This window comes from Monodelphis domestica, chromosome 8 (genome assembly GCF_027887165.1).
Source record: "Monodelphis domestica isolate mMonDom1 chromosome 8, mMonDom1.pri, whole genome shotgun sequence".
Lineage (NCBI taxonomy): Eukaryota > Metazoa > Chordata > Mammalia > Didelphimorphia > Didelphidae > Monodelphis > Monodelphis domestica.
Window position 1 is genome coordinate 191,035,765 of NC_077234.1, and position 72,089 is coordinate 191,107,853.

Sequence of the window (72,089 nt, forward strand, 5' to 3'; positions counted from 1 at the left end):
AAAAATATATATATATATATATTTCTTTAGATAAAGGCATGCATAGACCTGTATATTTCTTAGAGGATTGTTATGTAACTCAGGATCTGTGCCCCATTACCCACGCTAATCTGGAATTGGCATAGTTCCTAAGGTGTTAGAGGGTCTGAGTGTAAGTCCTCTCTCCTTTACTTACCAGTTGTATGCTTTTTGACCAATCATTCAACTATTTTGTCTCTTAGTTTCCCCATCTCAAAAATAGGAATAATGATACATTATTTATATCATGGAGTTACTATAAGAATAGCATTTTGCAGACCTTAATTACAATACCTTGATGTCACTCATATTGGTACATAAGGCAAAGTGCCTGTTAGTTTTGAAATGGATATTATTTCATCAGTTTAAACTTTTTAGATTTTCTGTGGTTTGTCAGCTTTCTAGGGGAGTACCAGTTGCCATGTCACATTAACTATGTACCCTGAATTTTTATTATGTTCTGATATCTCCAGTACAAGAAGGAAGCTTTTGTGGAGATTCAACTGGTCAGCTACCTTGAGTGCTACTACAGACCTTGTCCCCACAATAACTACAACTTCCAAACATAAAGAAATGACGTTTATTGATAATGTAATCTTTGTCACTGTCAATTGGTTTGATATAAGAATCTGATGTTTTCTCCATTGAAATGAAATTAAGGAAGATGAAGGACCATCCGTTTTGCTGTTGTACCGAAAGGATCATGGGTTTGTTCATAAGATTTGAAACCGAAATTTTCTCTGTGTTGTCTCGGATATAAAAATATGAGCTCCTTCAAGTCTTTGACTGTCTTCTTCTATTTGTATCCTCACCACTTAGCACACTGATTATCACATGATGATCATCTAACAAATTTCTGTTGATTTTATTTTTACTCATTCATTTATTCATGTCTACAGAGCACTATAATATCCTAAGATAAAGTAAAATACTACTATTTAAGATGCCTTAAGTTTTATAAATTTTCTTTCTTCCTAATATCCCTATAAGCTTAGTGCTGAAAGTATACTTTACTCATTTAAAAGTTGAGTACTTTGAGGTTCTTGAAGGTTAAAAGACTTACTTCAGGTCACAAAGGAAATAAGTAACTGAATCCAGGACTTTTAAAAAAGGTACCAGTGATCAAGACAGGACCAATAAGATAGTAGAAAGAATAAAAGACAGACAGACAGATAGGCAAATAATAACTGAAATAGAAAGGAGAGGGGGAGAGAGAAGAAGAAGAAGGAGAAGAAGAAGAAGAAGAAGAAGAAGAAGAAGAAGAAGAAGAAGAAGAAGAGAAAGAGAGAGAGAGAGAGAGAGAGAGAGAGAGAGAGAGAGAGAGAGAGAGAGAGAGAGAGAGAGAGAGAGAATTAAATTTTCATTTTGGTTCTCTGTATTTCAGAGAAGAGGAAAAAAATTGTTGCTGAAGACAGTGGATGTCCTTAATGCAACTCACCTATGTCCCTTATACTACCTCCAATCTCATATCACATATAAGGTCACCTTCCTAAAGTGTCTATAAACCATACTCATATTTTTTTTTAGTAATTAGAGATCCTGTATAGGGATCAATCATTGCAGTTATCTTTTTATTTATTTTTGTGGAAGGGAAGAAAGAAGGCTTATGATTATTTCCATTATGCTTATTATAATTTCAAATCTCCAATTATTTGAGATATCCTGTTTAGCAATCTTTGATTGTCTTCAGATTCAAGCTCTTTTTGGGCATAGATTTCTTCCTTGACTATTTTGTCAAAGTTTGCTCTTCCTAAATTTACTTTCTAATATTTCCTTCTATGATACATTTTATAGATATAGCTGTAGGAGTGAAGGACAAATATTATCATTTATATACTATGTCCCATTTAGTTTGCTAAAGAGAAACTTCAAGGGCCTCTTGTTAGATTCCAGTATAATGGTGAGTGTTGGAAGTAATTCACACATCTGAACACATTTATCAGGAAGGTTTAAAGGAGTTGCATGTAAAGGAAATAAAACAGTTCAAAACAAAAATTTAACCTATGGAACTTTTGTTATTTTGTCTGGATGTAGCAGTCAGTCTGATTCACAAACCAGCTGAGTTAAACATTAATTAGTTCACCATGTTATCAAAAAATTATAAGCATCCTCCTTTAGAGAAAAAAATAGTAGCTGTAATCCAGTAGAAGTCCAACAAATGGCATTAGCAATTCAGCAGATATTAGAAGATAGTAGCACAAGAGAACAAAGTCAGTTTGGAAGATTATGTCAAAATCTCTGTGAGGAAAGTAAGCAAGTGGTGATTCTAAGGCAGAGAGGTGTTTCATCTGGGATGTATGAATGTAAGGGCTAAAAATTAAAGGTTGGACTAAATTTATGAGAAATGTGGTCACCAAAATTAATTACTCAAGTCAGAATGGTTTTTATGGTAGTTTATTTACGAAAGGAGAGAGAGTGAAAATAAAGGAAATGCGAAAGAGGATAGAGTAAGGTATCTAACTTACTAAATATTTTTCTCCTCTCCTGGGCTCAACCCATGAAACCTCTTCCAAGATGGAGCCTCTCTGGAGGGTAGTCCCTCCAGAAAGCCAGGAAAGGAGTCAGCCTTTTCACTCACCTACATGGTAGTCCTAAAGGAAGGTCCAAGAGCTGCCTCAGCAATGTCAGGATCTCAGGTCCATGAAGCAAATCCTTTACTAGCCTGTAACTTGAACTCCAGTTGGAACTCAAACTCCAAATGCTGAAGAACTCCCCCTCACAGGAAGTTACAACTGCTTTTAAAAATGCTTCTCAGTATCACTTCCTGTGTCTTCCTCCATTTTACGTGGACCAATCCCAGACTGAGAATTTTCTTAGGACTTCCCAGGGGGCAGTCAATCATTTCTGATTTGTCACCCACTTTTATCACAGGTGTGTTATAGACCTCCCCCGACTCAAGCATAAAGTGGGGTATATAAGTTTCTGGTGATTAAATCTAAAAGAGGGCTGAGGAGAGTTAATCTCATCTTCACATCCATTAGTTTAGCTGGGCAACATACACTTTTCTTCCAGTTCTGGCACTGGGATATGAGGTAGATTATAAGATTATATTTCTAAATATATGTTGAATATTCCTAATTAGTTATCTTTTCATTGTGTACAACTAAATTGCCTTTGTTTTTAGTTAATATGCCTTATGATTTGATTCAGTAATAAAGAAAAGAATTGTGTTATGATTTGTTACTTATAGTTTTATAGAGATGTTAATTCAAGTGTATGTTTAATGAATTAAACCATAGGTCATATGTAGTAATAGCAAATTCTAAATGTGATTATCCTATAATTGTTGCAAATGAAAATAAAACCTCATAAAAATGCTGATAGATCTGTTTTATCTCATATTTGCTTGTCGATGTCCTAGTTTTCAATGTCTTCTGGGTGACTAGTTTTAATTGGAGCTCACTTACCCACACTAAATTCTCTGTATAATGATTTTCTTTTCAAATGATTTTCATTGTTTTGTGAGGCAATATTGCTAATAGTGTTCTAGCATGTTCCATAGTGTTTTGCAAATGAACTTATACTATAATCCAGCACTGCTCTTCACTGTCATGACCCTCAGCTTATCAAGAAGCTGAATTTCCTAGATGATGTGGATTATGTAGTTTTTTTCTAATTAAACTCTTCTTCAAGGCCCAACCCACTGAGAAAAAGCCTCTTTCTTTCATATTATATTTGGCTTGCATTAACTGTTGTGGATTTTAAAAATATTCCACCCTAATCAGACCATTCTTTAGAAGATTTGATTTAGCTATTTCCTGATCAATAACAGTAGAGATACTTGGAATAACAGAATCAGATCTTGGGAAGTCCACATTTTCCCCACCCTCCTTAGTTTAACAAGATTAGGAAGGTCTGCACAAAACTCAAAGATCAAATATCTGAGAAAAAAGGCAACAGACATGTGCAGAAAAAAGCAGATAGACCCCTGGGCTGTCCTAAGTCAAGCTAAGCAATCATTTCTACAGATGAGATGCAGGAAAGTCACATAAAACCATCTATATAAGGAACGTCACTTCCTCTCTCTTGCTCTTTCCCTGGAGAGGTGACTCTGGCTGGCAGTGTGCTAGGCATTCCGACATCTTGGAGTGGTGGTGGTGAGTTGGCTTGAGCTGATTCAGGTTTGGGCATCTGGGTTTAGTCCTTCTTTTTCTGGAGTTCTGGCTGACTCCTTCTTCCTTCATACTTCAAGCCCTTACTTTCTGATCTCCTGATCTCTCTGCTTGATACTAGCCAGGTGTGGGGGGTGGGGGGGAAGAGGGAGAGAAAAAACCTACTCCTCCTTCTTCCTTCTCCTTAATCTCCTCCACTATCAATTAAATCACCATAAAAAATTCCAGCTGACTTGGGTATTTTATTAATGGGATTTCCCCTGGTGACCACTTAAATTAGATTTTCAGTGTCAACCATAATTTTAACCTTTACACAGTCCTTTCAAAGTGTCTATTTTCCATAGGTTAGCCTTCCTAGACATTTAAAATAGACAAAGGTCTTTATTTTTGTATATTTCCCAAATAGCAATGGCAAGATGAAATTTAAACAGTTACATACCATATATTATATACTTTCTTCTAACTGAGTAATTAATATGACTTGATCAAACCAGCCAAGATCTGACCCTATACATTGATGATTCTGAAATGATTACTAGGCAGGTAAACATTTGATAGAATATAGTCAGCTTCATGTTTTATGAAGTTCAGTGCTCACCATGTCCAACTCCTTCCTTGAAGAAAGTATTGAAGCTGGACAAATGTAATTTTTCTTGGACTAAAAGTCAAACCTTGTTTTCTAACATAGTTTCTTTTTACCATCTTCTTTTGTACTTCTTTTCTACTGAAGTCACTGAATATTATAATGTATTATTGACCAAGTTCAGAGTCTTACAAAGATCTTTATAGAATTCCTCTACTTTTTCATTACCTGCCTTTGTCTTCCCCCTTCTCATCCTCAAATGAATGCATTCACTATGGAAATGACTAAGAAATCATTACCATTACAATGATACCTTACCTATAAAAGCTTATTTTGTACTTTCGTCTTTTCCCAGTGCCTTTTATTATCTCATTTGATCCTCAAAACTATCCTGTGAGGTTTGTGTTATTAGTCCCTTTTTGATTTTGCTTGTGTAATTCCAAAGGAAATACACTGGACTTTCATAGTGGAAAAGTTAAAGAAAAGAGATGACTTTAAAGATAAAATATGAAAAGATATGGGGACGACTTGGCAGTAAGACTCTGACAAAAGATTTGAACTGTGAAGGAAAAAGCATCATAAATGTTTTATTTACAAGGGTGTGTGTGTGTGTGTGTGTGTGTGTGTGTGTGTGTGTGGTGTGTGTGTGTACATGTCTCAAATAGAATGAGATTGCATATTGGAGAAGCATACAGAGTAAGTGAGCAAATAAAAGAGATGAGAAATAGGTAGCTAGGGAAGGGGTCCAGAAAGGTTTCTTGAAACCAAAGGCTGAACATTTATATATTCTTTCCGTTGTTCTTGTATGTCATATTTTGTGCTAACAAAATTCGTAGTAGGTGACCATTCCCCCTGCCCCAAACAAAAACCAGGAGAATCCGAAGGCCTTTCTGCTGATATTCAGTGCCAAAGGAAGAAAAGATGGAATGATGGCTGATCAAAAGGGAAGGAACAGGAGATGGCCAAGGGGATCCCCAGCCTGGGCATGTGGGAGAGGAATAAATAAGCCTTCTTTTGTTCGTGCTTGACAGCTGCTGTAATGTGGGTCATGCCATAGGCTGGGGCCAAAATTGGATTTGTTCTGTCCTAGAACTGTAGTTTGGGTTATACTGGTGGGAGGCATGGATGTCTAGGTGTGAAGTACAGCTGAAGAGGAGGAAGGCATATGTCTTGCTTTCTTTCCTCTCTCACAGAGGAATTCACTACTTTACTGGTGCTGCACCCTACATTAGCAGCCTCCCTCTAAAAACTATTTTTAAAGTTGGCCCTGAGTTTGCATAACACAGCTGTGGGAGAATGTGACAAAATACATTATATGTTTTAATATTTAAAACATTTAGTCCCCAAAGCCTGACCAGAGCTCCTGCTTGCTGCTTCATCAAAGCAGATTATTTATGAACTTGTTGCTTCCAAATTGCATAATGAATATGCAGTGGCTGCTGGTAGATTCTCATGCATCCTGGATTCTCATCCTCTGCTAGCTGAGACTTTTCCCAGCACAGCACCATTTATCCATTGTTTCTTGGGAGCTTTGGCTTGCATGAAAGCCACATTTACATTTTCTTAATTGGGTCCCCAAAGAATGGTTATTTACCAGGCATTCTTTTAAGTACAGGCCTTTTTAAGTCTCATCCCTGGTTAGAGGTTATTTTATTTGCTGGGGAGATCTTCTCTGGAAGGCTTAGGTGTATCTCTACAAAAGGACATGTTTAGCCAAGAAACCTGCCATAGCTGGAGCAAGAATTAGGACACGTCTTGCTGGGGAGCACAGTTGTGAAGGGAAAGAGGTTTGTACCTTTCTCTGGTCATGAAAAAGGAGCTGAGTATCAATAAAAGAGAATATTTTACACTGGCCTAGATGCAGTTCAGTTGAATACTTTTTGTGTTTGTTACTTAATATGCTCCGATTTCACTACTCTTTGTCCTAAACTTGGAGTCACCTGTCAGGTAACAAACTCCTCTGCTTCCCTGTTAGGTCTATACCAGTTTAGGATATATGGCCTGTGGGACTCCTCTTTCCCTAATCCTGCACTAAATCCTTACGGGTCAGCCTTTCTTATCCTCCCATCTACTGCCCAGAGTATTAGCCACTCCGTCGTCATAATCTACAGCACACCAAGTCCACTTGATTCTTCATCCATTCTTCTCTTGCATTCATTTCTCTCTTTCCAAAACTATTTCCAAGTCCTCATTCCCTATCAATTCATGCTCATGTTGACTCTTACTGTCCTTTCAAATCAGGATCTCTTCACTCAAATCTATCCCTCCTTGATGTTGTTCTACTTTGCTGCCTCTTAAAAAAATTACATCAGGAGATGGGATATCTTTAGATAAATGACTGGTGATGGCTAGAGGGTTCAGGGGATTAAGAATCAAGCCCAGAGATGGAAGATGTGGTGTTCAGTTTGTTGTGGGGAGCTTGAAGTGAGCCCTTGGGCTTTGGGATGGGCACCCTTTGCAAGAATGCAAGACTATAATTTAGCTTAGCTTAGAAATAAAAAGAGAGGGACTTCCGGTTAAGATGGCGGCTTAGAGAAAGCTAAAGCTCAGATCTCCGGAAAACCCTTCCCGACCGATCTCAAACTATAAGCTCCTAAGGCGCCAAAATTCAAAACGATCAACAGCACAGACCCTGGGAACCCTCCTCCTGGACCTGGACCCGGTTCAAAAGGTACGGCTCCCCTCAAAAGCCAGAACCCGAGATCACTCGGACCTCAGGGGTAGGAGAGCAGAGTCCAAGGCTCCCGGAAACCGCAGCCCAGCCAGGCTCAGAGAACAGAACCCTCAGGGCCTTCTACCTGAGTCCCAGTGAAAGTTACTACCTGGGGCTTCCACTGCAGAGAGCTGGTCTAAACAACAGCAACCCTCAGGGCAGGCAAGACAGCCTCACGGGCTGGATCCTGCTATCCAAGTCTCAGTGAAAGTCCTTGCCCTCGGAGCTTGGGAAAGCTGCAGCCCATCCCCCCGCAGGCCGACAAAACAGCCTCACGGCCAGCGATTCTGAAGGCAACTTCCGGAAAGTGAGCCGGGGGGAGAGTGTGGCCTCGTGGTCCGACCCTTCCATTCCAGTTCCAGTGAGGCATATTCAGTTTAACCCAGGGAAAGCTCATAGAACCATCTGCCCAGGACTAAAGCCTCTGATCACCAGACAGAGATAAGAAAAGCTAATCCTCCACATTCAGAGATGACAAACTCCACAGAAGCCCCAAAATACCAAGAAAAATAAGAGGAAAGGGGTGACTTTGGACACATTCTATGGAGCCAAAATACAAAATACAGAGCAGATAGAAGAAGATATACAAGAAAATTCTCCAAAATCTTCCAAAGGAAATAGAAACTCTCCACAAACCCATGAAGAATTTGAATCAGAAATGACCAAAAAGATGGAAGCCCTCTGGGAGGAAAAGTGGGAAATAATGCAAAAGAAATTCATGCATCTACAAAACCAGTTTGACCAAACTGTAAAAGAAAACCAGGCTTTAAAGCAAGAACTAATAAAGCAAAGCCAAAACACCAAGAAATTAGAAGAGAACATAAAATGTCTCACCGACAAGGTGATAGATCTGGAAAATAGAGGGAGAAGAGAAAATTTAAGAATAATTGGACTCCCAGAAAAGCCAGAAATAAACACCAAACTGGACATGGTGATACAAGATATAATCAAAGAAAATTGCCCAGAGATTCTAGAACAAGGGGGCAATACAGCCACTGACAGAGCTCACAGAACACCTTCTACACTAAACCCCCAAAAGACAACTCCCAGGAATGTAATTGCCAAATTCCAAAGCTATCAAACAAAAGAAAAAATCCTACAGGAAGCCAGAAAAAGACAATTTAGATATAAAGGAATGCCAATCAGGGTCACACAAGACCTTGCAAGTTCTACTCTGAATGATCGTAAGGCATGGAACATGATCTTCAGAAAGGCAAGAGAGCTGGGTCTCCAACCAAGAATCAGCTACCCAGCAAAACTGACTATATACTTCCAAGGGAAAGTATGGGCATTCAACAAAATAGAAGACTTCCAACTTTTTGCAAAGAAAAGACCAGAGCTCTGTGGAAAGTTTGATACCGAAAATCAAAGAGCAAGGAATACCTGAAAAGGTAAATATTAAGGAAAGGGGAAAAATGTTATCTTCTTCTTTTACTCAAACTCTCTTCTATAAGGACTACATTTATATCAATCTATGTATACTAACATATGGGGAAAATGTAATGTATAAATAGGGGGTAAAGAAAGACCAAATAGAATAATGGTTCTCACACAAAGATTCACATGGGAAGGGGAGGGGAAGAAAACTCCTATAAGAAGGAGAGGAAGAGAGGGGGGGGGGTTTACTTAAACCTCAATCTCAGGGAAATCAACTCTGAGAGGGAAAAACATCCAGATCCATTGGGATCTTGAATTCTATCTTACCCAACAAGGGTAAGGAGAAGGGAAAACCAAGGGGGGGAAGGGGAGAGGGAGAAATAAAAAGGGAATTTTATTAATTTGGAATTCATGTTGAATTTGGCTGGGAGGACAGTGTGCAGGGATTTGACACTGCCCCCTTGAAGGGATGTTTTCTGGCCTTTTTTATATCTTTTGACAACAGGGGCTTGGCGACCATGAAGGAGGGAATGGAATGAGGCTAGGCAGGAGTGGAGGATGTTTGCTGTCTGAACAGGGTTTGCCTCCCAGAGAGACTAGAGGGTGATCCTCATAGTTTAGGGAACAAGTAAATGTCCCAGATACAACCTGATCATATCAGTGTCCATCCTGGAAGCTAGGGGAGAATCTAAGGAGAATATTTCTCTCGGGGGTCTTTCCTGATCATGAGTCTTTGGTTCCCAGGGCCACCTTTTCCTCAGCATCCCAAGAATAACAAGGAAGAAAAGGAATTTGGCTGCTTTCTTTTTGACTTGAAGCACTTCTAGGATTTGGGGTATCCAAGGAAACCTGGAGTCCCATGCCAAAATATGATCTCAGATACTTCCTAAATGTGTGACTCTGGCCAAGTCACATAACCCTCGTATTCTAGCCCTTACCACTCTTATATGCACTATTAATTCTAAGACTGAAGGTAAGAAGTTATTTTTTTTTATAAAAAATAAATGACTACAAAAAAGAAAATGTCTTGAGAGACTATTTATTTCATTTAAAGAGATATCAAATCATACAGTGGGAAGGTCATTGTACTTTCGGATGAAATATATTTTAAGAGCCTCTTCTTTTTAAAAAATTTGACCCTATCTCTCACCAACCACAACCATTGTATGCCTTGCAAACTTTATCCCACTTAATATAGCTGCTCTGAAACCACATAGCCCACACACATATGGCCTAGAATCATATGACTCTGAAAAAGGACTCTTCCTCTTCCTAAAATATATATATGTTAAATTATACATCCTTGAAAGGTCTTTGATGTTAATGGCTATTTATATTTCAATATTTTATGGCTCTATTACTTTATACATGTTGGAACTCTCTCTACTGATGAATATTGAAACCCTCCAGTACTTTAGTGGCTAGATCTAAGCCTTATTGTGGTTCATTAAAAAAAAAAAATATCATGTACTGGTGACTCTAGTGTTGAGCCTATTCCAGGATGGCTAATGTAGCCCTCAAACTATAGATATGCAGTCTTACACGAGCCTTTCACTGGAGCTTATGTAACTTAGTATCTAGTTTTTTGTTTTATTTTCTTTTTGGCAATTGGCATCGATTTTCAGAAACGAATATCATTGCCATGTCATAACGGAGAAGAAGGTGACATTGGGGGATAATTCTAGCTATTTTTTATATTATATGTATGTATATACACACAGAAGTCTCCACTTTTCCACACAAAACCTTTTCGATTTCTAAGAACAATCTAAAATAACATTTAAAAATTTAACTGCTATTTATTGAACAGAAGGGGCATGGAACTTGAGTTCATATCTTAGTTAATCACGGAAATGACTTCAGGATCAGATCTTGGCTTTTTCTGAGCATTTTCTCCCAAAATGTAGATGCTAATTAAAACATTTCTGTCTCATCCTTTGTACTCTATTTTTTAAATCCCTGGAAGCATTTTGGATGAGATGACCATGAAATGAAGATCCCTGGAGCATCCCACAAGGGATATGAATGAAGGAAAAAAATGAATCAATGTAAAACATTTATTAAACCCAAGACATTGTGTTCTAAGTCTTGGAACCATAACTACAACCAAGCAGGATAGTCCTGTCACTTAGGAAGCTTTTATTTGAACAGGAGAAGTTGCACATCTAAAAGACTGGAAGTTATCAATTAATGTTTTGAACAAGGAAATCAGAAGGAATCATTAGAGCCATGTACCTACTGATTGGCTTCTGCTTTCAAAGAATGTCAGTAGTGGTTGGTTTACTGTTATCAGATTGGCATGAGACCCCAGATTTCCCTTGGATACCCCAAACCCTAGAGGTGTTTCAGGTCAAACTGAAAGCAGGAAAATTCCTTCTCTTCCTTGAATTCTTATAATGCTTAGGAAAACTTGACTCTGGGCATCAGAGATTCATGATAAGGAAAGACCCTCGAGAAAAATATTCCCCTTGTATTCTCCCCTAGATTTTGAGATAGACACAGATATACATCTTCCAGTTATGCTCTGATACCATCAGCTTGTAATCTAGGACATCTACTTGCCCCCTAAACTATGCCAAGCCACCCTCTGTGTCTTTAGGACACTAAGCATCACGCTAGCCCCAGTCAGGTGACAAACATCTCCCACTTCTCTCTGACCTCATCCTTGTCATGTAGCCCCCACTGTCAAAAGGGTATAAGAAACCCAGAGTCCATCTGCTCTAGGAAGCCGTGTCCACTCTTGCACCTGTCTCCAGAGCTTTCAACATTATTATCAAATTAATAAATTTCTCTTTATATTTTTAAGCTAAGTTTTAGAATCTTGCATTCTTACAAAGGGTACCAGACCTAGGGTTCACCTCAAGTTTCTCCAAAAAAGACCTAGAGTTGGAAAGTGGATGAGGAAGTGGGGGGAGCATGCCTGTAACCCTCTGGTGCCTAAAAATACCACTTAAAATTTTTCCAATGATCCCTCAGTATATAATCTCATCTCTAGAGAATCCAGTCTATTTGCTATCCCATTCCCACCTCTGTTCAAGTTTCCTCTTGTCTCAAATGCCTTTTCATTTCCCCTCTAGTTCTTTAAATCCTAATCCATCCTTTGAAGTCCCATTCAAATCCTCCCATTACTTCCATGAAGCCTGCCCTGACTACTCTAACCCTCATTGATCTCAATCTTCTTTGAACTCCTGTGACATATATGGGTTCAACCATGACTTTAATACCCAATTGCATAGAGTTTGAATTCTTTGCTATTGTATCATGAGAGAGTGTAGTGTCTTCAAATCATGAATCACTTACAGATGGAGACTGTCATATGTGCTCGATCTCCACACTACCTAACAATGTTAGTATACAAAAAAGCATTCAAATGCTTTATTTTCCCCCTTTTCTTATCTTCTTCTATGGTTTTTTATATTTAATCTTTAATTTGTATATTTTTTAAAAGGTCCCCATCGTTTTTAACTTGTCAATCCATTTTAACTTGGTTTTAAACCACATTTCAGATAAGTAATAGTAGATAGAATTCATCCCAGGTATTCCCAGTCTTTCACAAATTAGTGGTTATTAGCCACTGTTCACTGAATCTCTCTGATTCATCTTTCAGTTACTATAAGCTATGTCTTTGGGGCACATCCCAAGGCCTTTGTTTCTGAGTGATCATTTCTTAATGAAAAGCATTAAGATATCTATCAGCGTTGCTGTATTTCATTGCAGTTCAATTTCTCTGACTATATGCCAATCCAGAAAAGTTATCATCTCCACAGTGGTTTTAGGGAGGAAGAATTTGTTTTGTTTCTTTTGCCAAACAGTTTTTGCTCATTGCTCCTTTTTAAATTTTCTTCATCTTTAATTATTTTTTAAATTTTAATTAATTTATTTCAATTACATGTAGAAACAATTTTGACAACTGTTTTCTGACACTTTAGGATTCAGATTTTCTCCCTCCCTCCGTTTTCCCTCACCCCGTCCCCTACCCAAGGCAACAAATAATATGATATAGGTTATACCAATGCTTTTATACAATACATATTTCCACATTGCTCATATGGTGATAGAAGACACATATCATATATGTACAATGAAAAACTTATGAAGGAAAAAATGTGAAAGATAGCATGCTTTGATTTGCACCATCAGTTCCTTTTTTGGCTGGGTATAGCATTTTTCTTCATAAGTCTCTTGTAGTTTTCTTGAGAACTCGCTTTGCTAGTGATGGTTTAATCCTTCACAGATATCATCATATAATATTTCTGTTACTATATGTATCATTCTTTTGGTTCTGTTCACTTCATTTTTTATCAGTAAAGTTTTTTCCAAGTTTTTTCTGAACTCATCTTATTAATCATTTCTTATATCACAATAGTATTCATTACAACCATATATCACAATTTGTTCATCCATTTTCCAAGTGATGGATTCAATTTCCAATTTTTTGCAACTACAAAAAGATCTGGTAAGGATATTTTGGCACAGGTAGGCTCTTTTCCCTTATCTCTTTGGGATTCAGACCCAGTTAGATGTATTACTGGGTCAAAAGGTATGCATAGGTTTGTGGCTCTTTGAATATGTTTCTAGATTGCTCTCCAGAATGGTTATATCATAGTTCCACAAACAGCATATTAGTGTCTCAATTTCCTCACATCATCTCCAATATTTATCATTTTCTTATCAGATGTCAACCAATCTGATAAGTATGAGGTGGTCTCTCAGAGTTGTTTTAATTTGCATTTCTCTAATTATTAGTGATTTGGAGCATTTTTTAATATGGCTAAAATAGTTTTAATTTCTTCCTCTGAGAACTGCCTATTCATATCCTCTGACCAATTTCCAAATGGGGAATGATTTGTATTCTTATAAAATTGACTCAGTTCTCTATATATTTGAGAAATGAGTCCTCTTTTCAGAGACACTTAGTATAAGATTTCCCCCAAGCTTGTTTGTTTCTCTTTTAATCTTGATTGCATTGGTTCTATTTGTATAAAACAAAATTTTAATTTAATGTAATAAAAAGTATCCACTTCATTTTTCATTATGTTTTTGTGCCTTGTTTGATCATAAATTCTTCCTTTATTTGTACTTCTGACAGATAAAGTTTTCCATGTTCCTCAAACATGTTTATTGTAAAGGATAAATTTTAGTGTTGTGACCTAAATTATATTAATTATTGGTTGCCATGGATATCCCAAATAATAAAATAAAAATAACCAAGTCAGTCTGAAATTTTATGGTGATTTAATTAATATAGTGGAAAGAAATTAAGAAGGGAGAAGGAAAGGGTATAGGATTTCTCCCACCTGGCTTGTGCCGGGCGGGAAGATTAGGGGATCTAGAAAGTAAGGTTTTGGAGTGTGAAGGAGGAAGGAATCAGCCTGAACTCCAAGAGGTATCAGCCAAGATGCCTGAACCTGAATTAGCTCAAGGGCAAACTTGCCACCAAAACTCAGACAAATATCTGCCACCACTCCAAGATCTCGCACGCTGATAGTCAGAGCCACTTCTCCGGAGAAAAAGAGGCTGAAGAGAGCAAGTGACTTACCCTATATAGACGGTTTTACATCACTTTCCTGTGTCTCATCTGTACCAATGTTAACTTAGCTTGACTTAGGACAACCCAGGAGTCTGTCCGCACTTGTCTGTTGAAGGCCATTTTCTCAAATACTTAATCCTTGAGTATGGTGCAGACTTTCCTGACCTTGTTAAACTATGTAGGGTGGAGAAATGTAGAGTTCCCAAGACTTGATTATGTTAAACCAAGTATCTCCATTGTTACTAATCAGGAGATAGCTAAATCAGATCTTTTAAAGTATGGTCTGAGTAGGGTGGAGTAGTTTTAAAATTCATATTATGGCATCACCCTTTATATCTAGATCAAGTATTCTTTTACATTTTATTCTGCTGTATGGAATGAGATTTGGTTTATGCCTTCTTTCTGCTATACTGTTTTACAGTTTTCCTAGCAATTTCTGCCAAATAGTACATCTCAGTGTTTTTTTCCCTTGTCTCCAAGAAGGGTGGAGTTGAAGTGAGGTGAATGGGAGAATGGGGAGAATGGAATTGAGGTTATATTCAAAGACTTGGATTAGGCAGTTAGGTTTCAGCGATAACAATGATAACAACTGGTCTCCTAGCTTCAAGTATTTCCCAACTCCAGTCTGTCTTCCAGTCAGCTGCCAAGGTGATTAGAAAAAACCAAACCCCCAAAACATAAGTTTGCCAGTGGAAGTGCTTATTGGATTTGGAAGTGGGAAGGGAAGAGGGGAGGGAAAGAAAATTAAATATGTAAACACAGAAAAATATTTTTTAAAAATTAAAGCATTGCTTTGAGTATATCAATTACTCAAAGAGAACCAATGGCTCTTTCTCTTTTTCTTTCAGGATCAAATAGAATGTCTTCTGTCTGGCAATTAAAACTCTTCATAACCAGACCACTGGTATCATAATGTTGGGGTCAGGGCACAGCTTGTTTGACTTTGGTTAGTTTAGAATATTCTAGCATAGGTTCAGACACAAATAGTCCATTTAGGATAGAGATGTCTCTGGATTTGTGCATTTGTGCTGAGATTCTGTTTTGCTTGTTGAGTATAGCTCCTTCTTTGTTGCAGGAATTCAGTGCTGGCCTGTTATGTGCCAGTATCCCCTGTCTCACAATTGATACTAAAGTTCTTCAGAGAGACTTTGAGAGCATCCTTGTACCACTTCTTCTGACTACCATGTTTAAGCATGTGTCTTTTATGAGTTTTCTGTAAAATAAACTTTTAGATTAAAATACATTTGGCGTTCAGACTAAATGGTCAACCCATTTGGAGTTTCACTCTCTTCAGAAGAGTTCAAATGTTTGGCAGGTCAACTCAAGAGAGGGTCTCTGTGCTAGTACCTTATCTTGACAAGTAATCTTCAGAATATTTCTAAAACAATTAAAATAGAAGTTTTCAGTTTTCTGCTATGGTATTGGTAGACTGTCCAAACATACAACAGTGGAGTCAGCACAATAGTTCTGTAGTTTGGTATGCAGTTTAAGACCTCTTCTCTTCACATTTTCTTTGGATTCGTTTGTTGAAAAAGATGGAAAAAATTAGAAGCTGCTAGATGAAAAATATCAATTCCACAAGCTTTATTGATAGGGCAGTTCATCTTTCTCCGCAGAGACACCATTTAACTCCAATAAAAATAAAGTCCAACTAGAGTTTAGAGAGTTGTAGGATTTGGGGCTCAATAAGAAGAAAAATGAGCAACAATCCAAAGTACTTCTCTTATGTGACTATGGTTCAAAGACCTCTGCATACAAATAAAAGCTTAATAAATACTTATTGATTGACTGACTTGGAGTCAAGAAGACCTGAGTTCAAATTCTGCTTCATACACTTATTATCAGTGTTACTCTGGGAAAGTCACTTAACATCTCCTAACTGCCATTTCTTCATCTATAAGTTGAGGAATCATAGAATCATTGATATCACAAAGTTGCTGTGATAATCAAATGCAATAAGCAGCTAGATGACTCTGTAGATATAATGATGGGCTTGGGGTCAGAAAGACATGAATGAAAATTCTTTCTTAAATACTTACTAGCTATATTACAATGCTCAAGTTCCTTAAATCTCTCAGTGCCTCATTTAGTTAATAATAGCATCTATTTGACAAGGTTGTGGTGAGGATCAAATTAGTTAACATAGGTCTAAGTGCTTTGTAAACCTTAAAGATATATGTAAATGCCACTTAGTTGATTGGGCCCCAAATGTTTTATGCATTTTACAGTAATTTGAATGGACTTTCCCTATTATCATAATATGCTATGATAATATTCTATTCTCTTTGGCAATTTTGTGTAGTTATAGAATATTATCAGTTGCAGAAATTCTTGTTTGCCATAGAATTATTGAATTTAGTCATTATATGTCTTGGAATTGAAGCACAGGGGATTTCTTTCCCACCCTCCAAAGATTGGATTTTATTTTAATTGGTGCTTTTTTTTTCTATTTAGAAATTGTTGTTGATTTTCTTGTATTACTTCTTGCATTATGGTGTTCAATTTTTTGACTCGTTAGTTTTTCTTGTAGGTATACATTTATTAAGTTGTCTTTACACCACCTGCTTTTGAGACCACTGTGCTTTGCTTTTATAGAGATCATGGGTTCTTTTACATTATTGTTTTTTATGTCTCTTCTTCCAGGTTGTCTTTCACTCTACTATTTCTGTATTTCCAATCTGTTCTTTCACTTTTTTGAGAGACCACTTTAGATTCAAATATTTTTATTCTGCTAAATATTTTTGGTGTGTAGGACATAAATTCTGCCAAGTATTATTGTCTAAATTTCTCTCTCAAGGTTCTGAATTCTCTCAGAACATAGCAGAACATCCTAGAGCAGGCCAATGCTTTCTTGAGAGTCCACATGGTTCTCTTTCATCAGCTGTTGGTTTAATTTACTTTGTTTTGTAGTATTTTCTTAGAGATGTTTGTAATATTTTAGATGCCCTTTTGAGCTTTGTATCTTCCCTGCTGAGTAATCAACTTGTTTCCTAGATTTTTGCTGCTTTCTTTCTCTTGAGATCTTTTGTGGTTTTAGTATTTTTTCTTTATATTTACCTACTTCTTGTATTCCTCATTTGATAGTGAGTTTAGCTCCTTGGCTGGACCTCAAAACTATTTCAACCTGCTCTAATAGTGTGGAAATCTCTTTTTTACAACCATTGGTAATTGACCCAAATAACTTGGAGGGGGTTGCATCAAGGTTTACCTAACCCAGATGTCAAGCACTTTCATTTAGGCCTTCTAGAGTCCCTCATCCAGTTCCTCTCATTCTTTAGTTTTCTTATGGAGCAATCAGTCTCTACCATTCTTGACAGCCTTAAAAAAGGATAGACTGGGCATACTGGGCAGAATTTCTGACATTTTTGATTTCCCTGACATAGAGACTGAAGAAATTATTTAGTCTTCTATCCTGTTGGTAATATAACTAAGAAGTTCACTTCCCTTTTCTTGACACCATGTCTCTCTAAATACAGTCTAAGATCACACTGACTTTTAGGCTTACTTGTAACACCATTGACACATGGGCTTTGAACCAAACCCTAAATATTCTTTTTCATATAAATTGCACCATTATAATTTCATTTTTTAAAAATAATTTTGATCCTCAATATAAAATTTTACAGTTGTTAAATATCTTGCTAATATTGGCAGAGCAAAGCACAAATACTGAATATTTCTCCCAATATTGAAGTTTTTTTAAAAAAAGAGAAGAAAGAAGGAAGAAGAAAGAAAGAAGAAAGAAAAAAGGAAGGAGGAAAAAGAAGGAGGAGAGGAAGAGGGAGAACGAAGAGAAGAATGAGAAGGAAGATGGCAACCAGAATGATTATTATTGCAGTTTTGATGAAAAAGGCCATGGCAGTGATGACAACTATAGCAACCCTATTGACCTAACCTAAAGGCAGCAAGCAATGCCCACAGAAATCCTTCAGTGGATAATTCACCTTGATTTTTGTTATCCATTTGGTAACCTAGATTATGGCCTAGGTTTTAGCTTTGCATCTGCCCACCACAAGTTAGTTTTGTTAAGATGACTCGTGATCTGTATTTCAAATAGCAAAGATTCTCAACTTACACCCCCAATTAGGACTTTGATCTGCCATATTTCATTTTTTAAACCCTTGTCTTCCCTCTAAGAATCAATACTAAGTATCAGCTCCAAAGCAGTAAAGCAGTAAAAGTTTAACAATGGGGGTTAAGTGATTTGCCCAGAGTTACACAGCTAGGAACTGTCTGAAGCCAGATTTGAACCAAGGATTCCTCATTTCTAGGTCTGGCTCTCAATCCACTGAGCCACCCAGCTGCCCCTCAGTTCTCCTTCCTAGATCTTTCTTAACTCTATTCTTCAGTTGGACAATCCAGGCATTTTACTGACCATTCCTTTAGGTCACTCCTCCCTTCATATGTCCCTGAGAAACTATAGAATTACATCTTGGCAAAGAGAAAAGAACATTTGGCGTAGATTCAGATCTGAATCAGAGTCCTGAATAGGAAACTGCCTAACTGTGTGAACTCTGACAAATCACTAGAGCTCTCTGACTCTCTCATTATCTCCTCTGTGAAGTGGAGACTAGAGTATTTCTACTAGTTATCACACAGGGTCATTGTGACAAAAGTGCTTTCTACTCTTACATCATTTTATAAATGAGAGGCATCATTATGAGCATTGTTAATAATATTACTGCAGGTCATTGCTGCCTAGTTTAATCCTTTATGTCCCAGAATCCCACCTCATATATGACAGTGAAAAAGTCATCTGAGAGATTTTCAGAAAATGACAAAATCTAGAATGAAAGTATTGCTTTTATTCTAACAAATGATTAAAACAGTCTTGGTAAAACAACAGAAGTCATGCTCCTTTGACAGCTTAAGGTGTTATTATTTTCACACAATTTTTTAAAAATTAAATTATAAATTAAAAATTGAAAATAGTAAAGTGAGTGTAATCTAGAGGAAAGTCTCAAACTGAGGCAACTCTGTGTGTGTGTGTGTGTGTATGTGTGTGTGTGTGTGTGTGTGTGTGCATTTTGGGGGGAGGAACACTACACACAAATATAACTGCCTGGAAGATGAGAGGTAAATGTGATATTCACTAAAAATAAGCATCTAGTTGCTGGGGTGTTGAAGACAGATCTTTATGTGCTGACAGCAGCTCCCCTTTAGGGAGAGAATTATTCTGACTGTTTATTTATTTTTATAGGACAGGTGTTATCCAATGGGGAAATGAAAGCTTCCCACTTCACAGGAGTCATATAATCAGCGTGTATACATGAGCACCAGAATATACTAATGTAAGAGAAAATATTTAAAGCAAAATGTTTTTATAAATGCTGCAGAATATCTACCTGGAACCTGATACTTCATCTTTTTGTCCTTTTGGATAACCTCATATGGATTTTCAAAAGTCAGTTTGCCTGGACATATATTATAGAAATTCTGATCATGTGGAATTATTCTCTCTCTCTCTCTCTCTCTCTCTCTCTCTCTCTCTCTCTCTCTCTCTCTCTCTCTCTCTCTCTCTCTCTCTCTCTGTCTCTCTTTTTTTTTTTAAAGAAAAACAGATGTCAGGAAGACATGAATTCAAATCTTTCCTCAGACATATACAGCCCTGGGTAAGTCACTTAATTTCTCTTTGTCTCAGTTTCCTCATTCAAAACTACTGATAACAACTACTTGGTACAACTTGGTGCTACCACGGTCATTGAGAGCATTAGATGAGATTTTTTTTTTAAGTTCATAAAATTTATTTATTTAATTAATTAATTTAGAATATTTTTCCATGGTTACATGGTTTGTATTCTTCCCCTTCCCTCCTTCTTCCCCCCTCCCATAGCCAACTGGGTTTTACATATATCATTTATCAAGATCTATTTCCATATTATTATTTGCAACAGAGTAATTATTTAGAATCTACATCCCCAATGATATCCCTATCAAACCATGTGATCAAGGAAATGTTTTTTTTCTCCTGTGTTTCTACTCCCACAGTTCTTCCTCTGAATGTGGATAGTGTTCTTTCTCACAAGTTCCTCAGAATTGTCCTGGATCATTGCATTGGAATCTCATTCCTTGGAAACCTCATTTGGAGGTTGGACCTTGGAAATCTCATTTGAATGGTGAGTCCTAGAGTGATTACATAACTTGGCCAAAATCATAAAAGTAGCCATCATCAGAGAAAGGATTCAAATGCAGTTCTTCTGACTCCAATGCTAGAATTCTTTTCTAAATGTGCTTTGTTGCCCAAATCCAGTCTAAGCAGTCAAACCAGTTTGTTTGTTTTTTAAATTTTAGATAGTGGTCTTGTGTGATGTAGCCATTTTTGTCTACTCTTGGAACTCATAATGTATGTCTATGGCTATGATTTCACTTGAATGTATACATGGCAGTCTCAATGAATTACCAAATCAACAGTGAAAATTGGAATACTTACTTTAATGATGGTACATATGATTCTTTTCAATACAACTCAATGCAATTCCATCCAATACATATTTATTATGAGTATGCTATAAAGCAGACATTGTGCTAAGCTCTGGGGATGAAAATAAGAAAAAAGGAAAGGCAGTCCTTGCATTCAAGGAGCTTATGATCTTAAGAAGATAAAACACAAAAAGAAGTTGTAAAGGGGAGCGAGGCCACTATGGGGTACCTGGTATGAGGACTTGATGGAAATGATCTGATGGAAAATTAAGAATAAGTTGGAAAATTCTGAGCATTCTCTAATGGAAGGCTTTGGGTGAAGCTAATGGCTCTGCCCTCTGGGCTTCCAATAATAGGGAAGAAGCAACTAAGGGAACTGAAAAGGATTCAATATCAAAAGGTACAAATATCAATCTGCATAGTGATGAGATACCATGAGATCATCTTATCCTAGGGGAAGCTTGATGTTTGTGCATTCAAAATGAAGCAGAGCAACAGTTTTGTAAAAACAAAAGCAGAAGTCATATCCCAGTGAGACAGAATTACTAAAATGGTGGCCCAGTGGTGTTTATCTGGTATGGGTAAAGGTTCTCTGATTTCTCTATAGAACCCAAGTTGTCAAAAATGGTCAGTGAATTCCACCCAAGCATCCTGTAGGGTCTTCTGTACATATACATTTAAAACTATGAGAAAGTTTTATACTGACCAGTAGTGCTGTTCAGAATAATAATAAGAACCCAGAAGACACTGGCTTAACTTTTAGCCCTGATGCGTAATAGCTGTGTGATCATGGACACGTTTCTTCCCCTTTCACAATCTCAGTGTTCGTTCTATAAAACAGAAATACAAAAGTACTTATAATATTTCCAAGGATTTTAAGAAAGCATCCTGTAACCATAGAGCCCTAAGGAAACATGAGCTATTAGTCATTTCTCAGAGGAATAAGATGTTTCATACCAGGGCACCCTCTCTGGAAGGGAATGTTTAATCAACAATTAGAGTAGAACTACTGTGGGTGTTATCAGATACTCTGATATTTCTTAAGCTGACATCAGAGAAAATCAGCCACCTAAATTGATGCCAGGTTTCCTGTTCAATCCAAGGACATCTTATCTGTCTTAGTATCTGCTAAGACTTATTAGCATGTTGCTGAAAGAAATCAATGGGGGTAGAACTAAAATTTCCTTATATATTTCATGACAAGGATGAGTAATTAATGGTCAGTATTTTAAGAAGCTAGATTAAATCACTCAAGTTACTTTTTTGTGCAAAGACTCTTCACGAAAGTCATATTTTCTGTTTTTGTCTCTATATTTCCATCTCTCTGTCTTTTTGTCTCTGGCTCTTTCTGACTCTATCTCTCTTTCTCTAATCTACATTTCAATTTTTTTCTTTCTAAATCTCTCTTCCTCTAAGTCTCTCTCTCTCTGTTTCTTCCTCTCTAGCTCTCTGTCTCTAATCTATCTTTATCTCAATTTGTCCCTGCCTTTGTCTATATGTCTCTTTTCCTCTAAAACTCTGTCTCTATCTCTCTGTCTCTTTGTCTCTGTCTCTAATCTATCTTCTCAATTTCTCTATCGCTGTTTATATTTCTCTCTTCCTCTAAGACTCTTGTCTCTATCTCTCTGTCTCTTTGTCTCTAATCCATCTTCTCAATTTCTCTGTCTCTGCCTATATGTCTCTTTTCCTCTAATTCTCTGACTCCATTTCTCAGTTGCTTCTTTTTTCATTATCCCTTCCCTCCCTCCTTCCTTCTTTCTTTCCTCCCACACACTAGTATAAATAACAAGCCCTTGTTCCTTCACCCATTCAGCAGACTGCCAACACTGATGGTGATCCTTCCCTCTTCTAGGACTGGTGGTCCAATATCTTGTCTGCCATGCATTCTGAACACATCCCAGATTTAAGGGAAACAATTGCTTCCACGCCTCCCTCTAATCACTTGTCTTTTCACACACCATCTATTCCTGAATGTTGGGGGCTAAGGAGACATCGGGTCTGAGGGAGAGAACTTCTTCATTGGAATTATCCTATATACCACATAAATCATAGGTCCAGTTCAAAAACTTAACACTGACAACACTTTAAAGTTTATAAAACATTTTACACAAACCATCTCCTAAAACCACAGTAATAATTTGATGAGGTGATGCTACTAATATAATCTCTGTTTTTTAAATGTGAAAAACAAAGCTTATAAAGGTTATATGACTTGCCCATGATCACAGCTAATTAAGTTTTAGACACTGGATTTGAACCCAGATCTGTCTAATTCCAAGATCAGCACTTAATACACCATGCCATATTGCTAGACTTTCTCTTCAAACCTTATGAGGCACACATGATCGTCCAAGATTTTCAGGGACCGTATTGAGGTCACATCTTTGTCAATACTCACGGAAATAGATGTGACCTATTTGCACCTTTCTGTACAAACCACATAGCCCATCATAGCATCAGAGGGCAGAGCTGGTGCTGCCCAAGATGTCACCACCTTAAAAAGAGCAGAGAAATCTTTACCAATTGAATCACTCCTTTTCTGATCACCAGACCAGCATGGTCCATCTGCAGCTGTCACTCCCTGCGCCGGCTGTCTCCACTGATAAGTGTGTTTCATTGCAGCAAATTGTGCTTAAGCCTGTCCTTAAAGCAGTCCCTGAATTTAAATTTACAACACTTTGTGAATACAGTGACATTTTGTTGGACTTTAGCCAGTCTATCTCTGAGGGGTTTGGATGTGTGTTAAGTAGGGTGTCGGGCATTTGGAAGGACAGGGCTACTGAAAGTTGGAATGATTTTCTCTAGTACAGCCCAAGGAGGTCTTTCCCAAATCTGCACCAGCTCCAATCTAGGAGACCATCAAATTATTGGCTCTCCAAGCCTTTCTGCTTCCCCAGCTCAGTCTTTCAGAGTTGCAGTGTAGCCTTCCCAAGCTCTTGGGACAAGAAATAGATTGGAACTGGGCCAATTCCTTGAGACCACTCCAACCCAAATCCACATACCCAGGAAGAGATAGGCTTATATGAGTGGAGAGAAGGATTCATTGTGGTATTCAGTCAGATTTTAACCCTTTTACACTGATATAAACAACATTTTTTGCTGAAGCTTGAAGGAAACTAGGTAGTTTATATACACAGACATGTATAAAATATATATTTTAAAAAGAGAATTGTAACTTTCTACACACATACAAAGTTCTTCCTTATGTCCTTAAACATGAGCTCTAAACAAGTTATTTTTTAAATTTTCATTCCCCTGAGAATTCTGTCCAAATTATGTATAAACCAGCTAGATTTGAATTTCATTCTGAAGTCACACCTAAATATTACAAATTACAGACTCAGACAATGCTCCATCACAGCCCAAATAGAAGCATAAGCAGACAAACCCTTTTGGGGCAATAGCAAGGGAGGTGGGAGCTAAGGTCTCATAGTGCCTTCTTAAGCCTTTTGTCCATCATGCATTCCATCCCTCAATGGAAGAACAATGGAAAGAAAAATTACAGGATCCAGGGCAAAATAAGAGGGATTTCAGGGAGAGACCTGTTGAGCATGGAAAGGTCTTGGGGATATCATTCTATTGGCAGAAAATAGAGGTTTTGGATCACCCTAGCTTATGCTAGGAATATGGGGAATAAGAAGATATGGCATTGAGCTCAAGGCTAGAGAGGGGCACTATGTCACCCAGATGACTGGTGAATTGGGAGAGAGCCACAGTAGCACCACCCTAGTTTCAGTTTTGCTCTATGACATTGGTAATGATTTCTGTCCAGCACCCTGCACAGGTTTGGACCTGAGTAGAACCCTTTAAAAGGAATCACATTCCAGGTTCTTCAAAATAGCAGCCTCCTCTCATCTGGGGAATTTCTGATCACATCTCTGATGCCAGATGAGAGAAATTGAAAGGCCATTTGGTGTTTGGTTGTTGCTGAGGCAAAGACAAGTTTGTTGTCGGTGGGTCAACATGTTTGTTTACCTTCCCATTCTAGGAAATGGCTCTGTGCAATTGCTGATACCAATTCTCACTTTGCACTCCTAGTGTTAATCATTCAGATACCCTGCTGGATGCCTGGCATCTACTGATGAGTTTGGTACAATGGCATGCTGGTCCAATAGTTTTAAAGACTGAGCTGGGTATACTCAGAAGGAGAGTCATGGACTCTCATCAGGAGTAACCAATTACACTTAAATGAGAAGCTCTGTGTTTGAGAATGTGTACGTGTGGGGATTTATATGTGTAAGTCTATTTAATTCCCTTCCTGCCTTCCTACATTGTACAATTGTACAGCAGGAAAAAAAATAGAATCTGAAAATGAAACAGCATTTTTTTAATGTAGAAACACCAAATATATCTTGGCTTGAAATTTGAAACTCTAAATCATTCATGTTTTCAAAAGAATCAAGAATATATCCTCCGTCACCTTCACTTCACTTGGTGACTTTGTGAAAGGTGAAATGAAAGCCTTTTTCTTTTTTTCTTTTTTTTTCTGTTAACTTCCAACAGTTTTTTGATTAATGCCTGATGGAATTTTCTGTTTTTTCCCAAAACATCCCTTGCCATTCAAAGCTCAAACAGAACAAAATGTCTTCTGGGCTCCAGTCAAACATTCCCACTGTTCCTCTACACTCATCCCATTCTGTTTTGTAACAAAGTTATCCATGTAAACATGATGTTTTAGCTCCCATACTAGATTATGAACTCTTGGAGGATGGAGACCATGTTAGGTTTCTCTTTCCAGCTCTCAATGCTTTATTTTAACAGCCATTTTATTGCTAGATTTAAATGAAATCCCATTTAATTTTCATTCACATTGACTAAGCTTTTGAAAGTGATGACAGCTGTATAGATAATCAATCCTATTGGCAGCATGTTAGGTGAATTAGATAACCAATCCCTTTGGCAGCATGTTTGGTGAATCTTCATCTTTATTATGTTTCTCAAACAAATGCACCCAGATATGATAAGAGCATTCCTTATTCCTTTGGCTCAGACAGCTTTATTACAATGGGTGTCAATAAACATTTCTGAAGTTCCCATTTCTTTCATGAGAAATTTAGGGGTTTCCTTTAAACCTCAGGAACACTCTGGTTGAAGGACACTTCATGGATCTGAAGTGAATGTTGATAATATATTGTTTGGGTACCACTCCGTCGATGGCACAATTTCCTTTTTATTTTCTACATCTTTTTTTTTTGGGGGGGGGTGACTTTCCCTGCCTAGACAAGCATGGAAATAAAATCAAACAAAAGATTCTTAACAAATACTTTTAAAATGTTGTTGAATTCAAAACTGAGGGTCTATACCTTTAAAGCCAGTGACTATGGGACCACTGGATCTATATGGACACTTATCTATAAAGTCTTTATGGGGTGGGTGAGTAGAATTGGCTGATTTTTAGAGCAATCAATATGGAAAAGAAAGGAACACTTTTATCATCATAAATAGGATATTATTTAATTGATTGACATGAATCTTCCCAGGGAGTAGTATTTCTTCCATCATCTGGCAAATATCAATAAGATAGTTGTGGGTTGTTCTCTTTTGTCATTTCAGTTGTGATTGACTCTTCATGACTCCATTTGAGGTTTTCCTTGGCAAAGATCCTGGGGTAGTTTGCCATTTCCTCCTCTAGCTCATTTTTCCTGATGATAAAACCAAGGCAAACAGCTTTAAGTGACTTACCCCAGGTCATAGATCTAGTGTCTTGAGTTGGGGGTGGAACTCAGGTTTTCTCCACTCCAAGACCAGTATTCTATCCACTGCACCCCCTTGTTCTCTCACAATAATGTTCAAAAGCCATAAGAAGACATGTAGCTCTTTCCCCATGGATTCTAAGCATGAAAATGTAACTTATATTCCATATGGGAGACAGATTAAACTTCTAGTACCTGGCAAGAGAGACAAAGACCTTAATGATTAATATAGTTAAGTTTGTATTTGTTTTTTCTATAGCAGAAATATCAAGTTATATTCCTCAGAGTAAAGGAGGGCAATTGAAGTTACAAAAATCTCAGTAGCAAATACATCCTTGTCTGCTATGTTAGAGGGGTGTGAGACTACAACAACTAGATCATTATGACAAAATCTGCAGCAGTTAAAGTTTTATTAATTCTGACCCACTACCTCAATATTCTGTGATTCTGATTCTTTTGATCCTTGAAGGTCATTTGGTCTTCAGGAATTTCATATTAAAATGCAAATGCTCTTGAGAGAGATAAGTACCTAATAGCGAATATTTTATTGTGAAAATTAGTTTATTGGATCATTTTCCTATCCTGACAGTTAGCTGAAAGCAAAACTCTTAATAATAGCATGTAGGATAGGAACCAGGAGGCGTTGGAGAGTACCCAAGAACTACTTTATTTAATAACTTGACCTTTGACCAGACCAGTCTCTAGGATTATTAAAGCTATAGTTGAGTGACAGAAAAAGAGAGCAATGATGTATACTGTGTGGAGTGGAATTTGGGGGAGGCTTGTACTCCCAGAGATCACTCTAATGAGCAGACAGGAGATGATAAGATGCTGGTAGAGAAAAGCTGCTTTATTCAAAGAAAACATTGGGTGAAGAAAGCAGAGGGGAAGGGGAAGAAAAGGAATTCTGCCCATGAAAGCAGCATGCTTAGGACAAAAATGCCCTCTCTTCTTCTAGGTACAGTCACAGACTATTATAATAATCTTGACACAAGATTCTCCTCCTCCCCTCTGTTCAATCCCACAGAAGAGGGTACTATGATGTTTACAGTCTTGAGTGTGTGATTTTCAACATTATGTAACCCTAAAGACCCCCATGATCCATAAAACCCTGTGACTATCATGAGATTCCCAGACTGGGAACCATAATGATACTTTTAAAACTCACTGTACTCTCCCTCATTCAGCTTATCTTATAGTGGGATTTCTTCCCAGAGTACAGATAAACTCTTCTCAAGGTTTTTGAAAATAGGTCATAAAAAATAGAAGTTTTATGGGGTGGGAGGGTAGGAGGGAGGCATTTTTAGTTTAAGGGATAGTAACACTAGGGGGTCTTGAGAATTGGGGTTACAAGTTAAATACTATTCTGAGAATCACACACTGAATCTCATCCCACACATATACCAAAATAGGTTTCATGGGATTGATAATGGAGAGAATGGAAACTTCTGATAGAGTGTAAGCTCTTTGATGGAAGGAACAGTCTTATTTTTAATCTTTGTTTCTCCCATGCCCAGGACAGTTTCAGATACTTAGTAGGTTCTTAATTTGGGTTGGTGATTGATTGCTTGAAAGCTCCCTAGGCTAGCAATCAGAAAGCTTGGGGTTGAGACCAAAAACTATTTTGCTTACTAACGATGTGGCCTTCTTAGCATGATTTTCCTTATTCATAAAATTGGAGTTATAGTACTTGTTCTATCTATCTCAGTATAATTTGGGAGGGACAAGTAGCAGAATGCATGTAAAACACTTTTTAAACAGTAAGATTGTATAATTGAAAATCTGTTACTCCAAAAAAAGAACTACATTTCCCAAGACCCCACTGACTTCCTGTGGTTATGTACTTCCTATAGACAGAGGATATTAGTAAGTGGGCAGTCCTCTTGGGCCTCTTCTTGAGCCTTTTTCTTGGCTTACAGCCAGCATGGTGGCAGTGGTAAACTAAGCATGGGTATTTAAATGGATTGATCAGTATCATATTTATAGGGAAAGAATGGGAGATTGAAAAATAGGGGACAGGGAAGGTTTGTAGCAGGGAATGGAGGAGTTGAAGGGAATGAGAGAATATGGCTGCTGGTGAGGCTAAGGTGGATGCCCCCTGATGACAGGCTATTTTTGACCAAAATGGGGTGTCCAAGAAATGAGCCACTTATGATAGCCTGCCGGGATGTCTTCTCTCTATTGTTGCCGAAGATGCCCCAGAGCAGGCTAATCACAGACCCTCCTGAGGGACAAGCCTTTCCCCTGACTTTGGTCACTCCACAAGGGTCCGATAAGGACCTTTTGTAATTGGATAACTGAACTGAGGTTCAGCTCCCTCTATGCCCCAGAAAAGATAGTTCACTTATTTGACTGCAATATTCACATAAGATAAAATTTAATAACCAGTTCAGATTGGAGAGGTATCAGGGAAAAGGGAAGAGGGATGTCCCTAAATAAGGTTGGAGTCTTTCTCAGCTTTGGAGCTGAGGCCAGGCCTCACAGGCTGGTGGAGGGTTTCTCCTGTTCCTGTCTATGCTATATCTGTGTCAGCTTTGTCACTTCTGAAATCTCTTAGCAGTAGACAGCAAGCAACAAGAACAGTTCTGACTTTCAGAGCTGATTGGGCCATCTCTTCAGCTGAAGCAAGTAGAGGCACCTCAATCCCGACTGGGAAGAACAACTCCTCCTACTCCCCATGCCAGGAAGGAAGTCCCAGTCACAAGACCAACTGCCACTCCCAGTTGCCCCTTCCCCCACCAACTGTCAGTCTTGACAATTTCTTCTCTATGGATATTCCCACTGTTGCTTGTTCCAACACAGTGGCAGAAAGTTCAGAACTTGTTCTTGTTTCCTTTCCACAATCAGCCATGGGCACATGGTCTTTATTTTGTATCCTCTTTATTCTTTGATTTCTAATGATCATTAATAAATACCTTAAAATATAACATTTTAATATTTGAGATCTAATTTTAATTTTTACAGAGATGCTATGTAAGTGAAAATCATTATGATTACGCATAAAATCAGCTTTCTCCTCACAAGAATTAACTGAAGTGAAACCATTATATTTTTAACCCATTGCCCAACTTGAACCAAAGGTTTATGAAGCACGGTGATTTACTACTGTTGTAAGACACAATCTTTATCTTCTGGGCTTTTTTCTAACCTATGATCTTCTTCAATTCTGAGCCCAGTTCATCATCCATAATTGAATAAAACACATAGTTTTAAAAAAACAAGATCAATTCACTCATTTTATCAAGTTCCCTGAGAGGTTAACTGTGACTCCAACATTACATAGATAGTAAATAACAGAGCTGATATTTGAACCTAGATTTTCTAACTACACATTTACTGCTTTTTTCACAGGAGGTAGAGATAAGTCCAGATTGCAAAGGGAAACTATTAAATGCTTTCAGTGGTGCCTGAGGCGTTCCCCATCATAAAAGCCTATCTTTGAAATATCAGTTTTCTCATGCTTGTAATTGCTATGGATCACAGAAAATTAGGAAGTAAAAAAAATTCAAAATTGACAATCACCCATAGAACAAGGGGAAAGTATATAATAGGCATAAATAGGTTTCCATACAATTTTGTCTCTGCATGATCCATTTTCCTATCACTTCTTCATTAATAAATTAACCCAGAAGTGCTATATGAAATTTTGTGTATGAGATAGAAAACACATGTGTGATAAATGAAATAAAAGCAAAGGTGTGATTGGAACAGGAAGTACTTAGTCATATAATGAAAATGAGGAAATATAGACAGTAGCTTAGGTGTAGCCCTTCAATGACTCTATGGGGATAATTCCTACATCAATGAGTGGATTGCCCCATCTGTGACTTCTGTGAAAATTGTAGAGGGGGCCTCACCACTCCATATTATGACTCAATTCTGGATCTAATTCAATTCAATTATGGGTATAATCCAATTTACATCTTGTGAGAAAACTTTATTCAGTTATCAGAATTGTCAGGAAACTTTATTTCATTGTTTGAACCTAACCCTGTATGACTAAAAATCAAAACCAGCTCTACCTGTTGCTTAGAGACCCTTAACCAAGTACCTGGGTTATGCTCATCAGAAACCCAGTCAGATCTATAGACTGATGCATGGAGTTTTCTCATAATTATACTTCTTTTTTCTTAAATTACAAGATATTATTCCATGTAATAATAATTTTCAAGATACATTTTCCAAAATTGTAATATCTAACTGATCTCCCTCCTTCCCTTACCTCCACCCACTCAGAGAGGGTAAGCAATTTGATCTGGGTTATACATGTACTATCAAAAGAAACATACTTCCATGTTGGTCATTGTTATAAGAGCACACCCATACAAAACCAAAAACCTGAAATAAAACCATAAATACACTGAGGTGAAAGATAGTATGCTTTGATCCTCATCTATCCAACTCAGCAGTTTTCTCTGGAGGTGGGAAGCTCTGTCAAAATTCTTTCAGTCACAATTATACTTCTTAAGCAACCCACATGTCTTATCTCAAAACTGGTCCCATACTGGTTAATCAGTTACTGTTTCCATGTACCTTTGATTGAATACTGAAACTTAGTGTGAGTGGGACACCTCTTTTTTTGATTTCAGAGAATTATACCTTGTCACTCTCCCCTCCCCTTGTAAAGTCCCTAAATTTTTCTTCTGATTGGAAATCAGATTACCTACTCTTGTATTCCGGCTTATATGCTGTTAATTGTTTTCTTTTAAAGCATAAAAATGTCTTTCCCTTTAATTGGGTTCTGATGCCAAGTTACAGAGGTCTGTTCACAATTTACTGTGCAATTTGCAGGAATTGCTTAATAAATCAATATGCTTGGGAAATTTCAATTTTACCCCCCCCCCCACACTTCTTGTCCTCTTTAATTCCTATCTGAATTCTCCATAGATTCCCCTCCAACTTGGAGAATCCACCCAATTTGCTGGAGATATACATCTAAGCTTTTTAATATTTCAAGGATATCATTGGAATATGTTGGCTGTCCAAATGATATATGTTTTTTTCACCACATGATCACCTTATCTCCTATTTCATATATGCATTTTCTTGATACAATTCATCTTTGAAAATATGCACAATCTGTTTGTGCCCACTATGGGTTTCCCTGTATAGTTTTTCAGCTTGTGAAACAAAGTTATATCTCTATTCACAAAATATTAAAAGAAATAGAAGAAAGTCTCCAGCAATAATCTTTCATGAAGGGTTGATGTAAGGTTAGGAATAAAAAATACACAGTTAGAGAAAGCTTGAGTGGTTTATAATCTTCAATGGAGAGGCCAAAATGATGAAATTATAGATTCATCAAAGTGCTAATGTAAATTGTCTCTCTTTTCTCTTTTTTTCACTTTTTTCTCTTTCCTATCTTTTCTTTCATTTTATTCTCTCCTCTCTTTTCTTCTTTCCATGTACACACATCTATAGATTCTTCCTCTCTCCCTCTTTTTCTCTTTCTACATGCACTTACTAATAGTGCACTTTCCACCTCTCTATATGTTTATACACAGACATATATATTTTTCAATATAGATACTACATGCATATTAACACATATAAATATTTAGAAAAATATCTGTACATATATGTCAATATAGCTGAGTGAATGCGTATGTGTATGTGCATTGTGCATTTAACACCGGTGAATGATGCTGTGGGGTGGTGTCTTAGCCAAGAATACTCCATTCTTTTTTGCTTCTTTCACCACATGGATATATATGGAACTGGATCCTCCCTAGACTTTACTCAGCCCTTCTTTAGGGGATGTTTTAGGATGTGATCTTTTCTTTGACCACTACTTTCTCTTCCCTATCCCTCTGCCCTTGGAGCTATTAAAAAATAGCTCAGTTTTTAGTTTAGGGGCAGTATGATGAACCTCAGATCCATAAGGTCTTTTCCTGTACCTTTTTTATGATGCTCATATCAGACAAAATGTTAGTTGCGCAATCACAATAGCTTAGATTCTCCAGTTTAGGAAATTCTTAACATTTGGACTGAGGTTTGGATCCCTGCTCTAATTTAATGTTTTGAATATATCCTATAACCCTTGGTTTCTTTATATTTAAGTCAAAACTAAGAAATGGAAATTCAGATAAAAGAAGCAAGCAGAATTAATTAAAGTTTGTTACTAAATAGGCACAGAGAGAAAGTTTTGATGGGGTGGGGTAAGCAAATCTCTTTTGGGAACTTTCCCCAGTTTTTTGAGGAGGGGAGTACAATTGTTGACTCTGCAAAAGTCCTTTTCTGAAGAACCTATAAAGAGCTAAGAGATTACCTCAGTTTCTCCCTTCTCTACTCTAGTTGTCTCCTCCCTTTGATTTCTTATTTTAATTTTTGCCTCTGATGCTAATGGATTCTAATCTGGAGATGCCATCTCCTTGTCCTTCTTTTCAATCTGCTTTTTCACAGATTATATGTGTTTCTTTTCAAACTACTGAGTGTGATTCAAGTCCCTCTTCTGACTCAAAGATTGTGAGCGTCCAAATCACACTAAAAGATGTGAAGAAATTCTTGTTCCCTTCAACTTAAAAATTCCAGAATGCCAGTTTCAAATTGTTATTACATGTATAAATATGTATAAATAAACATATCTTGAAAGAGACAGAGATAAAAATAGAGAGAAATAGAGATGAGAAATGAGTAATAAATTATAGATAGATACATTTATGTTGAGCTGTACATTGCATTATCAAAAAAGTTCTATATTTATTTGTGGCCACCATTATTTTGTCCATATAACTCTTCAATCCATGAAGCAAGTAATGTTTACCCTTTCAAAATATTATAAGATTTGGGAAATATAGATGTATATACACACATATATATGTATTATTCAAACACATGGATATATTATATATGTCTATAGAACACTGATGGCGAACCTATGGAATGGGTGCCAAAGATGGCATGCAGAGAGCTCTCTTTGGGCATGTGACTGCCTTCTCCACACCCCATCCCTGCCAGTTTGTCACTAGAAAGACAGAGGGGTTTGGGCAGAGCTGCTCCCCTCCCCCTCTCATCCTACCTGATGATATTTTTCCCTTCCCCCATTCCTCTGCCCAGCAGCCATTGGAAGTACAAACAAGGAGGTAAGGTGGGTGGCTCACAGGCAGTAGAGTTGGAGGGAAGTGGAGTACTTGGACTACTCCCCTCTCACTTTCTACACTTATTCAGAACATTCATCACTTCACCTAACTCCTCTGCCCAACAGCCTAATGGAAGTGCTTCCTTCCTTCCCTGTGTGGTATAAGGAGGGCACCCAGTACTCAGGGTGGGAAAGGGCATGGCATGCAGGCCCTGGAGGCAGGTGGGCATGGCTCTGGGTTTGGGGGTAGGGTGGGGGCAGAACCTGGCACTCTGTCTCTAAAAGGTTCAACATCACTGCTATAGAACCATAGATATGTACATATTTCAGTATAGCTCATGTACATCTGAGATATGTCACATATTTTCTCTAATACACACTGGCTTTGTGACACTGGGGAAGTCACTTAACCTTTCAGTAGTCTAGGAAAGGCTCTAAGATTGCTATATAAGCTGTAGAAAATATATTTACTTTCACTGTCGGAGTTTCTTTATCTGGAAGTTCCCTATATCAATTAATTCACAATTTAAATCTCTCTCTCTCTCTCTCTCTCTCTCTCTCTCTCTCTCTCTCTCTCTCTCTCTCTCTCTCTCTCTCTCTCTCTCTCTGTCTTTCTCCCTCTCTCTCTCTCTCTCTCTCTCTCTCTCTCTCTCTCTGTCTTTCTCCCTCTCTTTCTCTCTCTCTGTCTCTCTGTCTCTTTCTCTCTCTCTCTCTGTCTTTCTCTCTGTCTCTCTCTCTTTCTCTCTCTGTCTTTCTCTCTCTGTCTCTCTCTGCCTGTCTCTCTCTCTCTCTCTGTCACTCTCTCTGTCTGTCTGTCTGTCTGTCTGTCTGTCTCTCTTTCTCTGTCTATTTTTGTCTGTCTTTCTCTCTCTTTATCTCTCTGTCTTTCTCTCTGTCTGTCTCTCTCTCTGTTTTTCTCTAACTACATAATGCATGTTTTTTATAAGTAGAGTACAGTATATTTTCAATGATAATCTTTGCATAAAAAGTGGAATAAAAGAAAAAGGGGCAAGCTAAACCTGAAGCAAGAATGAGAGGCAAAATATGGAAAATTTGAAGGTTGATTTGATGGTCTTAACATATTTTTATTCTCTCTATGTTGTTTTCTTTGGGGATTTTTATGCAAAAGTACAAAATAAATCAAGCAGTATAGGCAGCTACACAGATTTTGCCAAGAATCACATAAGATAGACTCCTTGCAATATGCATCAGAAAGGCAAGTACAAAATTGAAGATCTATCTAAGTATATGAATAAATTATAAAACAGGTTGACTCTCTAGCACAAAACTCTCGAGATTGCATTCCTTACTTAGTATATACTCCATCAGTCAAGCTTAGTTGAGCTTATCAACAATAATACAACAACTATGATTAGCCATTGAACTCTGGCTACTATTTTTCTCTCCTGCCCTCTCCCTTTCTATGGCTGCGTGCCAAAGTAGATAAACATGGCTCATTAGCATTACTTATATTCCTATGGTTATTTAAACACATTTAAATCAATATACTATCAGAATTTTTGTCTCTCTAAGATATAGTCTCATCTTTTTTCACTAAGAAGTCAATTCTTGAAGAGAGATGTATAATCATTTGGATTAAAAAAAAACCTTATAAAAATACCTTTGACAAAAGTTCATGAATATAAATATAAAGTTCCCAAATAAAGTGTCACACTATTCAGTCGTGTATAATTGAAATGTACTATACATTCAACTTTTCCTTAAAATAAAAAAATAACCTCAAGAAAGCTTTCTTAGTAAAGAATAAGGGGTTGAAGGTATTAATGAGAAACTCTGTGGAGAAGTACTGTTGGTAGAAGTATTGCTGGTGAGTCCACTTGGATAGTCCAGTAATCTTTGACTTTTCAAACATACAAACACAACCACTTATCCATCTAAAATTCTTGTGGTCATGGAGACATGGGTTTATCTGGAAGATAAAACCCTGAAACCAATTGTGCCAGTGTCCATTATCAAAAAGTCAGTAATAAGATCTCAGTTGGGGACCATTGATCTTGGTAATAATTCTGTTAAACGTGTACCATATTTGAGATACTTAAGAATGAAAAGATTTAAGACTCACTAAAGGAAGGATCATATTTTCATGAAAACATTAAATATGGAAAGTTGCAAGGATGCCAACTTCTTCCCCAGAGGTTGTACTGATATGGCAAAGATGTGAACTTAACTCAGAGCTGACTCATCCATTAAAGGCATATCAGTCCAGCCTTAGATCTTTGGTCAGTAACCCATATAACGTTCCCTTCTAATCCAGCCCATTGAGGTCAGCTTCTTAATTCTCTCCAGAGATTCACAGCAACATATCAAAAGATCCTAAACTAGTATTTCTATTTTTCCAGGAAATTAGTTGAGACACATTCGGAGACATATAACCAAGTTGAAAAGCTCCATGGGAGCATACACTCACACAAAGAGTTTGAAAGTTTGTAATGCTATTGGCACAAAGGTCCATGATCCACACTGCAGTTGAGTGTCTATCAACTTTTTAAAATACATATTTTGATATCTGTATTTCTACATAAGTGTTTGGCTTTGTAATTCTATGTATTTGAGTTTATACATTTAAAAACACTACCTAGAAAGAGGTCAAAAGACTTTAAAGATTGACAAAGGCATCTCTGACATAAAAAAATGGTCAAGAATCCTTTTCTATCCATCCTTATGAAAGTAATTTTTTTAGTATTTCCACCTCTATAATAGCACTAATATTAACCAAGGCTCTAATCTTCCCTGAAATTTGAGTTAGGCTAGCTTTCCCTCAAAGTCAATAAAGCTGTCCCGAGGTCTCCATCGGCACCTGTGACTCCCTTGACACAGCTTCTTTAGAGAGACTATATATTTTGCCATGGCTTCTTGGTCATCCAGGGCATAAAAAGGACCACTCAGAGTCTAACCATGCAGACCCAGAGACTGTCAGTTACCACACCTTGCCCTGCTAACGAGATGCTTCTAGTGCTACCATATCCTTGTTGAATAGCCTTTCTATACTATGGCTAAGTAAATCTTCTTTTGTCATCTGTTGAATGATATACAAGCGGCTTATTTTGTTCCTGAATGAACAGGACACCAGCCTGAGTCTGAACTGTCCTTAACATTCCCCATTTCTCAGTAACAAGTTATCTCTTGAAAATAAGGGAAAAATAGAAAGCTTAAGAATCACCAGTACCAAATGTTTTCCTCCCCTCCATCCATGGGGTTCAGTGGCTGCTTAGCATCATCAAAAACAGAAGCATGCCCTGATAAATGAGACATCCTTGGCATATGAAGACACCTGCACTTTTGCTTTTTCCTATTTGAACGCTGCCTCTCTTCTCTATTTCAGTTTCTTCACCACTTGTGCATTATGTTAGGAGTGAGTTCCCCAAATATGCCCTTTATTGCTTTGAGAGTTTAGCTCTTTTAGAAACCAGACCATAATTTTCCATCCCCATTACTTGAAGCAATCAAGATCTCTCACCTTCCTATGTTTGTGTTTGTGGCTGCTTTGGGGGATGAGACATTAAGGCAGAAAAATCAGTATATAAAGCCCAATGACACTTGGAAGTATCCATATAAAACCTAGATTAGACAGGACCATTCAATGATAAGGAATCCAGAGAAAACAACAGGAACAATAAAAATTAATAATATTTTCATCTGTTACTAAAAAGTCATAGTCTCCAGAAGTTGTGCCCACAAGAAGGGGCCATATGTCTTCATTCAAGCTACATTGACTAATCAGAATCCAATAGAGATGTGTTTTTTGGCCATCATATCTATGATTTACTTGGTGTAGAAAACACCTTCGTAGGAAATTCTTTCAACCAATGGATGTTTGAAACTATTCTGAAACCTTAAGGAGAGTTACCTGGGTCACCAAGGTTAAGGGACTTACCCAGGTCACATAAACAGGATGTATCCCAAATTGCACTTAAATCTATATTTTTCTGTCTTAATGTTGGCTTTCTATCCATTGGGCAACATTCCATTTCCTGTAGCATTCGCCATTTGCTATAACATTTTGAAAACCAATTCAATTCAATGGAGTGTTTGGCATTGTTTTTCAGAGTTGGAAAATGTGTATAATTTAAAAAATAATAATATATATATATATATATATATATATATTGGAGATGATAGTCCACTCTTTCTTTGAGTGTATAAACATGATAGAGGTGAGGGCAGGGTTTCTATGCATCTGTGTGTGCATACATATATGTGTATTGATGGAAGGCTACGTGTATGATGTAGAGATTTGTGTTTCAGAATGCATAAGCCAGTACGATCATAGCATCCAAGAGTCAGACCTCAACACGACTTTGTGAGATCATTGGGTCCCGTCTCCTCCTTTGATAGATGAGAAAATTGAGGCCAGAGTGGGTAAGTGATCTAAATAAGGTCACACGTGCAGTTAAGGTCTCCTGATGAGAACCCTGAATCTTACTGATAGAGGAGACGAGTCCATTGATCTATTCACACATTTACACTGTATTAGATAACCAGAGAAGAGGAAGGATTTGGTCTATTGAGAGCACAAAGGTTAACGCATTCCCCCTCTGCCAAGAAACCCAACAGCTGCCCCTGCTTCTGTCACCACTTTCCATGAGGAGCAGAAAACTATCACCAGCCATGTAGCAGATGCCCGACAGATCTGACTGTCTGGAGCTTGCCTCCGCTAGCTAGCAGGAGCAGCTGGCCCTCCTCATCCATTCTCACAACATCTTTGTGATGGGGGAAAATGGCACATGCTATAAATTCCCTTTCTAGAGATGAGGAAACTGAGGTGCAGAATCGCTTCAGGTCACAGATGAGCATTTGGCAGAGACAGGAATAATCTGGCTCCCTTCCTCCAGTTTCTTCTTCCCCAGATTCATCCTACACGCTGCTGCTAGATTAATTTCCCTCAGGCAGGAGAGTGTATCAGAAAAAGCATTAAAATTGGACTTGGATTTGGAATCAGAAGACCTAGGTTCAAATTCTGCTCGTTGCTTATTTACTCAGAGCCATAGTTTACTCAGCTGTAAAAAGAAAATGATAATATTAATATTACCTATTTTGTATAATTTTGTGAGGGCAAGTGCTGATAAATTTTAGTGTTATATGAATATGAATAATTTATAGCAGCAATACTGATGATAAATAGACTCATTTCAAATATTTTTAGTAGCTTAAAAACCTTCTACAAGCTGAGGTGAGTACACCCTCTGCTTTTAACCTTATCTTATATAACTCTACATTCAAACTAGACTACTCAATTTTTCTAGTACTTTTTCCTCCTCACTGTGTCTTTTCTAATGTCATTTCCTGTTTCTGGACTTCCCTCCCCCTGACTCTTAGCTATCATTCATCCATATTGAATCTATTCTTCAAGATCCAGAATAAAGGCTGGTTTACCCTCCCCTTGACCTCCAACTCTCATTTGTCCTTATTTAATCCATTCTTCAAGATCCAGAATAAAGGCTGGTTTACCCTCCCCTTGACCTCTAACTCTCATTTGTCCTTATTTAATCCATTCTTCAAGATCCAGAATAAAGGCCACCTCCAAGAAGCCCTCCATGGTCCCCCAGACAGTAAGGGATCTCTCCCTCAACTAATTAAATATAATTTTGCTTGTATCTCTTTGATTTACTATTTTGGAACTCTAGTTGGAACAGTGTGTGCATGTAGACACAAATCCTTCCCTCTTTAGTTGTTAGAGTCTTCCACTTCCCTAGTTGAATTAGTTTTCATTCATTCTCTTAAGAATCTTGCATTTAGGAGGCTCAGTAGATTCAGGCTTAAAGATGGGAGGTCCTGGGTTCAAATTTGGCTTCACTTATTTACTAGATCTGTGACCCTAGACAAGTCACTTAATCCCACCATGACTAGCCTTTACCCTTTTTCTTTGCCTTGGAACTGATCTACAAAATTGATTCTAAGATGAAAGTAAGGGCTTTTTAATTCTTTTAAACCTTCTTGCCTTTACACATTTACTTACATGTTTTCTTTCTTCTTATATTAGAATTCAATTTCTTTTAGGGCAGTGATAGATTTTTTTTTCATTGTATTCTTAGTCCTTAGTAGCAAAATGCCTGTCACTTAAGTCATGATTATTAACTGATTAACTGATTTGTCTTCTCTGTATTCTTGACTGAAAAAAATGAATATTTTAAAGGCAAGAATTGTACATCATTTCCTATTGTATTCTCACCCCCAAGTCTCAAGCATCTATCACATTATATTACTTATTGTAGAGCCTCAAATTTTGTTGGATGTTGCATTAGAATGTTGTTTACAGGTCCAAAGCCATTTCTATTCCATTTCTTTCAACTTCGCTTTCAACAAAAATGAGTGGTGACCCTCTTCCTCACACCTATTGTTTGATCTTCAATAAAGCCGTTGCTTAAGCCAGTAGACTGAAACTCCCTGGTCCAGGGTATTGATTTTTACCTCTATTCACCTGTATACTCACTTCTTAGCTGAGAAGATTCAAAAAGACACTTTTGTAAACACAGGCAGCTGAATAATGTCTGACTCAAAGTAGTCACTTACTGAAAGCGAGAGAGTTCTCTTAAGTGGCCTTCCTGCTTCTCCAATTAACCTTTAGAAATGCTCGTACTATACTCCATCAATATTTCAAGAAGTTTTGAATCCTTTCAACATTCCTTCTGCATCTGGAAAACGTAGCCCATGCAGGTGTTTACGAGTCCTGCTCTTCTTATAACCAAAGTTTCTCTCGTGTTTCTTGCTATTCTCTTTTTAAATTCTTTAAATATTTTTAATATTGATTTTTTTTCATTTTTTGTTCCAGATTTTCTCTCTCCCACTAAAATCTCCCTCTGAACCACAGTTTATGTTGTTACTTAGGAGAAGCAAAAACATGTCTTTGGATTCTACAGTTTTAAATTTTCATTCCTTCCAAACAAGATGTGAAGCAGTCTCACTAAGTGCTAATGTTCTTAGCCTGGAAAGGAGGAGGAGAAGTCAATAAGCATTTATATAATATCTACTATTTGGCAGCCATTGTGCTGTGTTTTACAAATATTATCTTGTTTGATCCTCATAATGCTCTAATACCCATTTTACAGTTGAGAAAACAGAGTCAAATAGACATGAAATGACTTGCCTAGTGTCACAGTTAGTAAGTGCCTGAAATATCCCCCAAAAGGATGTTTATTAATCAGTTGATTCTTAGCACTTTTTTTTCTCCTTTTCCGTCATTCGCCATCCCACCATTGACATAGAGTTATCGATCAATTGTAGACCTGGAGACGTCTTTAAATGAAGAGGTAATCTAGTCCAACCCCCTCATTTTATAGATGAAATCATTAAATAGCTCAAGCTGCTAAAATGACTTGCCTTAAGATAGAAGATAGAAGAGGTAGGTTTTGAACCTAGAGAAGGAACCACTATTACATCTATAACTACAGGTGCCATTTTAAGACAATGATCTTTAAAATGGTGTCTGTGAAATTTGAGAGGGGGTGAGGGGGAGAGAGAGAGAGAAAGAGAGAGAGAGAGAATTTCTGTAATTGAGTTCCTTTTTAAAGTTATTTATTTTATGTTATATATATTTAAAATGTTATTCTGAGAAGTTCATAGGTTTTACCAAAATACCAAAGGGGCTTATGAAAGAAATAAAAAAAGATTGACAATCTCTGCTTTTCTATTACTTATCTTCCATCTACCCCATATTTAGCTTATATGTTCTGATTTATGTATGCCACCTCTCTCATTAGACTATAACTTAATTAAGGGAAGAAAGATTCTTTCTCACTTTTATTTATACCCTCAAAGTCTAACAAAATGTTTGGCATCTAGTAAGTATTTAATAAATGCTTGTTGATTGATCGATTATTTTGAAAGCATGAGTCTGGAATTTTCCTGGATCATTGTATTGTTTGGAATTAAGTTTTCCACAGTTTATTATCTTGGCAATATTCATATTACTGTGTACTTTATTCTGCTGGTTCTGCTCACTTTATTTTGTATCAGTTCTTATAACTCTTTCCAGATTTTTCTGAATCCATTCCCCCTCATGATTTCTTGTAGCACAATATGATTCTACCACAGTTATACATGACAACTTGTTTTTCTAGTCCCTAATTAATGGGTAGCACTGCAATTTCCAATTTATATTGTACACATGAATCCTTTATATTTTTGTTTCATTGCTTTGGGATATAGACATAATAGTGGTATTACTGGGCCCAAGGTCACCCACACTTTTTGAGGAAATCTAAAGCATAACCTTCTGCTAGAAGCTTCATAGCCTGACCATGCTACTGATTCTTCCCTTTCCCTATATTTATAGCTATGTGGTAGGGAGAATCCAGGAGAAAGTCATCCAAGAAAGAGACTTTCACCTTCCACCAAGGAACATTAATTTCTAAGAACTGAATAGAAAAATAAAACACTAGTGCATTAAACGTCTATAAGACAGCCTACATAACCCAATCTAGAACTGATTATGTTGGCTTTTAGAAAAGGTTAGAAGTATAATGGGTATAATGAATGTCATATTGCTTGCCTTCTCAATGTAGAGAGGAGGGGTTAGAGGAAGGGAGATAATTTGAAACTGAAATGAAAACTTTTAAAAATAGGCTAGAATCCTAAGAAAGTGTTTTTTAGTTGAAATGTATATTGAGTCTGATTTTCCCATTGAAATAGTGTTATAGGAACAATGCTTCTTCCCTTATACTGAACTTCTAAAAATGAAAATGATCAGAAGCAACCTTTTCAATCAACTCTTCAAGCAATAATGAAATATTTCTATTAAATATGGTGCATATAAATCAATGCATTCACCAATCATATTCAATTTTATTTCATTTATGATGAAGGGAAGGAATAAAGGCTTGAAGGGAAGTGATCTTCAGAACACTAATGAGATAATCGATTGCCATAGCTAGGGTACAATGACCTGGACTTTGACTCCCAATGCTACATGGAAATAAAATATAATTTAGAGGGTGCCAATAGCATTTCTAGTCCTTTATTACATCCATAGAACCAAAGAGAGGTTGATACGTATTTAGCAAGAAGACTTAATAGAAAGCTGTTAAATAGAATTCCCCCTTCTTTTTGCCTTGCCTTTAGTCTATCAATGAGTAATAAGTTTCTCCCATGTGCCTAGTCCTATATACTAAGGATAGAATTGCAAAGAGCCAAACCATCCCTATTCACAATAAGGTTATATTTTAATGGGGGAAACAAGTAATGCAATTAATAGATAGATGCAGATGTAGCTATATCTATATTTTATCTATATATAATATTATATTGCACAAAGAGATTACATAAATATGGGTATCCATATGTTATAAATATAAAAATAGTCTATTTAAGTATAGGAGTTAAATGTAAGGTAGTTTGGGAGAGTAGAGAGAGTTGAGGAGATCAGGAAACATTTCATTCAGAAGGTGGTTACTGTGCTGGATTATAAATAAAAGAAAGATTTCATGAGGCAGAAGCAAGGAGGAAATATGTTTCATGCATGTGAAATTGCTAATTGTCAAAGCATGGAGATGGGAAGAAGAAATATCAGTAAGGAATAGAAAGAAGAATAGAAAGAAGGCTAACTGGGCTGGATCATAGAGTATGAGAGGTATAGTATTGTCCAATGAAACTAGAAAGATTAGGTCCCAGGTACATAGGGCATAAATATAACAAATATAAAAATAAAATTTAATAAAAATAATAAAGGATATTTATTATTTTTATTATATGTGTGTGTGTGTGTGTGTGGTTTCAGAGTGTTTTGTCTCCAATTGATAGGTGGTATCAGTTTCCAAATCTCCATACTCCACTGAAGGTATTTTTTGTGCTTCTGTTTAATTCTGGTGATCACCTTTAATGGACATTGACAAGCTTGACTGATATGGCCCCCAAAGGCTATAAAAGCCATCTGAGAATGCCTTGAAGTTACTAGATATATGTTTAGTTTCTTGAAGATAAGATGGAGTGAGTGGAGTCTGTCATCAAGTATTTAAAGAACTGACATGCAAGATGGATTAGACTTTTTAGAGGCTCTAGATAACAACTAGAATCAGTGGGAGGATCTTCTCAGGGAAGGAAAGATTTTTGTCTCTTTGAAAAGGAATCCATCCAAGTAACTCATGCTATTCAAAGATAGAATGGATTGCCTCTGACATTCTAGTTCTCCATACTTTATCATTTGGGCTATCCATTTCACCTTTAGTACATATACTTTCGAGGTCCCTTTGTGATGATTTAAATTCTTGAGAGGCAATATTTCTTAATTTTAAAATAATTTATTTAATTGACTTTTTGAGATATAATCCAGTCAAATGATCCTTTCCACAACCAAAAGAGCCTAACTGCTGTGCCATTTGTGAGCTCACCACTCAGGCCCTCCCCCAGACATCCCAAGACACTTCTGATAAATAAATAGCCAATGAAGAATTAGACTTAAGAGATCTCATATCTTCACTCATTATTTCATTAAGGGGGAGGGAATGTGTCCTTTCTAATACATCTTTTTAATCAGCAGTGGCCAGACCACTTTGCTTTAAATGAATCAAAGTTCAATATGGCTGATCAGTCCATCATTTTTCAAATGGAACAAGGTTCATCATGGATGATTAGCCCCATCCAAAATCCTTTTATTCTTTTAAAATATTAAGAAAAAAAAGGAAAATCCCAATCCATTGTGATAACCTGAGGGATTCTGGGATTTGGGCATAGCCTCTAGTTTGGCAGCAGGCTATTTTAGTCTGACCTTGGGAAGTTTAAGGGGGAAAATATTTCACATATCACAATTCAATATTAATTAATTAAATCTTCTAACTCTAAATCAATGCTCTTGTTCATATATGATCCTTAACTTCAACACAATTTAATATTCTTAACGGTTTCATCATATTGAAAATATCATAGATTAAAAACTGAAAGGAATATTAGAGGTCATGTAGTCCAACATTCTCACTTTGAAGATTTACAAAGATATTGAGACCCCAAAAAGAGGAGGCACCCAAGAGGAGATAAATTAATAAGTGGAGAAGTGGGGACACAAATCCTGGTCCTATGATTCTAATTTAGCATTCTTTCTTCATGCAGCTTGCTTCTGTTTTTCCTGAATTATCTAGTTTAGTATTATGGAAATAGTAGTCATTCAGTCAATGGAACTTTATAACATACAAGATTACATTCCAGAAAAACCTAAGTAATAGTTGTGTTGTACTCTTCCTTAGACAGACCATATTTAGAATACTGTGTTTGATATTGGGCACCATGCTAACCTGGAGAATGTCCAGAAGAGGGCCATCAGAATGGTGAAAACTAAGAATCATTTAAAGGAACTGAAGATTTTTGATCTGAAGAAGAAAAGACTCTAAAAGGCCATGCTAGCTGTATTCAAGTATTTTAAGAGTTGGCATATGCAAGAGACATTAGACTTTGTCTGCTTGGCACCAGATGGAGAACTGGGGGGTGTTGGTTGAAGCTGGAAAGAGCTAAATTTAGTTGGATATAAAGAAAAATTTCCCAAGAGTTAGAGCTATCTGTAAGTGTAATAGGTTTCCTTATGAGTTAGAAAACCATTGAAGGTCTTCTAGAAAAGGTAGAATAGCTACTTTCAGATGTATTATAGTAGGTTGTTTGTTTTTTTCCCAACTATAAGTTGGACTAAATGACCATTGATATACCTTAAAACTCTGAAGCTGTGTGATACTAAAATGTCATTGGTTTATTAAGCCTTGAGCATAAATCATTCAAATAATGCAGTAGATGTATTTTTGATGGACTATACATGAATTGAATTTTTATAGCATTATTCTAAGTTTAAAGCAGGGTTTAAAGATGGAAGGGACCTAACAGATCATCTAATCTTATCTCCCACATTTTTACAGATTATCAGACTGGTGCCTACTAAGTTTTTTGAGCCTAGATTCTCCACATGGAAAACCCACAGTCATTTCTGAGAGCTGGTTATTAAAATTTTTATTTAAGTACTCATGCCTCAGAAAAAGATAATATTACAAACAAAGTCTTGATTTTTATTTTGTTGTCTAGACCTTAAAAAAGTGATGGAAGATATGTTAATAATTTAATTTAATTTAAATGTTTCTAGGTAAAGTTAGTGGTTAAACATTTACCAATCTACCCCTGAACCATAAGAATCTCCAAATCAAAATGGCCAAAACAAAACTCATTATCTTTTCCTCTAGGCCCTTCTTTCTTCCTATCTTCCCTGTCTCTGCTGACATAGTCACCCAGGTCCATAATCCCAGAGTCATTCTCATCTCTTCTCTCTCCAGCCCCAGCATCTAATGAGTTGCCAACTCTTGTCAATTCTACATATTTTCTGGCATTCATCTCTTTCTTTCTATTCAAATGACCACAATCCTAGTTCAAGAATCTATCTCCTCTTTTCTGGATTTCAAAACACTCCTGATTCATCTCCATGACTCTAGTTTCACCCTTTTCAAATCCATTCTCTATAAAACTGCTAAAATTATATTTAAAATTCTCTGGTCTGGCCATTTCATTCACGCTCTCAAACAGTTTTAATGAATGACTGTATTGCATTTAAGATAAAATACAAACTCTTTATTTCAAACAAGTAAAAATCTCTCAAAAACAAGCTCCAATTTATCTTCCTAAACTGATTTTAGTTTACCCCACCTTCAAGTTAAACTGGACTATTAGGTTTTCCATTTACATTCTATTTCCCATAACCCATAGCTTTCTGTAAACTGTCTGCCATATTTGAAAGGTTTCCTTCTCTACTTCTGCCTCTTCAAATCCCTAATTCTCTTCAAAGTTCAGCTTCTTTCCCCTCCTGCAAGAAGTCTTTCTTGAATTCCCCCATTGTGAGCAACCCCTAAATATATATATATTTTTGACATGAATAAGATCCATGTACATATATATTTTATAGAGAGATATGCAGCTGTATATGTATAGCCATATTCACACAGAAAAAATCTATAAATGGAATTTCCCTTAGTACAATGTGAATTTTTTTAAGTCAGGCATTGTTTTATTTCTTTTTTGGATTCCCTAATATACTATCTTGTATAGTAGGCACTTGATAAATGTTTGTTGACCTTCCAAACAAGTAGCAACAAAACCTGGCTTTGGAATCAGGTCTTCTGCCTTCCAGGATACCTTACTTCTAGTCACTGTGATAAATTCCTAGATAAAAACATCTTATCATGCATTCTTTGCTAAAAGTCCTTTGGGCATAGAGCACTAGGCTTAAAGTCAGATAGACTCACCTTCCTGAGTTCAAATCTGGTCTCAGATACTAACTAGCTATGTGACTCTGGGTAATTCACTTAACTGTATTTGCCTCAGTTTCTCATCTACAAAATGAACTGGAGGAAGAAATGGCAAACCACTCCACTATCTTTGCCAACAAATGGGGTCACAAACAGTAGGACATGACAGAAATGACTGAACAACAAAAATAACAATCCTTGAATTTATCTTTTAGCTGAATTCAGATTTTCCTATGCCATATTTGTGTAACATGGACTATACTAATGTTGCATATGCCTATATGGCTGTTAAAGTTTAACTTTTGCTGCACTGGATGGAGTAGTGAAGGGAAAATGGAAATAGCTTTTCATCCTGGTGATTTGACTTTTTTGGGTCATAAAGAAGGTCATTGACTCAATAACAACAATAACACCACCACTAAATTTAGGACATGTTGACTCAGTTCATTTCTCTAGCTATTGGACCATGATACTGATCTATTCAGTTTCCATAATTACTAATGTTATGCTGATATGCAAATATAAACCCATGCTGTTTGTTTATTCAAGCAGAGAAAATAAGTGTAATGGGAAAACTGCCATATTTAAATAGCGTGCATTTTATTTAACAAAACTCATTTTGCATTTTAACCATCACCAAGAGAAAGAAGGGTAAATGTGACACCAGGTTTGGGATTTGATTAATTTAGCTTTATGGTTTAAATTAAGGATTAATCCATTTTCTCTCAATAAATATTCAGGGAAAATTATGAAATGACACTTTATTTTCTCATGTCTTTAAATCAACCTATTTTCTTATTATTTCAAGTGTTTATGCTGAAGGGACTCTCATTTACAATCAATCTTCATTTCCATTGTCAACTTTCTTTGCAAAAATGTATAAAACATGAGTTTATTATTTATTTAGTCTTCTTCCCTATGCTGTCAGCTATTTAATATTTCTCTTTTGTGCTGTTTTAGGATACTTGCAAAATTGTTATGGTTTTAGGTATTTTTGTCTCAAACCTTGTTGTCGTTAATCACTTGTCACCTTTCTCTTTTTACAGGAATTCCTTTAAAGACACTATGGTGTTTGAAGAATAGAAAGACTGTAGTCTTTTCCATATAGTTCATGGCTCAGCTCTTATCATCTTCCCATGTTCTGGTAGGGAAATGACGATTTGGGTAGGAAATGATTAAAGACAAAGCATCGACATTCAATAGTTATTTTCTGATCACCTATTTCTCTTATGACTTAGTGCTATGTACAAAGATTCAGGGAATCTGCAATAGAACTAAGGGAAATAAGCTATGTACTCATCTTTAATCAATTTATGGATGCAAAGGACTTTAGCGATCACCTACTCTTGCCTTTGTCCCCATAAACCAAAACCAAATTCAACACCAAAATTTTATAGGTGAAGGTAGAGAGACAAAGTGGTCAAATTTGAACTCTTTGAGGGCAGAGATTGTTTAATTGTTTTTTCTTTGTGTCCTCCTTACTTTGCCTGTACTCAAGTAATAGAAGACTCTCTGTTTTTTGTTGTTGTTGTTTGTTTGTTTGTTTGTTTGTTTTTTAGCATTTTGGAGACCTGTAAGTTGGAGGATTCCTAACACTGACAAGAGTAATCACATATTTAATCAGATGTATATACATATGTGTAGTTATATATCACTTATTAGTGATCTCTGGTGCTTCCAGAAATCTGAGTAGGATTAATTACTTAGGGAATCAGTTAACATATGTCAAAAAAGGAATTTGAATCCAGACTTTCCCATCTAAGTCTACCAGTTGGTCACCTCTATACTTTGCATACAGTTATGGGATGTGATGAATAAGATTGCCTAGCTTTTAAGGCTCTACAACCTTGGAAGCAATACTTTGTTTTGGTTCTAAGACAGGAGGTAAGGCTTTTTTGTTTGTTTTTGTTTTTAAAGACATAAGTTTGTTATGAATATCATCAAAAAAGTTTTGAACAATGATACATGTATAATCCCAGTGGACCTACTTGTCAGCTTTGGGAGAGGTATGAGGAGAGGGATCATGAATCATGGAAAAATATTCTAAATAATTTTTAAATACAAGTTTGTAATGGTATAGAGCCTTGGAAATGGAGAGACGTAACAGGCAATTGGAAATCTAGGACTGAAATAATATATATGCATGAGAAACTTATGAGACTGTATTTTGCTATACTGAATTAAATAATTTTTAAAGTAAAAAAAGAAAACAAACACAATATGACCTTGTATTCTCTACACATTTCAGTGAATTGTGTGATGTAGAGAAGAAATTTTCTATAAAAAATAAATTTTCTCTTTTCTTTTTTACATTTTGATCAAGGATGCCCTTGATATATGTGTACATCATTCTCATAAGATTTTAGAGATGAAAAGAATCAGAAGTTACTGGTGTACCCTTAATCAACTGTGTTTTTTCCAATATCTTGGAAATCAGTCCTTTAATGTTTTCAAATTTGGGTTGACTCCAAATCTTTTCCATATGCATTTAGTTTGATACAGATGCTTCCTTTTCACCACCCCCACCCCACCTTCATTTTACTCTTTTCACTTCCCTTAATGAGTTGATAGACTGACTGAATAGAGACAGCTGATTCAGAGATGACTCCCACATCAATAACCAGCTACTTCCTATACCTTAAGATATGGTCAATTTAATCAGTGTGTATCTGGTATTTTTTGAGTGCTTGCAATATCTAAAATCTTCTGTCTATCTTCTGGAAGAAAGTATTTATTATATGCAGATGGTAGACTCTAGTGTATGGATTGACTTGATTCAGAGTATCTTGTCAAGTTCTTAAATAAAAATCTCTGCTTCGTCATTCTCTGCAACATATGTTGGCATTCAAGCTGTGATTGTCTTTGTGGTGGTATTTTTGCCAAGGCTCATGTTTAAGACTGAAAGGCAAAATGAGTGAATTCCCCATGAAATGATGTTTCTAATTACCTTTGTGGGGGATGAAATTAATTCTTCCATTTTGCCTTTCCAATACAGTTTGTGAGCCATCCTTCCAATTGAAAATTCTTCCTTCTGGTTTCATTTATAACAAGAATATCAATATTGATATAGTTCAATTACTTCAGTAATATATAAAATCATGGCACTTTGGGCACTGGTAGCATCTTAAAATTATTGACAGGTAAATCAACATTTATAAATGGTATAAAAAAATGTGTGATTCTTAGAAATGTCTTCTTTTTGCTACTCTACTAGTTTGCTATCATTGAGTTAGATGTGGAAAGGAGTCGGAGCAAACCTAAGAATCATGTTGTATTATTCTTCATTTTATGAGTTGCCATTGTTAAAGATGCCCTTATCTAGGGAACAAGTTACTATAGTTCCTTTGGTTAGGTTTGTCCTTGGACAACAAACCCTGACAGTCATTGGAATCAGGCCAAAGTTATTATTTTTTTTTAATTTGCAGAACCTGTCAGAGCTCATTTTTTTTTAACTTAAAAAAATCTTTTTAAAAAATTGAGTTCTAAATTAACTACTTTCTGCATTGAGAAAGCAAGCAATATGATAAAAATTATACATGTACCAAAGTCAGGCAAAACATTCTCAGATTAATCATTTTGACATTAAAAATTAAAAGCAAGAAACATAAAGAAAGTGAAAAAAGTATGTTTCAATCTGAACTCAGAGTTCATCAGTAGGAGAGCATTTTTATCATGGGTCCTTTGGAATTGTCTTGGAACCTTGTCTTGATCATAGAAACGAAATATTTTTCAGTTGATCATTATTGCCATATTGATGTTTCTGCATAAAATGTTCTGCTCACTTCACTTTCATCAGTTCATGCTGTCTTAGTTTTTTCTGCAACCTTGCTGCTTGCCATTCCTTTAGCACAATAATATTTCACCAGCTTCTTTTTCTTGTTTTTCTATTATAGTGAGCATTTCTAATAAAATGTTGAATAGTGGTGATAATGAATAATCCTGCTTCATCACAGGGAAGACTTTTATCTTATATCCATTACAGAATATATTTGTTCTTGATTTCTATAAATACTATTGATGATTTTAAGCAAGGCTTCATTTGTTTATTTTTTTACACCCTTAACTTCCATCTTAGAATATTCCAAGGCAGAAGAGCAGGAAGGGCCAGGCAACGCGGCTTAAGTGACTTTCCCAGGTCAAACAGGTAGGAAGTTTCTGGGACCAGATTTGAACCAGGACCTCCCATCTCTAAGCCTGGCTCTCAACCCACTGAGCAACCCAGCTGCCCCCAGGCTACATTTATTACTATGCTTTCTAGTGCTTGTTATAAATGAGTATCATATTTAGTCAAAAACTCTTGTTGCATTTATTGAGGTAATTATATTATTTTGTTAGATATGGTTGATAGTGCTTTCATTTTTCTAGATATTAAACTAGCTCTGCATTCCTAGTATAAATCCCAACTGAACATTCTTTAGGATATTTGTGATATATTGCTTTAATCTCTATATTAGCATTTTATTTATGAGTTTTTCCATCAGTATGCCTTATGCCATTTGTCTATAATTTTCTTTATCTGTTTTTACTTTCTCTGATTGAGGTATCAAAACTATATTTGTGTCAAAAAGAGGAATTTAATAGAATTCCTTATTTACCTAAAATTTCAAATAGTTTACAGAATAGTGGGATTTACCACTTTTTAAAATATTTGGTGGAATTGTCTTGTAAACCCATCTGGTCATGAATATTTTCTCATAAGGCCCTCATGTATGACTTGTTATATTTCTTTTTCTATAAGAGCTATTTATACATTTTATTTCCTCTTATTTTAATCTGGACAATTTATATTTTTATAAATATTCATCTATTTCTCATATATTATCAGTTTTATTTTCATATAAGTTGACAAATGTCCACTTTAACTTCATAGAGGTGCATTTATTCTTTTAACTTTGGGTAATGATAGTTTGATTTTATTATTTAAAAATGAAATTAACTGATTTGTCTTTTTATTGATTTCTTCATAAAACCATTTCCCAATTTTAATTATCACTTCAATGTGTTTTTCTTTTAATGATTTGGATGCTGTTCTTTTTGGTGCACACCTGTTAAATACTGATAGTGCTTCATTGTCTACAGTGCCTGTTAGTTTATCTCTCTTAAATAGGTGTCCTTTTGCCTTTGTTTCTCTGAGATCATGATTATGACTCTTAACTTTATTTTTCTTCAGGTGAAATTTAATAGATTTTGTTCCTACTCTTATTTTCACAGTTTTCTGTTTCAAATGTATTGTAAACAACATATTGTTGGATTCTGGTTTCTAATCTATTTTGCTATTTGCTTCCATTTTATGGATGGATTCAGCCCATTCACTTTCATAGTTACAATTAATAACTTAATTTCCTTCATCGTCTTTTCTTTTTATCTTTTTCTCTCTTTTAGAGCTTACATTTTGACATAACTTTCAAAGATAATTTATGTACTAAAATGAGTTTTCTGAATAGGGTATTTGTGGTAGTTGCAATCTACCTCTTTGGAAATTTGTAATCCATATATATACATATATATATAATGTATATATATGTATATATGTGGGAAATCTCAATTAAACAGAATTGTTCCCTTAAATGTTTCATTATATGTTAGTGTTGCCTCCCCCACAATACATTAAGTTCTTTTTAGACCAGGAAGTCAAAATGGCAGAGAAAATGTAGAGTCCTTTTTAGTTCTCCCAAATTTCCTTCCAAACCATTTTATTTTTTTTCCACGCCTTTCAAACCATTTTAAAATAATAACTCAAAAGAATTTTGGATCATCAGAATCCACAAAAGGATGGAGGGGGGAAACAATTTTCCAGTCCACAAACTGAAATAAATGTATAAGAATTTTACAAGTCATTCCTCAATTGATATTCAAAGGTTCAAAGACACAAATAGGCAGTTTTCAGTGCAATAATCAAAGTTATCAATAGTCACATGAAAATGCTCTTAATCACTATCAATTAGAGAAATGCAAAGTAAAACAATTCTGAGTTACCACCATATACCTATAAGAATGGCTTTTATGAAAAAGAAAAATAGCAAAAATTGTAGGGAAAGTGGGAAAATAGAGACATTAATGTAGTGTTGGTGGAGTTGCGAACTGATTCAACTATTCTGGAGAGCAATTTGGAACTAAGCTGAAAAGGCTAAAAATTGGGCATGCTCTTCTACTCAGAAATGCCACTACAAAGTCTGTATCTCAAAGAGATAAAAAAATTAAAGGAAAAAAATCTATATAGAATTTTTTATGTAGTATTAAATAATTGGTAATTGAAGGGATCTCCATCAATGGAGGGATGGCTGAACTAGCCATGATTTAGGATTGTGATCAAGTCTATTATATTATGAAAAGTGATGAGCAGGATGTTTTCAGAAAAATCTTAAAAGACTTATATGTACTGCTGAAAAGTGAAGTGAGCAGAAGCAAGAGAACATTATACCCAGTAAAAGCAATATTATACAGTGATCAATTATAAACAACTTCATTATCCTCATCAATAAAATGATCTAAGACAATTTGAAAGGACTTATGATGAACTTTGTTATCCATATATAAAGAAAGAACTGATGGAGCTTGAATGAGGATCAAAACAAACTTTTAAAAATGTCCTTTATTTTCCTTATTCGTTTTTTTGGTGTGTGTTTTCTTTCACAGGAATAATATGAAAATATGCTTTTATTGCTGTATCAAATTGAGAGGGAGGAAGGGAAAGAATTTGAAACTCAAATTTTTAAAGAAATTAATGACAAAAATGATTTTATAGGTAATTAGAAAAGTAAAATACTATTTTAAAATATCAGCATAAGTTCTTCTATGATCTCTAAAGTCCCTTCTAACCCTAAATCTATGATCCTAAGAACATACCATCCTGGAGGGTCAAAAATATATTTTCTATCTTCAGTGAAAACTAAGCTGATATTAGGAATATAGAAATATATTGAATATAAGTTGACTATGATGCCTTATTATCTAAACATTTTGAAATTTCATTAAACTCTGTACCTATTTAAATTATGTCAATGAGTATAGCCTTTAATATCATTTATGCATATATTAAATAAGTACTTATTGTTTGTTAAATTGATTTCTCATTTAAAATTCTTTCTATAGATTTCATAAATGAATTACTGACAGCAAAATCAAGATAGGAAAATGGTGTCTAGAATTAGGGCTTGGACTATGACTTAAAATATAAGAAGGAACTTACCTATGAAATGGAAGCAGATAGCAGAGTGTATTAAAAACCAGAATCCTAAAATATGTTGCTTAAAAGAATCATATTTGAGGAAGGGTTACACATTCAGAGTAAAAGTAAAAGGTTGGAGCAGAATTCATTATGCATCATCTAAAGTTAATAAAAGCTAAAGTAGCAATCCTGATCTCAGACAAAACCAAAGCAAAAAAAGATCTGATTAGAAGAGATAAGGAAGGAAATTATATCTTGCTAAAAGGTACTATAAACAATAAAGTAATATCAATACTAAACATATATGCACCAAATGGTATGACATACAGATTTTTAAAGGAGAAACTAAAGGAGGTTAAGGAGGAAATAGATAGTTAATCTACACCACTGGGGAGCCTCAGCCTTCCCCTTTCAGATCTAGATAAATCAAAAAATAAAATAAAATATAAGAAGGGAAGACTCCTCAACATTTCCAGGATGGAAAATAATATACAAGGGTCAACAACCTGATGTGTTGCTAATGTAAAAGAGGATTAAAACTGAAAAGGGAGAAAGACAAAACTGCCTTTGTAGATTGACCAAGGTTGATATGATAAAGAGTATCTTCAATATAGCAACAATTATAGTAGGGAGATTGTCAGAAGTCTGTGGGAGAAAACTCAAATGTCTCTACAGAAATATAAAAACAGAACTTTATGATCAAATAGTTATCACCAAGACTAGGTGAGATGAGAGTCTTGTTTCAATATGACATTGGAAAGGCACACTAATAAAAAGAAAAAGGATAAGTAAAAGTGAAACAGGTATGCATTGCATATTAAGAAGACATATAAGGAAATTTACGAACCAAAAAAGGAGGCGCATATTGTAGAGATTGGGGGAAGATTAATAGAAAGAGAAAGAAACAATTTGAAATCACAGTATACTACCCAACCACTGGGATGGAATGGAGAGGAGCAGGAGAAATGATATAGATGAGTTTAAGAATAACTCATTAGCATAGCACAAATATATTATGTAATAATGATGTGAATTTTCAATGATCTAGATTTTTCTGGATCCATTTTACTACCAAAAGCAGAGTAACTAATATTTTTGTGATTGGCATTAGTGGTAATTTCATACTTTAAAATGGAGAAATTGACAACCAAAAGTCATATTTTTAATGTGATTTTCCACAGCAAGAAGGGGTCTACTTATTGGGATGGAAATGGTGAGAACCTAGTGGGGAAGTAGCCACTCTTTTCTCAATATTGTGATAAAGACGGGGAAGCAAGATAGACAATTCTACATATGTAAGTAGGGACTCATGGATAAAATATTCTTCAAGAGAAATAGAGGAAAAAGAAATTCTCAAGAAAGAAATTCTAAAGTCACAAAAGGAGTAATTCCAATGATAAGGAAAAAGGGGAGTAGTTTGAATAGACTGATATGGATGAATAGGAACCAAACAAATTCAATTTTGATTAAAAAAATAAATATACAAAAGAAAGAAGCAAGGGAAAGAAACTGAATAAAGATAAAATTGTGGCAAAAACTTCTGCAAAAATAGTGTCAAGGATGCCAACCAACCGTCAGTTTTGCAAAGCAAACTTAGAACAGTAAAAGGAGTGAAGTTTTTAAACTCTTCTGAAAGCAAAAGTATTTAGTGCTCACTTTTAAACATAAGGGGATAGATTCATTCAAATATGTATTTTCTAAAAGAAAATTTTCATTTAATATTGCTTAAGTTCTATATTTCAGTTATCTCATGAGTTAACATCAGTAAATGTGAAACATATGAAGGGGCTTGAGAGATCATTTATTCCAACCCATTCCTGAGACATAAATTTGTCTTGCATATTTTGTCATGGCTTGGCCACATGTAACATTATTCCAGTGGAAATGCACTCCTAGTTGCAAACAGTCTACTTACAAACAAGTATTTGGAATATAGCCCTTAAATGTAAATTGAAAACTATCTTTACACTAGAAATTGAACCTTGCAAAAACAAGATTTTGGAAAAATGGAAGTATAATTTCATACAGCAGGTGGTTAACTTAAGAGACCCTTGGTCCCAAGTATTGACAGTCTGACAATCCATAGTTTCCAAAAAAAAAAATTAGATAAATTTTGGCTTCATTCAGGGAAACTGAGATTGGGGTGAAAGGAGTAGGGATTTTTTCAGTCTCTTTGAGGTTTACTTTAAGAAGGACACCCACACCCTCCTGTGTTAGATTTTTCTGAATTCTACCAGTCAGATTAATAGATAGCTTGGATCTGAGCTTTGACCCAGAAAGCCATGGTGTATATTTTTTCAGAGCTCTTTTTTGGTTTTCTTAACACACAAACTGCATTTGCCTTAGAGTGAGATGTTTTAGTCTGTTGAGTAATAATTAGGATCAGGGAATTGAGAATACACACACATGCATGCACACATGAAGAGATGCATATTTATATATTATATAAGAATGAAGGAATGCTTTAATGTAAAGTAAATGATACTGAGAGAGAATTGGATTTGGAGTCAGAGGCCTTGGATTGGAATCCTGACTTTGCTACTTGTTATTTGTTTTAAACTTGGGCAAACAACTTAATTTTCTGGTCATCAGTTTTCTCATCTAGCAAATTAAGAGATAAATAACTTCTAGGCTCTGTTGATTATAACCAATGAGAGCTCTGAAGGATACTAGGAAGTAATAGAATGGAAATTGATCTTCCTGGGTATTTTTCTGGTTCTCTGAGGGAAATACCAGATTTAATACATTGGATCATAGATTTGTATCCAGAAAATATCTTAAAATTTCTAGTCCAACTCCTTTAGAAATGGAGGTCCAGAAACATGGCATGACTGTCACACACCAAGTAAGTGATGGAGTTGAGATCCACCTCCCTCTTTTCTCCAAAAACATAGTTCACCCTAATTTCAAGTTAAAATTTTGTTACCACATTGGATCAAGTGTTGCAGATTTTACAACCTATCAGGTATGAAAGCTGTCATACCCTATCTTTGACCCATGAGGATCATTCCAAGCATAAAGTATCTGAGTTGGGGAGATTGTATCGACCAAGAGAATTTTAATCAGGTGCTTGCAACTGGAGAGGAATCCCTATCCAGATCTTGAGAAATGCAAGACTGTTGCAAAGCCAAAAAATGGCAGATCTGGAAGAACTAATAAAAAAGATATGGGATCAGAGAAGGGAAGAAGTTGGCAGATGGACTCCCAGTGGCATTTTTCCTTTTCTTTTGCCTTTTCTTTGGATCTGGTCCCAGAAAATTCCTCCTGCCAGATAAAGCAGTATAGTAGAGAAAGAAGCATTTCAGTTACTGAAAAATGTTCTTCCCTGAAGCCAGAACTGTGACTGAAATGCCAAGAATTTTACACTCAAAGAGGGCCTGACTGAAAGTCAAGCATGTATTGGGTTGACTTGGTATAAGGACAAAGGGGAGAAAAATCATGCAAAATAAGATTAAAAAAAAAAACATAGCTCCAGACCAACACTTTCCATTTTAAGTACACTGGTTCATTACTCAGGAGAATCCCTCAGAAAATGAAGTCTCAGATTTTTAACAAAAAGAGGAATGTATTCCAAAAGACAATTCCCCTGAGACCCCAAACTTTCCTGGGTTTCATTGCCTGTAGCGGTTGTTCCATTGTTATAAAAAAGATCAGTGACTTAAAGATGTAAGCCACTGATGTGTCTTTCAAGCCTTCAAAAATATCTTTGCCATTTTCTTTAGCCTGAGATGTTTTCACAGCTAGCTCCTAATTAGCTGGGATAGTGGAACAAAAACTTAAGAGTACAAGTAACTAAATCTCTAAATCTGCAATTCCCAACTCAGATTTAGCAATACTCCAGGATGTCTAAAGTATATCTGATGATTTTTTAAAGCTGTAATTTTTAATTCACTCCAATAAAATGAGCAAGTGGTATAATGGATAGAGAGCTAGCCTTGGCATCCAGAGGATCTGGGGTCAAGTCTTTGTCTCCAACAAATACTGGTTCTATGACCTAGGATGAGTCCCTCCATCTTTTGGTACCCCAAACAACTAAGAGTATATTTTTATGTGTATTGGTAGAGGAAGTACCCTAAACTGATGATGTTACAGAACTTCAGCAAAAAAACAACAACAACATATAAACCACTGTAATATGTGCTAAGTTATAATTGCAGGAAGAAAGAATGTTGTAAAAATAATCAAGCAATAAAAGGATGAATCATGACTGGGAAGAAAATGTTTAGAAATCCCACTTAGGCTACTTGTTTCAGTGTTTGGGATGAGTGCTTACAAATAATTAAATGAGCAGAAGGAAAGAAAGAGTGAAGAAAGGAAGAATCTGATACCCAAAAGCTGTTATAAAAGGACTCAAATCTGAGTTTTTGGTCCCTTTGAGTGGCGGCATTTGGAATTCCAGCTTCTCTTTGGAAGTGAACCTGGGAATATGGTGGGACTCCCCACCTTTTTCATAGAGAAAATTCAAACTATGGTGTCTCAACTTATTTTGGTCTCTGTGATAGTTTGGTTTCATAGGTTCAGAGATTCTGTAACACATTGGAAACTTAATCATTTTTCCTCTTCTGTTATATGGTTTGGTGAGGGGATGTTGAGGGGGCTCATTGCTACCAAACTTCCTACATTCTCTTCTTTTCATTGTTTTCACTCTCTAGACCAGTGTATTTTTTTTAGCATTCTTTTTTTAGTCTTAAAATTTTTAATTTAATTAATTAATTTAGAATATTTTCCATGGTTACATGATTCATGTTCTTTCTCTCCCCTCCTCCCACCTTCCTCCTGTAGCCAATTCCCAATTCGACTGGGTTTTACATGTAGAACAGTGTGTTTTTTAGGGTTTACTTGCAAGAAAAAAATATAACATGCAAAAACAGAAATTGTACACCTTGGAAAGGTAATTAGAAATATAAATGAGACAAACTTGCCCAATAACTGACTTGGTCATATTTTCCTTTTAAACTATTCTATCTAGCCACAGTTCCCTAGTTCTAGACTGGTCTATTTTGCCAAAAAAGACTAAGGACTTTAGGATACCTCAGTAGACATTTAATTCCAAAGTCTCATTGACATTGGAAACTGGGACCCATAATCTTTGTGACTTGCCCAAGAGAACACAACCAAGCCAAGAATTGAACCCAGGAAACTTTACTCCAGCTGTTATACTCTTTTTACTGTATTTCTATACCTCTTTAAAAAAACCAAAAATTTTAACTGTCTTAGTATTCATTCTAAAACAGAAAAGGAGCATGGGCTAGGCAATCAAGGGTCAAGTGACTCTCCCAGAGTCACATAGCTAGGAAGTGTCTGAGGCCATTTGAACCCAGGTCCTCTTGACTCCTGGTCTTGTGCCCTATTCCCTATACTACCTATCTGCTCCTATCGCTATGCCTCTTGAACAGAATCCTTCCTGAAATTATTTTGTATTGATTTTTCTTTCACTAAAGACATGTTTTATCCTCTCAGGAGAGTGTAAGTCTTTGAGGATAGAAATCATTTCACATTTCCCCATCACTTTCTCATCCTGAAATAGGCGTTAACCATCTTAACCCAAGGTCTATTTTTTAAAGTACTTTGGTAACTATATTTCCAATATGATCAATTTCCTTTTTAATCTTATTTTGTTTCATATATTTTAAGATAGAATGCTGAAAAAGGATCCATGAGCTTCATCCGATTGCCAAAGAGGTTCATGACCCATACACCAAGACGAAGCATCCTCATCTTAAACCATACTTAGATGATGGACTCTAAAACAGAATGTTACCTCACAAGCCAGAATACCTTTTGACAAGTCTCGACATTTACTCACTGAAGTTTGCTTCTTCTATACTGCCTGGCTCAGTCAGAGCCAGTCAAGAGTTCTCCTAATTGAATGGTGGGACACTGAAGAGACCCATCTCTCTCTTGATACAGCATCAGATGTCTTCCTCCTCCAAACATGGGAGAACAAGGAAATGCAAACAGTTCTGACAGCGTTCGCATCACCTCAAAAATCCGAAAAATTCAACCTGACACAATGGATCATCTTGCAAAATACAGCCTTTTGCTTATGGTCCCAAACTGAATTAATCATCTGTCGCCTAGGTAATTGAAAGTGTGGTACTTATTTCCCCCTACATTTTCAGCTATATTTTCCATTTTTTTGGACCAATCCTGCCTTACTCATTTTCCCTCTTGGCTATGAGTTTCCTGTTGGGCTCTGTTCACCAGTCATCTCCCCTTTTAAGTTGATTTTGGCAGATTTTTGACAGCCACGGTGCTAATCACTGCCAAGGTAGTTAAGGCCTTAGGAGCTATTTGGAGACATCATTGAGTCTAACAATGGAAAGCATTTGAACTTGAGCTGAGAAGACAGGCCTCCTTCTCAGGGTTGGAGCAGAGATGCCAATTTTCTGATAGCGTATGCTTCTGTATAGAAGGGCTGGCCTGTAGCCTTAGAATGATATGATACTAGAGCCCCAGGGACCAATATTCCTTCCTCACCTTGCTGCACTCCCAAACAAAAACCAAACAGCTTGGTAAACGTAAGTTTACCATTTGGGTAGCATAATTAATATCTGCTTAAAAGCACAGTCACTTGAAAGATAGATTTACCATACCATTGTCAACATTTATTTCATATAACAGTTCCTTCCTTTTATTCTCTGTTGCTTTTATTTCTTGCTCCATAATTTGCCTCTTCATACTATCTTCCTTTTCCTAGCCTGGATGTTTCCACAAACCAATATTTCCAGATTATTTCCTTGGTAAGAAATTACTTATTTATTTGTTATTTTTAAGTTCCCAGGTATCTTCCACCCTTCCTCCCCTCTCTGCACTGGAGAAGCCATCATTTAATAATAATAATAATAATAATTATATATAGGGGGCAGCTAGGTGGCTCAGTGGATTGAGAGCCAGACCTAGAGACGGGAGGTCCTAGGTTCAAATCTGGCCTCAGACACTTTCCAGCTGTGTGACCCTGGGCAAGTCACTTGACCCCCATTGCCTAGCCCTTACCACTCTTCTGCCTTGGAGCCAATACACAGTATTGACTCCAAGATGGAAGGTAAGGGTTTAAAAAATTATATATATATACATATGTATAAATGTATATATAAACATAAAACTATAGTTTGATTGTTTCTATTTATCAGCTCTTTTTCCAGAAGTTGACATGTACAACTTATTCTTTTAACAATATTTCTGTTATTGCATATAATGTTCTCCTAGTACTGCTCATTTTACCCTTCCTAATTTCATACAGGTCTTTCCATGTTTTTCTTTTTAAATTGACCTGCTCATCATTTATTACAGAGCAGTCGTAATCCATCACAATCATTTACCACAACTTGTTTAGCCATTTCCCAATTAATGGGCATCCCCTCAATTTCTAATTCTTTGCTGCTGCAGAGAGAGCTGCTCCAAATATTCTAGTATATATAAGTTCCTTTCATGTTTTTTTGATCACCTTAAGAAATAAAGCTAATAGTAACATTTCTGGGTAAAAAGGTATTCATAGTTTTAGAACTCTTTGGGCATATTCCAAATAGTTGGAATTCAGTCCACAATTCCACTGACAGGGTATTAGTATCTCTATTTCTTCACATCCCTTCCAACATCTGTCATTTGCTTTTTTTTTAAATCATTTTAGCCAATCTGATAGATGTGACATGATATCTCAAACTTTTTTTCTTGATTTGTATTTCTCTAACAAATTTAGAGCATTTTATCATGTAGTTATATAAAGCATTGATTTATTCATCGCCAAACTGTTTATATATTTTGATCATTCATCAATTGGGAAATGGCTCATGTTCTTGTTCTCAATATATTTTGTTTATGAGACATCTATCCTAGAAATCGTCTAACCCCCCCCCCCCTTCCAGATTATTCATCCAATAGCTTTGGCCAAGGGTTCTCCAGTGACTTAAAAATTTCTAGTTTTCCTTACTCCAAGATAAGTGCTACATAGTATAATTGGATAAAGACAGAATTGGAGAGGAAGAGATAACTATATGGTTATGCTGAAATTCTGGGATTTCATTTCCATGGAGGGATGTAGGAAGAGATTTCTAACAGGGTATAGCAAAGGAGGCTGGCAGCCTGGGATGTTGCAAAACCAGGATTCCACAGAGCTGGCTGGGTCAGCATTCTAAGATAGTTGGGCAGGTCTCTCTCAAGCTGGGATTGAGACCCAGGGGCTGTGTGTCAAAAAGTCTCCCTGAAGAAATCTTTGAAGCTGCCTGACTTGAATTATGCTCAAGGAAAGGTCGAGTATGAGTTCCCCTTTCACACTGGTGGACAGATGTGAGTAGGGTATGAACTTCCTCCCTTCCTGGATCTTGTGAGGACCCTACATGTGGATTCTTCAGTTTGACCCTAGCAAGGACTCTGGAGTTTGTGAGAATCTGGGCCCCATTTGGACTTTAATTTTTATTTACCTTTTAGTCAGTCAGATTAAGTTTAGATTAGAAACCTTAGTGTGTTAAACTCTGGGTGGTTAGAGAGAAGTCACTCCCTGATTCCCCTTATCCCTGTTTGGTTTAATAAACTCTCTTTTTATCTATTGTATTGTGATCCCATTTGTTTAACCTTCCCCAAATTCCCTATTGCAGGGATTTCTTCCCACATTAAAATATGGCCTTGGACATTTATTAGCTGTGTAATCTTGGACAAGTAATTTAACCCTCTTTGCCTCAGTTTCCTCATCTGTGAAATAATCTGGAGAAGGAAACGGCAAGCCATTTTTTAAATCTTTTCCATGAACACCTCTGATGGGGTCACATAGAGTCAAATAGGACTGAAACAGCTCTCAACAACAAAGGGTACAAAGTGTACAGAATCCTAGACTTGCAGTCAGGAAAACAAGTTCAAATTTGACCTCAGAAATTTAGATAGCCATATGACTCTGATCAAGGCACTCAACAGTTGTCTTTCCTCATCTGGAGGATCAAATGATATATTAATTTATAAATTAATTGCAGAGAGTCCCTGCAAAACTTAAAGTGGTATGTAAATGTTAGGTATTATTATTATTAATCATCATTATTATTATTTTTAAAGGTGAGAAGCCAGTCTTTCAAACTGACAAAGATATTGCTACTAATAGCAATACAATGATCCATAATAATCCTGAGGGGTTTTATGAGAGAGGATGCTATCCACATCTAGAGAAAGAACTGTGAGATTAGAAATACAGAAGAAAAACATATGTTTTTTCACTTGTTTATATGCTTATAGGATTTGAGGTTTGAATTTTTAAAGATTATTATATTACAAAATTATTATATATAATTATATATATATATAATTATTATATTACAAAAATGTAATGGAAATAGGTTTTGAGTTATACATGTATAACCCAGTCCAATGGCTTGTTAGCTCTGGGAGGAGGGAGGGAAAAGGGGAGAGAGATAAAGTGGAACAATATTTAAAAAAAAAAAGAAAAATGTTAAAAAAAAACAACTTGACAAAGATTAGCAAACAATGCAGAGCTAATTTTCTTCAAATCAGTCTGATTCTCAATCTTTATTTAAAAAGTAATAAAAATTTCAAAGAATATTTCTATTGAAAGATACTTTAAAAGTCATATAGTTCAACCTTTGATATTATAAATGAGAAATTGAAAGTCTAGGGGAGGGAAGTACTTGCCTCAGGGTCCCACAGACAGTGGGCAGTTGAATCAAGATTTAGGACTCAGTACCCAATACCAATCCAGTAATATTTCCATTATAACATTCATCTTTCTGTATTAGTGACAAAGCAAGTGTCAGTGATAATATATTTGCAAGATATAGGAATAAAGTCTATTTAGAATCTCATTAATTCTTGGATACCATGAGATTTACAGTAGAGAAGTAGAAGGAATGGGGTAGAAATAAATGATTATAAGGGAGCTCAGCTCCTAAAACTTGAGAAAGTTCTTATGAAGGCCAAATATCACATTGTAGAGTCAATGGCTTCCCTATGGGTTTCCTGTTCTCTCAAGTAATGATTTAGAATAAAATCATGAACATTATGTTATTATTGTGGGGGTGGGGGAAGAAGATTAAGATTCTGAAGGACCTGGGTTAAAAATCTTGAAAATAACCACTTGCCAGCTCTGTGATCTTGGGACAGGACTGTTAACTCCTCTGGACCTGAGTTTGTTTGTCTGAAAATGAGAGATGCCCTAGATAACCTCTGAGGTCTCTTCCAGTTCTAAATCTCCAGGATGCTTTTCCAGTAACATGAATCTCCAAATACAGATGAGAGTAGCTGGAGGCTCTGCTGTAGAACTCTGGGCTCAAGAAGGATCTTGGCCCTTTCCAAACCTGAAATTGTGCCTCTTGGATCTCCTCACTATCCCTCATGCTAGTTCTGGTTGCCATCTCTACCCTGGCGTTTGCATGCTGACCATGTAGACCCTCCTTTCACATAGGAGAGGAGTCCTAAGCCAATTGGACACAGGCTGTGAGCAACCTTTGACAGATTTACAGTTTTTCTTGCCAGATTGACAAGCTTTCAAGATTGCATTGAACAATATTCTTTCCATCCAAGCTTTTGCCTAACAGCACTACTCAGAACACCAATCGGCCACAATGGGGGAACACCAGCTGCTGGAATATTAAGGCATGTAACTGGGCAAAGCCTCAAATCATCATGCTGGAAAGTGCCCTGAAAGGGTGAAGTCAGAGCCTCCAATGCATGAGAAGACGAATAAGATTCTTTACCTTCTTTATTGACGGTGACTGGAAGTGACATGGTTAGGTGTGCCAATCAATCAATAACAAGGTTTTACGAAGAGCCTACTATGTGCCAGAAGCTGGGATACAAAATGGAAAAGGAAGAGGATTTTGTCATTAACTAGCTTACATTCTGTTGGGGAGATGTCAGGACATGCATAAGTGTGTAAATATATATATATATATATATACATACATGTATAATATACATATTTCACTTGTATACTTATGCATATACATATATATATACATATATATACACATATATGCATAATGAATGCAAAGTGTTTTTAGGGCATAAAGCACTAACAAATAAAAGTGGTGTAGTAAGCAAAGAAAAATTGCAAAATGATTCTGCAAAATGAACTGCATTTGATTGGCAGGGACATGTGACAGTGGGGGCACTTTAACTGACCCTTTAAGGAAGCCTGAGAACCTAAAGAGAATACCGAGAATCAGAAACTCTTAAGTCTACTACCATTCTATGCCTCTAACTCTTTCCTACTAGGGAAAAAATTTATATATACATATATATATATATATATATATATATATATATATATATATATATATAAAATGAAAAATTAAATTAAATAAAAAGAGAACTTCCAGACAACTTAAACCAAGATGTCTCACAAAAAAAAAAACTAAGTTCTCCATCACTATAATCCAATTCAACATGAAAGAAAAAATTAAGAACTTGCTCTATGTAAGGCTACGTGCTGGGCATACCTGTGTGAACAAACACAGCTTTTCTAATGGAGCTTTCATATTCTATTTTGAATGAGGAGATAACAAAACATAATACTAACATATTGATGAAATGAATAAGAAAGATCAAACAGAATGACGCAAAGGAGTTCAAGGATGGAGAATTTACTTCTAATTGGTGGGTGCCATTGGGGAAAGCTTAAAAAACATGGTGAAACAAATGGGAAAGGGTGATTCCAGGCTTGAGGGATGATATTTACAGAGGCATATGTCAAGCCTAGCAAGGGCCAGCTTGACAAAATCATTCAGGGTTCCCAAAAGATGGTGGGGAAAATGACCCAGACACAATTGGCAGTCAGGAGGGCTTGAGGTGCTCATAGCAACAGAAAGCACTTCATTGAAGGTGAAATCTACTTTTATATGGGGGGAAGGCAAGCTGGGGATTTTGCACACGTTTCCATTTACACAACGAAGGTAAATGATTGACAATGTGATCTTGTATATCTCATCGAGTCTACACAATAATTTCTATTGGTCATAAATCAAGGTATAACAGCCTGGCTTGGATTCTCAAGGAAAAGGCATACATCAGTGATTTTGTAGTTACATCAGGTACAGGGAGTGGGGAGAGCTTGAGGCCATGTACTTCAGGGGGAAAAAGTGAGATACAAGCTAAACTTTAGCTGAACTATGTCTTTGACTTTACAAGGGTCTGCCTTCTCCACAGCTTTGCTGAATGGAATCTTTCGACCTTGCCTTCTATAGGCATCCACTATCACCTACGGTTCCTGATTCCTTCCAAAGTCTTTTTTTTTTAGTGGATTAAAGAAGAAACTCATCATCTTATTCTAAATTCTGTCATAAGGTATTTGTTGTAAATAACAAAAATGGGACCTGAAAATCTCAAGAAGAATAGATTTTGGAGGTGAGAAGGTAGAATTGGCACTATAGAAGCCTTCGGTGGCAGCACTCCATTTCTAAGGGATGAAAGCTTAGCATTCCATATTTATGGACAGAAGGACCCCCAGGGTCACACCTGAGATCTGCTCTATAGAACATCAATCTCACTTTCAGAAAGCAGTCACATGATTAGGTTATTCTTGAGAATCTTTATCTTCTCTTTATGGAGTTCAGGGGAGACACGCTTTGCCACAAATCAGCTGTAATCGTAGGCAAAGAGTCTGCTCAGCTATGCGTTTAAATGCATACATTCATTTTGCCATTATTTGACAAGTACAGAAACTAAAAGTCATTCATTCTCATGACAAACACTATGATGATGGAGTTTCATATTAAGCAGTGTCAGGCTTAAGAAAGATGGTGAAGGGAGGAAGTTTGTCTTCCAGGGCTTCAAATTTCTTCCTTTCTCTATTTTTTTCCTCATTCTTGTTCCTTCTCTGCCCCATCAGATAACCATCCTTTTCCTCTAAGTTTTTTTTTTCCCTCTCCTCCAAGGTAGAGAAAGAGCTGTTAAATTCGTTTCAGGGGTTAGACAGTGTAGGAGGCCAAATGATCACATATTTGACACAGAACATAGGTGGAAAATTAATGACAAACTCCCTGGATGTTTCTTGCTGTATGGAAGCTCAGCACTGAAAATATTTGGTGTTGGTATGATGGGGCAAACATTTTGCGGTGCCTTGGTCCTACTCGTTTACCATACCAGTGATAGAAGGATAGACTATTTCCTCCATTAAAAAAAGAGACAACTTCCAACTTGCTATCTTTCTTCACTTCTCCCATAGGTTTCTCTCTACCTCTAGATTTTCCATTCTTTCTCCAACTCTCCTGAACTACTAGGTCTAGCCTTAGTTCCCAAAGCAAGCTGGCTCCTGGACCTCTGGCTACCTTTTCCACTTAGCATTTCTTTTCCTGAGTAGATGACAGAATATTTTTCTAAAGAAGGATATGTCCAGGTATGAGCTTGAGATATTCTAGGTTCATCAGTTAGAGCTAGTCAGCAAGGGATTTTCTTCTTCTGAGAAATAACCCTCCAGAAGAGGACTTTCAATGGGCGTACAAAGGACTACATATCTAGATCTTTTAAAATATCCACTTCATGGTGCACTATTATGGTAATTAGGACTGTCACTTGGTCAGTTTTCTTAAATCAGAGTTGTCAGTGTATGCTATGAGTTTTTTTGTTTGTCTGTTTATTTATTCATTTTTGTCCTTTAGTATTTCTTTTTTTGCAGGGGTCCCCAAACGACAGCTAGTGGGCTAGGATGGAGGATGTCATTAACCAAAGATTGTAAGAGAAGGGAGTCTAACCCCTTCTCATTAAACGTCAACTTCTACCTTCTCACCACCCCCAATTGAGCTTGTTTGTATATGTGTGTCTCAACAGAGGATATTGAGTGACCAGGGTCCCTGTGTCCCAATTTCCCAGTTTTCTTGATGCAGTATTCTAACTCCCTTGGGCCCAGCAGTTCTTAATGATAGAAGTACATGCACATTGAGGTATAAATCACTTGTGAGGCCTGCTGAGCTCCATCTCCAAGGGGTATTTATTTGGATTGTAACAGAAGATAGAAAAATGACTTTGTTCTGTTGGAATTTCAAACAAGACTAGGAGAGGCACAGTATTTGTTGAGGCAAAGGAAACCTTTCTGATGATCTTAATTGCATCCCATGGGCAGTCATCTCCTTAGACTCCTCAAAAGGCCATCCCAGATTACAAGAATGAACTGAAAAGTTAATAGGGCAGAGTTGGCCTAAGAAAAAAGGCCAAAACGATGTAATTAAATACAAATTAATTTTGGAGACTTTTTGCTAAATTAATAATTATGTAATAGTAAAGAGAAAGAAAAATGAAGGTTACCAGCCTAACTACCCAAAGTCTCTGGCCGCATTTTAAATCCTTTAATTCCCAGATTCCCATCCTTCATGATCCCTGCATCATGCCAGAGATTGCTTACACAGATAAGTACCTGGACTGCTTGCCAGCGAGAGAGCTTCTTCCTTAAGAAAAAATGGCAGAGAGTGACCTCTACCTCACATAATGGTTTTTTAAAGCTCAGTCTAAACTCTTCCTCTAAGATTTTCTAATTAGCCAGGATTTCACTCCAGGCCTTACATGTCATAACCCTTGATTTCTGCCTATCAGGAACCTGCCATGCTGGCAAATTAAAACATATGACTCTATGATGTCCACCATAGAGTCTCCCTAGGATTAGGGTCCCCTAAATATTTAATTCACTCAGCAAACATTTTACTCACCCCAGAATTCTCCTCCCATAACAAAGGCTCTCTTTGCTAGGGTCATCTACTCATCTCCTACTAATCAAAACATTTGCCACTAAATCATAGTATGGAAAAGGGGGATAACTTTTGCTCCCCAACACAGAGGCCTGCATTGCTTCCAAAATTCTTGAGTATATGTAGCTACCTCCACTATCTTTATGAAAAAGAACCATCAATCAAAAGTATTCCCATCATAGAAGCAAACAAAAATGGAGAAAATAAAAACTTCCAACTCAAGAACTAACCCATAGTTTCTGCTGATAATTGCAAATCTGATGCTTGCAAAATAGTATTCTGAGCAGCAGAAAGGAGGAAATAAAAATGTTAATTTAATAGGAACAAGAGTGATCATGTTTTGATGGCTAAGAAAAGACTAACTATATAAGGACTATAAGTCTTTATCCTTGATTGGATTGATAAATCATTGTATAACCCCATGCGAGCCACTAAAACTATTTCCTCATCAAGAAAAAGGAAAATTGTGAGAGATTCTAGACTACCTAAGAGAGTAACTAAAGTTAGGCAAAGCTGCATCTCTTTTCAATCAATTAATAAATTGACAAGCATTTAGTAAACTCAGCCATTGTGTCAGCCATTGTGTTAGGCATTAGTAATAAACAGACAAAAATAAATTAAATAATATCCCCTGCCCTTAAGGAGGTTAGATCCTCTCAAGGGAGACATGATTTTGCAGTATTTGTATAAAATTGAATAAAATGTATGTTTTTTTTTTTTCCAGGAGTAGAGATGTATGTTAATGGTCCAAAAAGGTGACCTACTTTGTCCTCCATAATAATCTCTTGCTACCATGTGTTCTCTTCCTCTCTCACCCCTTTCCCAATTCTTTAAAATGCCCTTGTTGAATACAATGATTGTAGAAATAATAACGGAGAGAGTGAATCCAAGACCTAACAACATTTATGATAGTTATGATATTTAAGGTAAAAAAAAATATTGAAAGTAGATGGTACCATTTATAGAGATACATGAAATAACATGTAAATCACATGCAAATGAACCTAGAGATATCCTAATTCATGCACCTGGATGTTTCTCTAGGGAAAAATCTTAGTAGAGCCTATATTCCATGCTCTGCTGATAGAAGAACCATCAATCAAAAGTATTCCCATCATAGAAGCAAACAAAAACAGAGAAAATAAAAACTTCCAACTCAAGAACTAACCCAGAGTGCCCTATGTTTTACAAGGAGAGTTGCTTCTATAGAATTTTGATGACACCCTCTTATCCTAGCCTTACAATACCTCTAAGAGGTAGGAGTTAGGTCTCATCATCTTCATTTCACAGATGAGGAAACTGAAGCAGAGCTGATTGAAGCCATGTCTTCATGGTATCATTCACTGAAGATTGATTCAATGAAAAAGAAAACTGCTTGATTCAGTTGACTGAATCAAGTCAATTCAACCATGACAGTCAGTGTGGAAGCTCTGCATAAACACAACTGGAGGCATGTCACCTATTTGTTACAGGCATGGGCAGGACTAGAGACTCACTCTTCTATCACCCCCATATATCATTCATTTCAGTAGATTTCCCATGACATAGTCGCATATGCTCAATGCACAAGAGTGCAAATGTGTCATGAAACAAATTGGCTTTAAAAACCAAATCTTAGATCTACTTAAATGAAAGTAAAACTGTGTGGATCTTCAATTTAGAATAGTAATTGTCTTGATTTTTTTTTCTATTTTTCCTCCTAAAGGTTTATTATAACTCACTATCTGGTTATCCAGATGAGCTCATTTACTTCTGTAGATGATTCTATCCCAGTAGCTACATTCATAACTAGTACAAGGTATTTTTTAATCAATTTCAATAAAAGAACCTCCAAAATGCAACCCAAGCAAACTGTACACTTTCAACCAGTATTCTAACAAATAAACATTCATCAGCATTGTTCTCCAGGGTATTGTAAAAAGATTTCCCTTAGAGGATGTTTTGTCAACAACACATTTTCCCCATAGAGAGAGTATAATTTCTTCAAGAACCAGTTTATTTAGGAAATCAACACTTCTATTAATGTTTGTACTCTAAACCTTGATAAGTTTACCTAGAGCCATTTGTATATACTAATGAAGTATACCATATGGAAAGAGGTATCCAGAAGGGAGCCCAATAGAAATAACTCCTTGCACATTAAAATAAGATTCACAGCTCACAGATGATCATTAGCTCTTTCAAGTTTTGTTGTAATAACTTTGAGAAACACCATCTCCCTCTGGCCTCTTTACTTGCACGATGCACAAATAGTCTTTAAAAGTAAAATAAAACCCTAGGAAATCGAATTCTCACTGGTGTAATTATATAAATAATAAGCAATAGTTGTAGCTTTTTCCCTACAAATGCTCTATTTCACATATACTTCTGGGAATTCTCATGACCTTTTAAGTAATCACTAGTATCATGCCATCATTGTTATTGGGAAAACAGGGAAAGAGGATAGTGTAGAGTGACCCTCAAAGAGCAGATCATTAGGAAGTCAGTGCTAGGATTAAAACTTCTAATTCTATTTTTAGGTTATCTGAAATATATTTTCCAAATATGAAGTCTTATGTTACTTTTTTAATGATGAATAGCAGACACTTTCTTTGGATGATTATTAACATTAGAAAGGTATCAAGAGTAATTGAAACTTATTTCACAATAAAAAATGTCAGAATATTCACAACATCAAAAGAGGCAGGAGTTAATTTTAAGTTGTCAATCTTGTTATATATAGTAATCATCACCCTTGAAAGTCCTTGAAAACCTTGAGTTTGATTCTTTTATTTATCTCTTAAAATATAAACCTTGATGATATGTTCTTGAAATGCCAGAACTATGTCTATGCAGGTGTTCTTGTACAATACCTAGCAAAATGCACATATAGTTCATCAATAGATTTTTTGGAATAATCATATGAGACCTTTAGTACACTTTTGGCATGACTTTTTATGTTAATTTAATGGGAACAACAGAAAAAAGGAAATTAAAGAAATTAAGAAGGAAGGGACAGAAGGAGGGAAGGAGAAAGGAAGAAAGGAAGGAAGGAATAAAAGAAAGAAGGAAGGATGGAAGGAAAATAAAAGGAATCATGTATTTATTACATGTCTATTAGGTTCCAGGCACTGTACATTTATAAATATCATCTGAATGGTCTCAATTCAATCATTGGTATTTGTCCCATTTATTAAGCATTTATCAGTTATCCTTTATGTATCCACCATGTTTGTCAACATAAACTAAACAGGATATCAATGAAGTGTATGACATAATCATTAATTATATTTTAAAGGAATGTATAGTCTTTTAGGAAATGTAGCTAGACAAAATTAACATAAGAAGCAATTAAGTACAGCATTTTTAAAGAATGCTGTAAGATTGTAAGTTAATGTAATTGAAAGCAAATAATGTTAGGTTATCAACAATAAATTATGTGATCACAAAATCTTAGCATGAAAAAGATCCCTACAGACAATTATGCTACTTGAATTTGACCCAGGAACTAATCATCCCA